Source organism: Mauremys reevesii, linkage group 8 (genome assembly GCF_016161935.1).
Source record: "Mauremys reevesii isolate NIE-2019 linkage group 8, ASM1616193v1, whole genome shotgun sequence".
Lineage (NCBI taxonomy): Eukaryota > Metazoa > Chordata > Testudines > Geoemydidae > Mauremys > Mauremys reevesii.
Window position 1 is genome coordinate 50,828,344 of NC_052630.1, and position 72,089 is coordinate 50,900,432.

Sequence of the window (72,089 nt, forward strand, 5' to 3'; positions counted from 1 at the left end):
CAACACATACATGTGCCGGGGGGGGGGGGAGAGACTGTTGACAAGGAAAGGGAAGCCCAGGCAACATGAAGCAGCCACAGAAGGAGGGCTGGCGTGGGGGGAGGGGCAGGAAGAAGATCCAGTTAGGGGCAGCAGCAGCTGGGGAGGGGTCAGAGAAAGAAGGAGTAAGGGATGGGGCATGGAGGAAGAACCCAGTTACAGGCAGATATTTATGTCAACTAGGACTCAGGCCTTGGCTACACTTGCAAATTTGCAGCGCTGCAGCAGGGTGTAAAAACACACCCTCTCCAGCGCTGCAAATTGCGGCGCTGCAAAGCGCCAGTGTGGTCAAAGCCCCAGCGCCAGCGCTGTACGTTATTCCCCACAGGGAGGTGGAGTACGGACAGCGCTGGGAGAGTTTTCTCCCAGCGCTGGCGCTTTGACTACTCTTAGCGCTTCAAAGCGCTGCCGCGGCAGCGCTTTGAAATGCAAGTGTAGCCAAAGCCTCAGGGAGCAGAGCATGGATGACTGGTATAATAGGCCAGGGGAGGCTGAGCCTCCCTTAACCCAGGCTGTGGCCCCACCCACACTCCCCCTCTCCCCCAAAGCCGGTGGCTGGGCTGGTTTGGCATGCGCAGCCACCGGCTGCAGGGGGGGCGCTAGCCTCCCCTAGGGGGAGGGTTCCCCTGCCACTGATGGAGCAGAGGAACATATGTGTGTCCCCCTCACCCACTGCCCCCTCATCTCTCACCAGGGCTCCCTCTGCACCTGGCTGATCTAAAGCTTTAGCAGGTCCTGGAGGCAGGCAGGGTTGGGGCTTTGGAGGCATAGCTCAGCCTTCTTCTCACGCTACTGACACAGTGTGTGGAAAGGGGCAAGGAGCAGGCATGGGCAGACCTCTCTGCCTCCAGCTGGGGAGCCCTCTGCAACGGCAGGTTCTGCAGCCAGTCCCTGATCCTCAGCCACTCTCCTCCAAACGCCACACTCAGCTGCACCTTTGAAGACAGGCTGCAGAATCCTCAGCCCCAGTTTGCAGGCTGTTCCGTGGTGCTTCCAAAGAAGCACTGCAAAAATGGGGCAGCTCAGCAGGCCCTGGTTGCAAGTGGCTGAACAAGTCTGTCTCCTAATGAGAACAGATACATGTATTGGGAGGACCACCACAATGCCCCTATACAGCTACCATCAGCAGCCTTGGGGGTTGGTCCTACAGGTTAAGATCACTACAGACATCAGCCAAGGTGGTCATTGGTTTTGGCCACTAAACTGGGTCTAGTTCTGCCTGTTCTACACCTGTTCTGTGGCTAAGCAGAGAACTTCAGTCCCACCTGGCTGTCAAGCAGGCCCCCAGAACAAGATGAAACCAAGTCTCCAGCCTGGAGATACGGGGCACTAAGCATTCAGCACACTTGAGATGCCTTTTCATTGAGATCTTTCTCTCCTCAAATCAAGCTGCTTTAGGTCAGGGAGGGCTTGGGGCCAGCCACTGACTTCCCAGCCTGGTGATGAGGGTACCAAAATGGAAGCACAGTTATGGGGACTGGGTGGCTTGAGGAATAGGTAATGGACGATGGGGCCAGTTACCTGCAAGTCACGTGTTCAAATCTAAACCAGTGACTAAGAGGTAAGCTCTGAAGGCTGTTCAGTGCCCTGCGGGGCAAGAGTTGGTGGCTCGATCCAGTTGAACATGCACATCACAACTAGCTTCCCTTGTTGCAATCCTCAGCATATACACATGGAGGTAAGAGCTTCCCTAAAGCCCACCAGTTGGTCCCTCCAGATCAAAGCTGAGACATGCTGGCTGGTCCTGGTGGGGAAGTTCATGCTGTATCTGTTCTACCGTGAAAACAAGGATGTCAGTCCTCCCAGGAGGCATGCAAAACACCCATGATTTATGTCAAAGTTTGACAACCTTAACTTCTTGCACATTTGAAATCTAGGCCTAAAGTGAACTTTTTGTGCCAAAACAGGGTCATCCTAATTCAGAACAGCAAAAAGGACTTTCCATGGCTAAATCATGTAACATTTCACATTCTCTCTGCCAAGGAGCCATGGAATGTTCTGAAAATGACAACACTGTGGGCCTGATCCTGAACTGAGTTACTCCTATTTTATACTAGTGCAGTTCCTTTGAAAGCAAGTTGTCACCCTGTCTGGAGTGGCTCATGACCGAGTGCCTAGCTCAGAGCATACTGTCACAAACAGGGCAAACACCCCAAACTACTGTATTCTATCATTAGATTTCACAAAGCCAGTAACAAATGTGAACTCCTGGATCACCATAACAGTTACCATGGAGTCACAGACAGTCCCCTTAGCCTCTCCCATCTATCTTGCCTCCCAGACAAACTGGACTTGGTTATAAATGGTCATTTACTTAAAAAAAAAAAAAACACAGCACATTAATTTACTTCTAGTCCCAAGAGGCCAGTCACTCATCCCCGATCAACTGGTACTCTTCAGCGTTCCTCAAATGCAGCCACAGCCTCCTAGACAGTAATTGGGGGGCAAAGCAGCTTCCCTTCCCCCTCCCCGTTGCTCCTGGATGTGCCATCTTAGTGTTGGTTGCTGGGGCTGCCAGCAGGGTTTCTGCCCTGCCCCCTCCCCCATCTAGACACCTGGAGCACAACACTGGAGGAGCAGGCAGCCTGTGAATTCCTCACCTTCCTGGAGGTGGTGGGGATTGGGCTTCAGCCCTGGGATGGCAGAATCTGGCCACCGGGCTTCAGGCTTTGGGCTCTGGCCCTGTCCCCTGGCTGCAAGGCTTCGGGCTATGGTCCCTGGGACTTCAAGCTCCTTCTTGGGGCCCCCTACTTGGGGCTTCAGGATCTTGCTCTCCACTGCCACCCTCACCCCTCATCGCCCCTGGCTCCTGCTGCCTGTCCATCCAACTCCCCATCCAGGGCTTAATTTGTCCCCAGGCTTGCCGGGGCTGAGCAAGTATCACTTTTCACAGCAGACTTAGTAGCTAGCTGGGAGGCTGTGAAAAATATTAACAAACAAACAAACATCACTTTTCACAGCAGCAGACTTACTAGCTAGCAATAAATAAATATGCACATCAAAATTATTGTTATTTGTTTTTCCTAAACTGTCAGAGCAGCCACCAGCAAGAGTTGGTGGCCGCATTCATGAGAACCCCTGCTCTAGATCTTACACCAAAGTCAATGTCTGTAGCCAGTCTTATAATAAACTATCTAAAGGTTTATTAACTAGGAAAAAGGAATACGTTATTTACAGGTTAAAGCAAGCAAACATATACACAACATTAAGTTACCATCTAAATCCTAAGAATAACAGAGCTGCAGTGGGGCTTTTACCCACAGAGAAGTGGGTTTTTTACCCACGAAAGCTTATGCCCAAATAAATCTGTTAGTCTTTAAGGTGCCACCAGACTCCTCATTGTTTTTGTGGATACAGACTAACAGGGCTACCCCTCTGGTGCTTAGAACTGCAGTAGTCAGTAAATTCAAAGGGTCTTTCAGGACAGATGCAGGAGGCAGCCCCTGGGGAATCTCTGGTTTCAGTTTACAATCTCTGGCCCTTCTGAGTTCACACAGCCAAAAAGAGGCAGTTTCTTCTTGTCAGGATTTTGATTCCCAGCACTGAGAGTTCAAGATAACAATGGGACAAGTTCACCTGCATGTCTCCTCTTCCTGGGTGTGAGGGGAGCAATCAACAAAGTCTTTTGTCTTCTGATGTTCCATGATGGTTTGGCTGGTGTCCATGGCCTTCTTTTGTTGGGCAGGAGAGAACGCCCTGGGGCAAACTAGTATTTCACACTTGTAATGCTTCCCCTCCTGACTGTGGGCGTGTAGTTTCAGAGCAGACAAATATTACCTTAGAACATGGGATATAGCAATTAAAAGCGAGACCAATACATGCAGAAACAAGCATTTCATAGGTTTCAGAGTAGCAGCCGCGTTAGTCTGTATCCGCAAAAAGAACAGGAGTACTTGTGGCACCTTAGAGACTAATAAAACATTTCATAGTGTCTGTTTTCACTAAGCAGTGTTGATTTAGTGGGTTTGGTTAAGAAGCACTAAGTCGCAGGGCCGCCCGGGGGGGGGGGGGTGCAAATGGGGCAATTTGCCCCAGGCCTCACAGGGCCCCCCCCACGAGAATATAATGTTCTATAGTTTTGCAACTTTTTTTATGGAAGGGCCCCCCAAAATTGCTTTGCCCCAGGCCCCCCTGAATCCTCTGGGCGGCCCTGCTAAGTCGACGGGAGAGTGTCTCCCATCAACAGACTTAAAGCAGTTTCTGCACTGTGCTATTAAGTTACATTGACTTAAGTTACAAGTGACAAAGAGAGCATAAGCTTTCAAAAGCTTATGCTCCAATACTTCTGTTAGTCTATAAGGTGCCACAGGACTGTCGCTTTTTACAGACCCAGACTAACACGGCTACCCCTCTAATACTTGACTTAAGTTACGTAACTTAGATTCACTTAAAGTGTTAGCGTAGACAAGGCCTAGGAGTCTAAACACATTCTTAAAGGAGTAAGACCTATTTTGAGCAAAACTAACCTACAGGTGACCTGTCTGGTCTGCAGCTACAAGGCTGTCAGTTCTTAGCTAATGCCTGCAGCTTGGGCAAGAGTGGCATCTGGGCTGCCAGCATCACAAAAGAAATCCAGCAGTGTTCAACTGAAGTAAAATAGCTGTGAATCAGGTCCATTTTTTTTTAAAGACTTAAAAATGGGCTAAATGAGACAGAATATTTTATAAATCTTTTCTGCAGCAGTCCAAAATCCTACAATAGTTCCAGAGCAGCATCCATCTGGCAGCTTCTGACAACACAGATTTTTTTTTAAGTGAATTTAATCTAATTCACTGTTTTATTTGGCAAGAGGTCACTAGCTCTTTTAAACTCTTGTGATGCCCGGCCTATGCAAATACTTAAGCTGGCAAAGGCCCTCAAAGAGTTAATCAGCCAGGGCCCTTCTTTTCTTCAATTTGTTTCCAGTTGAAGATATCCAGGAAGATCAGTCATTGCTGATTTGTTTGGTTGATTTGCCTCTTCCAATTACACTCTGCAAGCATGGAACATTATTTAGTGTTATTTAAGCATGAAATTATAAAATATAATTTTAAATACCAAGGCTGTAAAAATAAATCTTTGCATCAAGGCATAGCAGGTCTAGATCCAGTAGCTTCTTAATATCTGTGCAGCCAGGCAGATGGCATGAACACATTGGCGAGCTCTCTAAATTAGGGATTTGTTGTTTTTCCTTTGAGAATCATATTGAGCCGTAGCCTGGCTCCGGGGTTGCAGTGTACAGAAGCAAAAGGAACATGGAAGCAAAGTCAGCTGAGCAGTAGCTGGGTACATTTGCCTTTCAGGTCTGAAGTCCTGCAGGTCATCAGCTAAGGTAAATGGTCCTAGCTCCAATGAAGTGATGAGAATTTCAGCCAGCAAAGTATCAGACCTCTGGATTTCAATCATGTATAGATCTCAAGACAAGTGAGTGGGACTGTTCTCAACCTCACCCCCAGCAGAATTAGCTTCCACAACTAAAGCAGGCACATTGTCATTTAACACACTTGGGAGTTTCTGTATGAGAGGAGGGAGTGCCGAAGAACCTTGGTTGGACCGTCAGAGCAAGCCCTAGCATTGTCTCTTTAAAATTGTTTTTCCATACTGTTCTGTACAGCCACACTCTCCAGCATCTGTTCTGGCTTGCACAACGGTCCCGACTGCAGGTGTGAAGTCACTTTAGTCCACTATAGATCAAACCAGCCCCACAAGCCTCCAAGGTGCTGAACTGGAAGCAATCCACAAACACAGAGTCTTTGTTTTAAGAGTTAAGGCGGAAAGCCAGTTTCAGTGGAGTCAGTTATCCCCAACACTTCCTTTACAAGCATTCTTCACCTTAAATCCCCTAAACATGAGTGTACCTGGAAAGCGTGTTAAGGGACCCAGCCAGTTCCTCACTGCATGAAACTAGCACTGTACAATTGTGGCCCAGGCTGTAGCTGCAGATAACAGGAAGAAGCAAGGGAGAGCGCAAACAACCTGAGAACTACATCACTTTCAGGCACACATGGCCCTGTAGAGGGCACTTCTCCAGCTCAGGGGCTTTCTTTAGCCTGATCTAAAGCAATTGCAAACCAAGCAAAGCAGAGCAAAAGAACAAGTGATCCTCTCCTTTAAGCTCAGCAGCCAGTTTCCTAGATCGAACTTTATTCCTAGCCTGGAGGGAATCCACTTCTGTGCCAGGCCCCTTGCCCAGCCTTCTTCTGCCTTCTGTTTATATCTCTGCTTTAATGAGCCCTTAGTTAACTAAACCTCTTCCCTGCCTACATAAATGCAGGATCTCTATTATAAAGCTGTTGTCTGTGATTTATCCTTTTAATTCCCCCATAAAACCCTAAAGGGCCAGTAAAACAGAATACGTTTGGAACTTGTAGACCAAGTTGGTTTGGAGACACAATGAGTTTCCTAATTTATTTTGGCTAACAGAAAGTCAGAAATAGGGAAATGTTTTCTCATCGTCCCTTTGAAACCTCCCTCTCCCCTCACAAAAAGCTTCACCAAATGATTCCCCTGGGATGAGACATTGCATGAAAACCCTCCAGGGACTGGTTTCTTTGGTGGAGGTGCTGGGAGAAGGTTGAAGAACCAGGGTCTCGATCCTTCAAGGTGGCTCCTACATTTAGTCAGATCCCTGTATCTATGCAAAGCTCTGTGCCTGTGTGAAGCCCCACTGATGGCAACAACCATGTGTCTGAGATTGCAGGATCAGGGCCCCGGCTTGTCCAGCTTTAGTGATGACGCCATTTCTGGCACTGACCAATACTGCCAATAGAAAGAGGGAGGGACTTGTCACGTCTGTACCTAAAAAACAAAGGGTAAAGATACAGGCCCTGACCCTACAGTCCTTTTGTAACAATTCCTAGCTCTTTTAGCCACAGATCTCACAGCTCTTTACAAAGATGTCAGTATCATTGTCCCCATTTTACACATGGGGAAACTGAGGCACAGTTAGGCAAAGCAATTCACATATGGTCACCCAGCAAACTACTGGCAGAACCCGGAACAGAACCCAGGCCTTTAAGTCCCAGGCCAGCATTCTACTGAGTAGGCCACCTTGCCTCCTACCTTAAGGCAGTGGGAATCTGCACAGGCACAAGGATCCTCCTGCACTGACTCTGTTGCAGGACTCTGGCCATAGACATTACAAGGCAGAGTTGGAGGCTGGCTGGAGCAGCAATGACAGAGGCCGTGCACCAAGGCATGTCTGTTTAAGTTTGCTTTTAGGTCACAATGAATCTAATGTTAGCAACCAATACCAAGTTGTTTAGCCAGACTGCAAATCCACAGCAGGCTTGAATGCACTTGCCCTCATCTGCAGCATCAGTGGGTACCATAGATCAGGACTGGGATGAATTGGCTGAGCTGTATGTGGGACTGAACAGAAGGGACCACTGTAGTGCGGGACTTGTAACAACTTGGTATTGGTTGCTAACATTAGATTCATAAGTAACCTTATGCTGACAGGTACTGCAGCCTGGAGATTTCCCTGTTATCACCCTACACTGCTATAAATATCCTCTTCTTCTTCAAGGAAAATATGTCTCGCCTAACCTATGGGAACCAGCATGACAGGCTACTAAAAGAGGTTTAAATGTCAGCTAAAAACAATCTTTGTTTTCTTTTTACATTTGCAAGGCTCTGTGAGCCATTCACCTGCCAGAAATTCAACCCTTTTGCAAAATATTTGCTGAAATACAGCAATGCAGGAATCAGAGGGGATGAGATTGGCTCTGTCCCATTCCCACCGCTTTCCTAAGTGGGTTTTTGCAGATGCAGAGACTTATGTCCTGGTATCTTGAAGCCTCAGTGCAAAGGAGGAAAAAACCCAAAAGGCTCCTAACTTCAAAAAGAACATAACATAAGAACGTCCGTACGGGGTCAGACCAAAGGTCCATCTAGCCCAGTATCCTGTCTACCGACAGTGGCCAATGCCAGGTGCCCCAGAATGAACTTAACGGGTAATGATCAAGTGATCTCTCTCTAGCCATCCATCTCCATCCTCTGACAAACAGAGGCTAGGGACACCATTCCTTACCCATCCTGGCTAATAGCCATTTATGGACTTAACCCCATGAATTTATCCAGATCTCTTTTAAACCCTGTTATAGTCCTAGCCTTCACAACCTCCTCAGGCAAGGAGTTCCACAAGTTGACTGTGCGCTGCTTGAAGAAGAACTTCCTTTTATTTGTTTTAAACCTGCTGCCAATTCATTTCATTTGGTGACCCCTAGTTCTTGTATTATGGGAATAAGTACATAACTTTTCCTTATCCACTTTCTCCACATCATTCATGATTTTATATACCTCTATCATATCCCCCCTTTGTCTCCTCTTTTCCAAGCTGAAGAGTCCTAGCCTCTTTAATCTCGTCTCATATGGGACCCTCTCCAAACCCCTAATCATTTTAGTTGCCCTTCTCTGAACCTTTTCAGAAGTGCCTTGTTTGACCATCTTGACTGTTTCAATTAGCGAACAAAGAACACTTCACTCAATCCACAGTCACACAAAATCCTTCCGCCGCAGAGCTCCAGCCTGCAGGTAATTCAGAGCCCAGCTCACCAAGAGATACCAGCTGCCTGATCCACCGTGCCAGGGGCCTTACCCTGAGCTGTTTCTGAATTCAGAGGTTAATGGCCCAATGCAAACCCCCAGTCAGTCACTGATTCCCATGAGCCTTGAACCAGGCTATCAAGCACCTTGTAAGAATTCTCACCAAATGGCTATCCCAAGGGTATGAGCTCTCAGAATATCACAGGGAAACCAGGATCTCCAAGAATCACCCTGTCCTCCCTCCCTGCTTCAGAAAAGAGTGCCAACACGACAATAGCATGGTACCAGGGGCGCCGCAATGCGGGGGGGGTGGGGGAATAGGGGGCCATGCCCTCCCACATTTTACTAGCTGTAAGGGCGAGTGATGATGGCAGAGAGGAGCTAGCAGGGGTGGGGTGGGGTGTCATCACCCCCCACACACACACATACTTACTTATAGGGAGCTTCCGATGCTCCTGCATGATACTTTTCAAAATCAAAAGCCTGGCCTCTTTCCATTATTAGGCGTGAGCCCTTGTCTGTCTAAGCCAGTGATCTGAAAAACTTCTTTCTCCACAACAATGTTGTGCCCCGATGGGCACCCTGAAAGGTTCCCCACTCCCCCCAGACCTCACTGCCCTGGATTAATTTAATGATCTCCATTTTATTCGGCTCAACAGGGTTTACTTACATCTATGATTTTATGCCAGAGAAAATAAAATGCCTCAGACCATGTTTATAATAAAACAGGGGTACAGCCACTTCCATGATAGAACTGTTGGAGGGATGAGTTATTGTACTGAGAGCACTTGGTGCGGCTCAGACACAGGCGCTTCACTAGCTCTCATGTAGCGCTGTTCATCGACAGATCTCAAAGCACTTTTCCAAGGAGGGGGAAGGTCGTTTACAGCTGGGGAAACATGCACAGAGAAAAGTCACACAGCAGGGCTGTGACTAGAACTTGGAGCTCCGAATACACAGGCCAGTACCTTACTCCTTAGCAACAATACAAAGCCATTGACTTCAGTGGGCTCTGAATCAGGCCTCCTAAGAGTAAAGTATTAGCAGAATTCTGTACGCCAAAGGGTTAACATATTTAACCTGATGGCCAGTCCCAGCCCTCCTCCTGGAACAAACAGGTCCTGCCCCAAAGTGGGACTACTGAGGTTCTACCTGTACTCTGTGGGGCCAGTTCTTTGGGGGCACCAAGTGTGGCACCCCACTGCTGGTGGTGGGAGGCAGAGCAAGACACAGCACAGATCCAGCTAACATGCAATCCTCTTGGTGGGACGCAAGCTTCACAGAGGCTAATCAGAGCCAAGACAGGAATTGTGCCCACGTGGGGTAGGGACGCTTTCTTTGTGCCCACAAGCAAGTCCTCCAGACATAGCCTGGCTGGGGTCATCTCATCCAAATACTGGGCTAGATTCTGCCACTTTTATATTGAGCTGCACCTCACTCTGTGATCACCCCCATTGAAACCGATGAGACTGCTCAGAGTAGGGCATTACTGAACAGGAACAGGCTTGGCAGAAGCAGGCCTGCTCTGAATATACTTTTAGCTTAGATCTGAATACCCTCTATTTGGCATGGCTTCCTTAGGATGCGATTTCAGCTGCTTTAAACAGACCACATGAAAGAGTGTGAAATATACTAGAACCATGACAGTGCCACATTTCACAGTATAGTGTCTTCCCATGGCATGGTCATAGTCCAGATTTGTACACAGCAGCTGGAGTACCATTATATAACCAAAATTTGAGATACGTGTGACAGGGTCCACTCACCACAGCGGCACCTCCTGCTGGCTCTCCTGGGGCTTAGCTCTGCCAGTTGGTGCTCCCTATTCAGATGGTGCATCTCCCATCGTCCTCTCACCCTGTGGACCTGCCTCACTCCAGGAACCGCAGCACCCTCTTCATGACTCAGCTGTCAGTCCAAGTCACCTGCCATCTTCTCTGGGCTCCAGTCCAAGGACCTTCAGCTTAGCAGTTCTGGGATATTTCTCAGCCCTCACTGCTCCTTCCCTACACTGCTTCCTACTCTTCCTGGTTTCCCCCCCTTCTCTGGGAGTACCAGCTCCAAACCAAACTCCCTCATTTTCCCAGGGAGTGATTGCTGCCTGGAGCCTTTCTCAGGTGCCTTCTCTAGTCTCAATTCCTGGGCTTTATAGGCCTTGCCTATTCCAGCCCAGCTAACCCTCCTTTAATCAACTCCCCTGACTCCTTCAGGTGCAGACTGGGCAGTTAATTCCCCCCTCCCCCCCCCATTTTAACCCCTTCTAATCCTGTGTGGGGTGAACAACCCATCACAACATGCTTGATCCAAAAAAATCAAATTAATGCATAGAAAATATTTCCTCTCTTATTTGACCTGGGGATGCTTGCTCTTTAAAAACATGTCAGAAACATTCTGAGATGGGCAGTGTTCCATAAGATGAAATACTTCTAGAGTGGGCAGTGATGTTAGTTTCCTACGCATAATGAAATACACTAGGCACTATTGACTGATGCAGGCCCTGAGTCAGCAAAGCATTTGTGCATATGATTAACTTGGAACATGGTGGTGATCCCATTCCTATTCAGCAAAGCATTTAGGTTCCAATTCAGGAGAACATTCCGGTTCAGAAAGCACTTAACCACATACTAGATTACGACCATAAAGCTTTTAAAAATTCTTAGCAATTTTTGTGATAATTCCCCACTAAAGGCATAAGAAATGCTGCAATATTGCAAATATTAGAAGCAGTAAATAGCAAATTTGTAAAATCACTGTATCATGTGACCTCCCGCAAAGTCTCATAAGGGATTATGCTACTACCCAGAGCATACATAAGGCTGAACTGGATCCCCTGTGCCTACCCGGAATGGATTCTAGGAGGATCCCCCAGACGGAGAAGAGCCTGAGGTGACATGCTGGGCAAACCTAGAATGGATTCATGGTGCTGGCTGTGGGTAAAGAAGAAACTGGATTAATTCCCATGCCTACCCAGAGTGGACTCTGACAGTAGCCTTTAAGGGGAAAAGAACCCAACCTGGATTCTTGTGTCCACTTGGAATGGCTTGTTAATGGAAGTGAAAGGAAGAAATGCCCTGTTCAGAATTCTGTTTTCCAAAGGTTCTTATGCTGCCCTGCCCCTGATCACATATCTGAGCACCTTCCAATAGTGCATTAAGCAACTTGACTAACATCTGTCACACATGGGTCACTTGCTCCCTCCTACGCTCTCTTCCAGGGGAAAGTAGTGTGAGCAGCACAGAGCCTGATTGGTAAGGGTTTCTAATGTATGTGCTGCTCTGTGCTTATAGCAGAGAAGGCAGGTTGAGGAAATGCACCTGGCACTTGAAGCAGAAGGGGATGGGCTTTGTGATGATCCTTAGCTCCCAAAGAAATTCCTGCCAAGGTCTCAGACAAGCCCCCGAGAAAGCTCTATCGCCTGCAGAGAAAAGCTATACCTCTACCTCGATATAACGCTATCCTCAGGAGCCAAAAAATCTTACCGCATTATTTTTATTATATAGGTGAAACTGCGTTGTATCGAACTTGCTTTGATCCGCTGGAGTGCGCAGCCCCGCCCCTCCGGAGCACTGCTTTACCGCATTATATCCGAATTCATGTTATATTAGGTCGCATTATATCGGGGTAGAGGTGTACAACACCAAGGATCCTTGGCAAAGGGTCCCCTGTTCTTTACTAAGAACTCTCACCTCAGACCTGACAAACTCACTACACCAAACGCAGGTCTTATAGGATATTTACCTATAAAGCATAACATGTAAAGTATTTACAGAAAGCTCATAACTTGTCATGACTCACAATCATTGAGAGATGTATGTACAAGTAATATTTAAGAAACAGTGTATTTATATCAAATGCATGCTTTATGGACTTGGAGTAGAAATTAGTCACTGGGGTATTGTGTCTCAGCGATGACCCATTCATGCAAGAGGGAGCTGTCACTCCTCCCTAGCCAGTCGGCAAGGCAACGCAAGGTTCTGTTGCCTACTCTTGCCATATCCCGGCACAGTCAATGGAAAACCACTGAAGACAACTGCAAACTATGGAAACCCCTTGGAGGTTAACAAGACCCTTACATCAGGCAGGTCACCACCCTGGCTCTGAATAAAGACTAAAGGCTGTTTCAGTAGAAGACTGTTGGGAAAGGCATCCTGTACCTCATTCACTGAGGCAACCCCTTAAAAGCAGAGGGATTTCGTGAACACTTGAACCCTGGTTCTTGTGAAACCAGCCAGCTCTGCACAGACTGAACTGTGGGGGTGGGGGGGACGGACGCGGGGGCAGGAAGCTGACTTGGCTACATAGGAAAGCTAATAACTATTGATAAGTTTAGAGCAAGGTTTGCATTTTATTATTTTGTTTTGAGTCCTAGCCCCTTGTTTCCCCCACTTTCTCTCACTTCTAGTTAAATCTTTATTCTTTCTTAAATAAACCTACTTTTATTTTACCCTAAGTGCTCATTAGTGCTGTGTGGTTTACAGGAGCGGTGGGTTAAGATAGAAGTGGTAAACTGAGGTACACAGCATCTTTGGGGGCAGAGGATCTGAGATTTCTCTGAGCAACCAGTGTCAGGGGCTGGATGCCAGAGTGGAACGATTCAAAGGGACTTGGGGGCACACCTATTGTTAACCCACAAACTGACGTTAGGGCTGGCATACCCCAGAGTAGAGCGCTTGTGTTCATGAAAGGCTGGTGGTGTTAGGGGCCTGACACCCAGTTACCACAAGAAAGACTCCTTCACGCTAGAGGCCAGGGGTAACTAGGTGACTCACAATCCTGAGTGGCCTGAGGACAGTCACACAAGCTTTACCCTTGTGCCACAGGAGCAGAGCATCAGGCATGGTCTTCATCCCAGATCTTTAGCCTGAGCCCAGCATAGTAAAGGAGCCTACTGAGTGTTGCAGCCGATGTTCCCCTATTCATCACAGCCACCCAGAGTTAAAGTTATTTAATTCTGCAGTGAGAAAAGCCGCTCTGCTATTTATTTCTGAGGGTTAAACTTGCCCAAGCCACTCACTAAACACCCTTTTTACAATCTGGCAGTGATCTTTGCCTATTAAGCATCTCCGGCTTCAGAGGAGGGATATTGATTTATTTCATTTTTATGGCTGGAGGTATTTATTCCTATTTGCTTTCTCACTTCTTCAGTCTGGTTAGAAAAAAAATTACGAGACTGGTAAAGCTAAGAGTGATGACTCATGGCTTTCCGGTGAAGAGAGAGCAGGCCAGTGGGATGGAATCAAGCGGTTCAGATTATTCTGGGCTGTATTACAGCTTTTATTTCCAGGCTGAAAGTTATTAAAGCTTGTAACGGGTTGGATCACAGAAACCCCCTTGGGAGCTGCCAACTGATGTGCCAAGACTACTTCTACCCCTGCTTTCCCTGCCAGCTCAGGGCCCCAGCACCCTGTCTTGCTGAGCCAGACTTTCCGTCCGCTCCAACAAAGACCCAGGGTCTGAATTACTTGCCCCAAAGCTGCAGGTTTACCTGAAAACAGCTCACAGAAGTGTGCTTGCCTTTAACACCCAGATGCCCAACTCCCAATGGGGTCTAAACCCAAATAAATCCATTTTACCCTGTATAAAGCTTATGCAGGGTAAACTCATAAATTGTTCACCCTCTATAACACTGATCGAGAGATATGCACAGTTGTTTGCTCCCCCAGGTATTATTAATTAACCAGAGTATGTATTAAGTAAAAAGTGATTTTATTAAATACAGAAAGTAGGATTTAAGTGGTTCCAAGTAGTAACAGACAGAACAAAGTAAGTCACCAAGCAAAATAAAATAAAATGTGCAAATCTATGTCTAATCAAACTGAATACAGGTAAGTTCCTCACCAGTTCCAGAATGCTCCCTTTTACAGGCTAATCTCCTTTTAGCCTGGGTCTGGCAATCACTCACCCCACCCCATAGTTACTGTCCTTTGTTTTAGTTTCCTTCAAGTATCCTGCGGGGTGGAGAAGCTCCCTCTTTAGCCAGCTGAAGACCAAATGGAGGGGTCTCCCGGAGTTTAAAAAGACTTTCTCTTGTGGGTGGCAACCTCACTCCTATGCAAAGTCCAGCTCCAAGATGGAGTTCTGGAGTCACCTGGGCAAGTCACATATCCATGCATGACTCACAGTCTTTGCAGGCAGAAGCCATTGTCCACATCTTATCTTGTATGTCTCCAGGAGGACTTCTTATGTGGATTGGAGCATTCCAAGATGCATTGTTCCCCAGGTGCTTCCTGATCGGGTACTTAACCTTGTGAATTCCTTCCTAAAGATGCCTCACAAAGCTTACTTAGAAATCAAGCAGGTGTACAACCAATATTATTCTTAACCTCAAGTACAAAATTATATATGTGTACAAATAGGATGAATAGATATAGTAGGCCATAACCTTTACAGAGATATGTTATATGGCACAGGCAGCACAAAACGTATTCCAGTTATGTCATATTCCCATAAAACCTTATGGGAATTACCGTCACAGCTTCTGTCCGCAGGAAAAGCTACATATCCTAGGGGATTTTCTCCATTGCATCTGTATACACAGGGTACTTGTGTTCTGTGCTACCTGGAGCTGAGGGGATAGGGCAGTGGTCCCCAACGCGGTGCCCGCGGGTGCCATGGCGCCCGTGTGGGCATCTTAATGCGCCTACATCCTGGCCCCCGGGAGAGCACCCGCCGAAATGCTGCCGAATTTCAGCGGCATTTCGGCACGGACGCCTCTCGATGACACTGCTTGTCGCCGACAAGTGATGTCATCGAGAGGCATCGAGAGGCGTCGCTGCCAAAATGCCGCCGAAATTCGGCGGCATTTTGGCGGGTGCTCCACCACCGCAGTGGTCCTTCAGCTGGCGCCCGCCAGCCAAAAAGGTTGGGGACCACTGGGATAGGGGGTCCACAGACTGGCGCAATGGAGCCTGGTGCACCCAAGGGGCAGCATGCTGGTGGGTTGTTCCTGGAAGTTGAAATAAAATTCCCACCAAAATCAGCGCCTAGCTGCTATGACAATTGGTGCTTTAAAAGCCAAGAGTGATAAGTCTGGAGAGAAAACTGACTATGCTATCATTTGTTTCAGAACCCCGACCTCTAACCATTTTCTGCTCTCACTATGTACTGCCTCAATTCTGCCCACTGCTTCTTGCATCACCACAATGAAGGGATTAAACTGTGCCAACGAACGCAGACATTTGTGAGGAGTGGTGTTCTGTAGTGGAGAAAAAACAAGGCCCTGGGCATGATTCTAAAATCACTTACACTGGTAACAATGCACAATAATCCTATTGTGGCCAATGAAATTAACACCAATCCCAGATCAGATTCACACCATAGGGGGTCGATTCTCCACTATTAAAGTGGTTTTACAGAAGTGTAACTCTTCTGAAATCTGCAGACCAATGTCAATATCGACATGAAAGTGACTTCAGTGGTGCTCAGTCAATCTACACCAGCCGAGGAGCTAGACTTGTACGCCTTTCTGCGGAAGGAAGGTCAAATTTTGCCCGTATCTTAAAGCAATTCTGCAACAGACAGCAAGTCCATACTATGCACAAGAGATGGGCCTGGACCAAACTCCCACCTCCACCCACACACAGCCAAGGATCAAGACTTTCTGAAAGGGCTCACTCTCTCTCTAATTTATAATGACGTATTTCTATTTCTTCCCCCTTGTTAGTTTTGGGACGGCTGCTGGATTTGTTTTTGGTGGTACTAGTATGATTGCATTTTAATATATACAGCAAAGTCACCTAAAGCCCTGGATTGGCTCTTTTTATTAATGCACGGTGTAAATCCAAATAAATAAGTGATAGCAGTATAACGCAAGCTGGCTCCCTTTGCAGGCTGGAGAGGTCATACTATTGGTCTCCCTTCTCCTGTTTCAAGACAAATCAAGTCACCCAGTGTTTAGAGACCAGACCCCTCCCTCTCCAAGCCCAGAAGCAAACTGGAAAGTGTGGTTCTGATCTCTGAAAATGCAGCACCGGCTCTGCAAAGAAGTTTTAGGGAAGAATTAACTCACGTCACTGCAATTTACAACATCTGCAATTTCAGCCAGCTGGGGGCTTCTCTTCCAAGCCTAAAGTACCAGGGGACCCTGTGTGCTGTATTTCACCCCCGAGTGGTGGGCAAAGTGATCCTTGGGTTATCTATCAGTCTGTACATCCCCATGTAAGTCACCTTGGGACCCTCAGGGGCATTCTATACAAGGAAGGGATGAAATCCATGACTCTCACTGACTGCAATGGGGCAAAATTTCACCCAGGATGTTTATTAGTTCCTATTTCAGAGAAAAATCCATAGGTCCCTAGTTTGTATTCCAGCTTTACTGAGGCAAAATTCCCATTGATGGGGTGTGCGCAAAGGGGGGCAAGTAGGGACACAGCACACGCACACACACCAATAATCATCAGGGGCACAGAACTCCTCCAGCACCAGACCTGCAATGGAGGGGAAAGGGCGGGAGAGTAAGCTCCTCTCGGTCCTAGGGCCAGAGGAGGGGGGAAGAAAGAGCTCCTGCTGGGAGGGGACAGGGGCTTCCAGAGGCTGACTTTACCAAGTACTTCTGGCAAACACAGCTGTTCCTACTTCACTCGCACATGTGAGCAAACTGCAGGCAGTATTTTCAGCCAGGCAGCCCTGATGCAAATGTTTCTTGCAACTTGTTTTTGGGAAGAGTTTTAAATTTCTAGAAAGTTGCTTACAAGAGACTGACAGTCAGAACGTGTCACATTGCAAAGTTTTGTTGTTGCTGAGTTCTTTGTTTTCTTTTTTTTTTTTTAAACACTATTGTTAGAAAAAGGGTGAGCTTTGGTTAAAGTGCTGGAGCAGGTCTCAGGAAATCCAGAACAAATTCTCAGCTCTGCAATAAACTCTGTGAAAATTCCTGGTGCATCAGTCCCCAGCCTGTGAATGGAAGATATCACTATATTATTGCTTAGTGGGCCAGGATGACCTGAATACCACAGAAATGAGGAGGTCTGTGGATGGGAAGGGATAGCTCAGTGGTTTGAGCATTGGCCTGCTAAACCCCGGGTTGTGAATTCAATTCTTGAGGAGGCCACTTAGGGATCTAGACCAAAAATTGGTCCTGCTAGTGAAAGCAGGGGGCTGGACTCAATGATCTTTCAAGGTCCCTTCCAGTTCTAGGAGATTGGTATATCTCCAATTATTATTACCTAACAGAAAGAAGCAGTTCTTAGGACACAGGTGTATCAGTATTTATTTTGCACTCATTTTATTTTTAAACCTAAAACCTCTAAGGTCTGCCTGCTCTGTGTTTTTCAAGTGCAATTTAAGTATTTATTTTCCCTTTAGGGAACCCAAAGTGCAAGTCTTTAGAAAAGGAGCAGGCCCAGCCTGGGCCCAAACACTCCCTGGTTCAGTACCTTCCTTTCCAAGGATCTAGCATGTCTCCTACACTGTTCTGCTCCACTAGCTTTCCTAGATCCTCCTTGGTTTCCACTCTCCCAGAAGCAGGACCGCCCTCTTCCTCAGATTGATCCTCCCCTTTTCTCTTAGTGGATGGAGCTGGGCTGATTGATATAGGCCCTGCCCACTCCCAGCAGATTCTGACAGGATTCATGAGTAATTAGTGCCAGTAGACCACGCCCTAGTTCTAATTTGGAGGAGACATAGGGGGGGCAGTACCACCTACAGCTGCTTCTTTGAGGACTTTGGGGTTTTATTCATTTTCTTTATACCCAGTGGCATTTCAGTTAATCACAGGTGATAATCAAACTCCTTTTCTCCCGTTCTGTCAGCCTATTTAGATTTCAAGATTGGGGGAGGGGGCAGGGATTGTCTTTTACCACATTTGTTTGTATTCACTTAGTACCATGCTCCATACGGGAGTCTCTAGGTGTAGGTGCTACCATCATGCAAAAATAAAAACAATTCTTTTTCAATACGGGGTAAAGCTCTGACTCCCGGCCCTGCCTCTTCACTCCACTCTGCTAACACACCTCAGCGTGGAGCTGCAAATCCCAGCACCCCCACCTTGCTAGTCTAGGCTTTGAACCACTTCTCAGCTCCTTTGCCAATGCAGCTCATTCCTGACCTGTGCCCCTTGCTATTTAAGGTTTGAGTCACCACCCTGTTTTGCTAATGCCACTTATTCCTGAGCTGCCGCCCGCCATCATCTGTTGGCATTGACACAGCAGAGCAACGGCCCAGCTAGTACAGAATGTCATAATATTTTCTTGTGTGATTCTCTAGTACTTCCTTGCTACTGTCTCAGGTTTTAGTTCCCTTTCTTCACCACAGCTGAGCACTCTGCAGCTGTCCTCATTGAGCAGCCTGAAATTCCTCCTACATTCCTTTCCTGAGAGCTGCAGCTCCAGTCATTCAGAAGCCAACATTGTGAGCATTTGAAATGGTTCTTTTTAATGTGAATGACGTCGAGCTTGTCTATGCCGTGTTACCCAACTCTCTACATTTGGTAGGGCCACAATTGCTTATGTACCTCAGTCCTGACCAGAAGAGGCCTGCAATTCTAGTACTGGACCTCTGGAAGGCTCTGATCTCTTGTACCTCGATATAACATGACCCGATATAACACAAATTCAGCAGGGCCGCCGAGAGCGGGTTCGGCCCCGGTGAAAAAAATTTTTCGGGCCCCCCACCAAGGGAGGACCAGCTAAACAGGGCTGACGAAGCCAGGCCCTGGGCCCCCTTCTGGACCGCTGGGTAATTTGTACCAGCTTTCCCCGCGCCCCTTGTCGGCCCTGGAATTTGGATATAATGCAGTAAAGCAGTGCTCCAGGGGGGCGGGGCTGCGCACTCCGGTGGATCAAAGCAAGTTCGATATAACGTGGTTTCACCTATAATGCAGTAAGATTTTTTGGCTCCGAAGGACAGCGCTATATCGAGGTAGAGGTGTACCTCCTGCCCTGAGCTCACCCACACCTCTGTTAACCCACATCTGTCTTGATCTGCGGTGACCCTGCTCTTCCGGTACCATACTCTCATATGGCCCCATCTATGAATCTTAATCCTGACCTGGATTTCAGTCCAGGCCCCATTTCCCATAACTCTGCCCACGCAACTGAATGCTGCTCCGTAGCATTCCCGTTACTTCAGCCCTGGGTCCCCACACACGCTGGCCAAAGCACATAAAATCTGAGCTGCACTAGCTTTGCTGTTCCCTTACCGGGAGCCCACTCAGCTATACCAGTGCCTACAAGGGCTCTAGCTCTTCCCTACAGAGAACATGCAATGAGATTGTGAAGTGTAGCAATTTGCACCAAGCACATAGGCCCAGATCCTCAATTGGAATCAATGGTTGTTAGCAGCCTAGATACCTTGGAGGCTGCTGGATGTAGAGGTTTGGAAATATGGTCATCAGTGTGTTAAGGATGAAACTGGTACCATGCAGAACTAGGGTTTTCTTCGCTTTCCTCTGAAGCATCAGGGATTAGCCACAGTTGGAGCCTCGCTGGTGTGCCTTGCTCACTTGCTCAGGGTCAAACAGGGATGGCAGGGCTGTATAATTTTTGGTGGGTCCCAGAACAGATCCAAGTCCCACCCCCATACCTACCTGCCTAAGGCTCTGGGATGGAGTTTGGGTGCTGGGTGCAGGCTCTGGGCTGGGGTATGGGGTTGGGGTGCAGGAGGAGGTTTGGGGTGCAGGCTCTGGGAAGAAGTTTGGGTGCAGGAGGGGTGCAGGCTCTGGGCTGGGGTATGGAGTTGGGGTGTAGGAGGGGGTTGGGTGGTCGCTCTGGAAGGGAGTTTGGGTGATGGGTGCGGGCTCTGGACTGGGACGGGGTTGGGGTGCAGGAGGGGGATGTAGGAGGGGATTTGTGTGCTGGGTGTGGGCTCTGGGATGGGGATTGGATGCTGGGTGGGGGCTCTGGGATGGGACAGAGGGTTGGGATGCAGGAGGGGGTGTGGGGCTGGGCCAGGGATGAGGAGTTTAGGGTACAGGCAGGCTGCCCCCAGACTGGGGCAGGAGACCAGAGAGGAAGACTCCCCCCATCCCTCTCCCCGCCAGCAGCAGCGAGCTCCGGGGGAGGATGGCCCCTCCCCGGCACGACACTCACCCAAGCCCTCCCCAGCTGCTGCTCAGGAGGTCCAGCCAGGATAAGTCCCCCAAAACCCCCCTTGGAGTTGACTCTGAGTCACCTGCCAGGGGGAGAGTCTGCCATGCACCTCCTCCCTCCGTAGGCAGAGCAGCCACCTCAGCCTGCCCCCAGCGCTGCTCCCTTGGAGCTGGCAGCAGCCAGTGAGGGAGCGCAGCACAGAGCTGCATGGGGCAGCCGCCCACTGCCCAGGGCAAGCAGGGACACTCAGGGGAAGCGTGCGGGGGCAGCAGGCGGGGGCAGCAGGCGGGGGCAGGGGGGATGCTTCAGGTGGGGCACATGGGGGCAGCAGGTGGGGCCGGGGGAGAGACCCAGCCCTGAACATTGGTGGAACCGGGGGCCCTGAATTTGCTGGAGCCCACGCACCACGGGCCCATACAACTCACCGCCCCGGTGTCAAACTGATTTGGGGCTGTGAAGGAGTTTCCCCCCAGGTTAGAATGGCAGAGACGTTGGGGTTTTATTTGCCTTCCTCTTCAGCGTAGTGCATGGATGGTCTGCTAGCATCATCTGGGCATGTCTCACCTAATCAATCCCTTGCCCTCAGAGGGGCCTTGGTGGTACCTCAGTCTCTCCAGTTCTCTGTCTGTGGAATACAAGGCACAGTTTAGTCTGCTCAAGATTGAAATGCTCTGGATTAACTGAAGTCACTGGGCTCAGTACAGGGGTAACTGGGTGAAATTTAATGGCCTAGGACATACAGGAGATCAGACTAGATGATCTAATGGGGTCTTAAACTCTCTGCAATCTCTGAAACCTCTTAGCTGACAACCGTTAGATTAGGAGCCCACCTAAGAGGACCCATTCCAACTCTGGGAGGAGAGGCCCTCCTGACAGCAGTTAGTGGGATATGGGGGCAAGCGCTGACATCCCTAGTGAATGGAGACAAATGTACTAGCATGCGCATGTCCATGGGTGGAGTGGAAAATGGCGGAGGCAATGATGCAGGAGACAGGGCTCCACTCTGTCTCAATGCCCAAGATTAGATGATGGTTTTAAACATGGCTCGGTCCCTATTTGGCTTCGTCGACTCTGGCATTGGTTCAAACACAGTTCCTTCACCCTGAGCGCCTGTCTGGGGACAGGAGCGATGAGGGACGAAGCCAGTATGTTTTCCTAGGTGGAAGCAGGAGAGCCCTTGCTGCAATAAAACACACATTCCTTTGCAGAATTCATTTGGTCCCAGTTTTCACATCCTCCCGTTTGGCTCCCAGTGAAGGGGACACACCGAGGAATGCGGTGCCTGAAATGCAGACAGGTGCCTAACGGGATTTCCAAAAGTGCTTTAAAAATCTGGCCCAGAGCAGTGCGAAGTCCAGGGCTCATGTACCACACAGGCTGCTTATTACTGCTTCCTCCTGATCTAACAGGAGCTGAAATTTCCATTAATTAAAAATATAAATAAATGAAACACATGCAGGAAAGTGAGATGGTGGCAGGCTGCCCAGGAGCCTCTGCTGAAAGCAGCCAGTTCACGCTTCGTTAGCATCTTTCCTCTGCAAACCGGCTAGCACAGACTTTCAGTTTGGATCAAACACACACAGGGAACTTCCCGTTTGGAGGTGATATCTCCCCCAGACCTGGCCTTCCTCTGTCTTAAAGGAACCGCACTTTCTCTTCAGCTGCTCCCCCAGCCTTCCAACCCAATGGCATAGCTATATCTCCATATAAATGAAGGGGGCTGCCCACTTTGAAAGCCCTCATGCTGTCAAGATGACAAGCACTGTGATGTGGTGTTAGTCTCCTCCACTGCCTCCTTCCTCTCCTGTTTTTTGTTGTTTAAATGTTTTCTTATCACCAGGGGAGTTGACTGGATCCCCTCTTGAGCTCCCTTCCAGCCCCACCTTGCCCTCATCTTCATCAAACTATTGCCATTTGCAAGGCAAGAGGGACACAGAAGAAGGGCACTACTGTACACAGCCCTACTAGAGCTAGCAGGAATTGCTGTGACGCTCCTTGTATACTCATTTCTGGAAGCTCTTGCGGGCTGAAGGAGGAAAACATACAACACTTCACAAGAAGGTCAGAGACCTGGGTTCTCTTCCCATCTCTGCTGTGAATGACCTTCGGGAAAGTCACTTCCCCACTCTGTGCCTCTGTTTCCCCATCTGTACTACAGGGATCATGATATTTAAAACAGAAACCCCTCCTCCTTTCTGAAACTGACAGCTGAAAAGAGCCAGGTAGCCTTGTCTCAGTTCTCACTCCTTCAGGAAAAGGGAGGCTCCCTGAGCAGCAGCTCTTGCATAAGTAACTGGCACAGGAGAGTGGTGAAGCCAGGACCAAGAGACTTTGTCCCCAACCCCCTCTAGCGCAGAGTGATTGTCTATCCATTGCAGCCGGTTTTCACCTGCTTTCTGGCCCCAGTTGAACAGCCCTGCTGGAGACTCTGCCAGACAAGAAGAGGAGGGTCTTGGGGTCATGCATTGGATGGTTCAGCTCAGCCCATCTCTCCCTGCTGTCCCCCTCTGCCTGGGGGCCACTCCCTTGCTGTTTCCATTCTCAGGGTACCATAGCACAGACCAGGGTGACAAAGATTCCTCTGATCACATTCATTCCTGGTGTAACAGTACCCATGCCAGAGCTGAGCAAAGCTGTTGTCTCTTCGGCAGGCCCCTCTCCAAGCAGACAGACCACTGGTGGCCCAACCCAGCTCTTTGCTCTGTTGTAAAGGCTTGGATTTGACTCTGGGCCTTGGTCCCTTATTCCATCTCCAGCAAGGAGCGAGGGCCTAAGCGAGACAACACGTGCCACCCTGCTGGGGAAGTGAGAACTGCTGGGGAAGTGAGTTCTGCTGCATCCCCGCTGGAACGCATCTGGCTCTGCATTGTCAGGATCCGGAAGGTTGAGCCTTGCGCCAGGGGAGGTGGAAAAGTGGAGGTGGAGGGTGTAATGGTCAGCACTGGTCAGAAGTTTGGAAGACCGCAAGCCATGCATCCACCCTGAATTGAACTTCAGAGCCCAAGCCGTCTAGGCCCCTTTAGAAACCTGCATTCATTGCTGGCCAGTCCTCTGAGTTAAAACAGCTTTAGAGGGGTGTGAAATGAAGCATGCCTCACTCACCTGTTCCCTGATGGCTTGGGGAGGGGAAAACTGTATCCAGCTGAGACTGCAGGGGAACTATTCCCAGGGCCCACTGGATTTAGAGACCATTGTCCTGGTGTTTGTGGCATGCAATTGTGCAAGGAAGGTGGAGTTTGTCACAATCAAAGCTCTTGGTTTTCAAAACAACAAAGAGCTAGATCCTCCGTGGGCATAAGTCTGAGTAGCTCCATTGACTCAGACAGCTTCCCTCAAGAAACACAGCTGCCCAGCAGGAAGGGCACGGGACTGCAACTCAAATGGGTTTGAAGCCTGGTTTTGCTATGACCTCCCATGTGACCCTGAACAAGTCACCTGCCCCGTGTAAGCAATTTGGGGCAGAGAGTGTCTGAGTAGGTGTCCATACAGTGTCTAGCACAATAAGGCCCTGCTCTCAGCTGGGAACCCTAAGTGTTATCATCCCCGTTAGCGCCTCTAAGCTAACATTTCAATCTTCCAACAGACCTCCTAATACAGGACAAATGAGACTCCATTCACTTTTATGGGCACAACTGACACATTGCAAGATCTTAATTGAACTGAAAACAGTTTATAATAATATGCTGCTAAACTGATTAAATTAAAGTGGCCCCAGCTGAGATGCAAGTGTTGGGCATGAGAAGAGGTGAAACAAAGCTATGAGAACCCATTGAATGCCATAGTCTTTCCACCTCACCAATACCCATAGCATCCTATGATGGCTCCATCAGCATTGCGCCTCTTAACTAGATGTCCTGGGGCACTTAAGGGTTTAAAAGAATCTGTCTTTAAACCAGGACCCTAAAGAACATAAATATCATTATATCCAAAGTCCATTTACAAACACGTCTTGTGTTCCTAGCAAGTAGTCTGTGCCAGGTAAAGAGCTGGTGCAGATTACTCCCCTGCAACATGGGGAGAACTAAGGATGACACTAGGATTGCCTGAATCCCAGTCTTGGCAGGGGATTAGACTAGATGAGTCTTGCAGTCCCTTCTAACCCTATGATTCTGTAAAGCCAAAGTTGAGCCTGCTATGAGCTAAATGCCATCATGCAAAATTGATTGCACTGAATGAGATTTTAAAAACACTCCTGCCACATCAAAATGAATTTCTACTGGAATGTTCCAAGATACTTCTCAGTGAGGGTTAGTTCCTTGCTGCATTTCCACTTCCTACCCTCTGATCTTTCCGCACCCGAGCTATTCAAAATAGGTTGCAAGAATATGTGCATGCACAGGTGTATTTTTTCCGTTGTTTTTGAGTGCAAAGAACTGTTTCACTCAAATTTAAAAAGAAAAAAATTCAATCTTAGACACCAAGCCTGGAACATTTCAGCCCAAACAGAGAAAGTTTCAGAAAGTTCTGACTGTCTGAAAACAGGGGATTAGAATGGAAAATATTATGCAACATTAATTGTAGCTGCTGCTGCCACTCCAGCTGCAATTGTGTACTTGGGCAGTTTAAACACAGATAAATACACAGTTGAGGTGACTAAGGAATGGCTTAATAGTCTAAGCATGTCATTTGTTCTACCTAGACTTGCCAGTGCCAGAAGTTCAAAGCTTGGTGGGCTTAAGTCAGTCCTTTGTACTTCTGAGAGATCAAATTTAGTTCCCTACTATTTACTGCCTTTTTCAACTGAGGCCTTAAAAAATAAGCTAATACCGCACTTGTAATGCCCTTAACAAATCCCACTGTATGGCTTATAGGAGTTAGTTGTTTGCTCTGGTGTCCTTTCCCAGCCCCAGCTAGTAGGGTCTAGAGCTGACTGCTCTCCCTCCAGAAGTAGCTGCAGCTAGTAGTGCTGTGATTCTTGTTTGTAAAGTTATTATTTGTATGGTGATGGCATCCTGAGGGCTCCATGGTGCTAGGTGCTGTACATACACATAGTGAGAGACGGCCCTGACCCCAAAGAGCTTACAGTCTAAAAACAAGGCAGAGCCAGGGTTGAAGGGGAAATATATGCCCAGAGAAGGGAAGAGAATTGTCCAAGGTCACCTACCAGGTCGGGGATAGGACCAGGAATAGAACCCACATCCCTTAACTCCCACATCACTACCCACCCTGCTAGACCACCTTCTCTCCAAATTAAAGTGCCCTGGTTTCCCTTAGCTTGAATTCATAGAGCATCATTCATCTTATCTGTTCATAAAGAAAACAACTTGACGAATAAGTCACTTTTTTGTGCAACAAAGCTTTCATTCGGCTCTGTAATGCTGAGGTATGTTTTGACCAATTATTGTAAGATTCAGCTATATCTTCCCCTTCCTGAAATCAAGAAGAGCCAAGGTAATAAGCGAATGATATTGCAAAACCCTGCACTGGGATTCCAAGCTGACAAGTAGTGTCAGCAGAGCTGCCCACGCACAAATAAAAGTCATATACCCTCTGCGCACACACACACACACACACCCCGCCTGATTCTCTGCGCGTGTGCGCGCGCGCACACACACACACACACACGCCTGATTCTCTGCTCACGTCGGTATCAAATGGAGTTAACTTCACTGCAATGAAGCTGAACCAGTGTAAAACTGGTACAAGTGAGAGAAGAATCACATCCATAGTATATATTTTCTAACAACTGACATTTATATAGCACCTTTCAGCTAAGATCCCAAGGCACTAGGAAAGCTATGCAGACAAAGCCAGAGAGACCTGGACAAGGATCACTGAACCACAACTATAGTTGGAGAAAAATGTAGTAGCCTTCAAACAGTATCCTGCAGAATAATGAATCCACCTGAAGCTAGGGGCGAGCTTTCGTAGGCCTAATGTAGCTCCCCGGATGGGTTTTGCCCAGGACACCTGCTGTGGTAAAAAGTTACAGTAAGGCTATAAAGACCATAAGTGGTCAGGGTGGAGGGCAGAAAAGGCATCACCCGAAGGTAGCCTTGCACCCATGGTACCACGACCAAGAGAGAAGAGTGCCACGAATCACTATTATTAGTGTGTGTCATAAATATCAAGGGAAGAGTAATAACTTTTATGTATGCAGTCATATAAAATCCCTCTTGACCAGAGGTACAGAATCACTTACTTGTAAGGGGTTAATCAATTCAATTAACCTAGTTGGCACCTAACCAGAAGAACCAATGGGGAAGGAAGATATTTTCAAATCGGGGAGGGGGGGAGGTTTTGTTTGTACTCTTTTGTGTGTGTTCTCTCTTGAGACAGAGAGAAGAGAGAGACCAGGGCAGGAAAAAACATCTCCTAAAATGATACTGAAATGATATCTTAAATTACAGAAACTGAAAGTAATAGAAAGGAAATGTGTTAGATTATCTTTTGTTGTAGCTTGTGAATTTTCCCTATGCCAAGAGGGAGGTTTATTCCTGTTTTGTAACTTTGACGTCAAACCTAGAGGGGAATCCTCTGTGTTTTAAATCTTTTTATTACCCTGTAAAATTAACTTCCATCCTGATTTTACAGAGGTGCTTCTTTTATTTAATAAAGTTCTTCTTTTAAGAACCTGATTGGTTTTTAGTTACCTAAAAAGCCAAGGATCTGGTCTGTGCTCATCTTGTTAACCTATTTGGTTGGTATATTATTCTCAAGCCTCCCCAGGAAAGGGGGTGAAGGGGCTTGGGGGGCTATTTTGGGGGGGGGGTGGAGATAGGGCTCCAAGTGGCCCCTCCCTGAATGTTTGTTTAAATCACTTGGTGGTGGCAGCAATACATCCAAGGACAAGGAAAGGAATTTGTGCCTTGGGGAAGTTTTTAACCTAAGCTGGTGGAATATAAATTTAGGGGATCTTTCTTGTGGGTCCCCACATCTGTACCTCAGAGTTCAGAGTGTGGAGGGAACCCTGACAGCGTGCTACCACACTGTGGGGAAATCCAGGCCCCACTGAAGCAAATGGCAAGCTGCAACTGGCTTCAACAAGGCCAGGATTTCACTCCATGGGTCTCCTTTGAAGGTCTCTCATCCAACCTTATTTAGGCCCAGTCTACCCCCAAAGTTGCACCAGTTAAACAAAACATGTGCTTTACAATTTACTTCTTTAAACCATTGCAAAACCCTGTGTGGACACTTAATTTGATTTACTCCTGGCTAACATCCATCTTTGCCAACTTTAGCTAAACTGGTACGAGCCATAGGCAAATCAGATTCAGAGCGTCCACACAGGGAGTTTGCATCAATTCTAGTTGAACTGGAGCAACTTTTGTGCCAAAAGCAGCCCTCAGCTTGAGACCTGCCATACCCACAGCTCACAATGGCCTGGCCGCATGCAGACTGACATACGCTGCTAACAAGTTATTACTCTTTGCTCTACTGTAGTACATCTGCTTCCCACTTTAAGCTGGGTCAATTGCCTTGTACGACCAGGGTGTCCACCATATAAAAGGTTGCTCAGGATGAGCAAGATACATATAGGAACAGAAGACAGCACTCCAGAGCTGTTTCTTTCTATTTCAACCCAACCTCTGCATGCAGTGTACATGGCACTGGGTTTATTTTTTAGCCAAAAGTTTCTTTTATTCAGGGCTGCTGGAAGATAATGAGGGATTGGTTTCAGTGAGCCATAAATCTGCCAGCTGCATATCAAGGCTTCTGAGTACCAAGGACACAGGCAATTGTCCAGTGGAGGGGGGGGGGCACACGGGTGGGGGGTGTCACAGCAGTAACTCTTGCAGTATTTGTTCCACAAACAGAAGAGGTTTACACAGCTTCCCTGGGCAATCATTGGGTAGGAAATAAATCTTGGTAGAAAACTCATCTTCTCCTCCAGCCTGCCGCTGAATCTCCTTGAGGCATGCCACTAGCAATGCCCCCAAAATGCCTTGCCAAAAGTTGTCAGTTACACAGCTCATAATTGCACTCAATAGAACCAGGGGAGAAATGTACTGAATTTAATAGCATTGCTCCAGGTAATCTCTGGCCAGTTATAATCAATCGGCCATGCCTACTGCAGCATGACTATACCCATACTTACAGTGCTGTGGGTGCAGGTCTAGTAGAAGAGATCTGCCTAGGGCAGAGACAAGAGGTGGCTGTAACATGTACAGGTATAATAAGCCCCTGAAGACATAGCACCGAAATAATGTGCATAGAAGTAATTAGAGAGGCACGGGGGAGGTGATTCAGATCTGGCTTAGCTTTAGGCTAGGATTCAGGCTGGAGGCGGAATGTGAGTTTGGACTGGATAGCACCAAAACCCCCAAGAGCTGTTCTCATCAATCTTTTAAAGATTATGATGCCCATTGTGCTAGGTACTATATAGACACACAGCAGGAGGCAGTCCCTGCCCTGGAGAGCTTACAGCCTAAATAGACAAGACAGACCAAGGGTGGGAGAGGAAGGACTTTATAGACGGGGAACAGAGGCACAGAGAGGGGTGAATTTCTCTAGGTGACAGTCAGCCTGTAGCAGAGCTGAGAAATGAACCAATATCTGCTGTGCCCCAAGCCAGTGCCTTATTGACAAAACATTTCCTCTGCAACCCCATGTGGCAGCAGCATCATCCCCCTCTGCTCCCTGAACTCGTCCTCACCTGGGGCCACAATCTCCCAAGTACAGCCCTTCTGGCAAGACTGCAGCTGCATCCAAACCTGAAATGTACGACAGACCCGCTCCATGTCTGGCTCAAAACTGAAGTCATGGGCGCAAGTTCTGATGCGGGGATTCAAACCGGGCTCAACATTGCCCTGTTGGCTCTAACTGCACAGGAAAGGAGAAACAAATGCAGCATAGGAAGCAAAGGCAGCATTCGCAGCCGGTAGGATCACAAGAACTTGATTTGGCTTTTGTTTTTTGATCCAGGGAACAGGAGCTGTCCTCAGAGACAAGCGGAAAGGCTGCATTCATAAAGCAGTGGGGATCTGTAACATGTCTGAACTGAGTGCCTGATCCATCTCCCAGACATTTATAAATGTGTTTCCTCTCCCCGAGACAGGCCTTGGGAAGGGGCAGTATTTTATTGCCAAGAGCTCATGGCTCGCTGGGAGAAAGGTTACAAGGTCCCAGCCTGCTTTAAAATGATGTGCATGCTGTCTGCTGCACTTCCCCATTGGTAGAGGAGCTCAGAGAAACCGAGGGAGACTAAGACTTCGTTCTCCCCTGTCTGGGTTATTCCTGTGTAGGGATTTTTAAGCTCACAGGGTTGTCTTCTGGTTCTTTCAATGAAAGGTGGGGAGGAGGCCAGGCAGAAGTGGCAGCAGGGTAAGGCCACACTCTTCCCCAGAGCATCGGAGCCCTGAGAGCTAGGTAGACTTGAGGAAGGGGTGTTCCTAGCAGAAGCAAAGGACATGCACATAGAGGTACAGGAGAGCAATGCCTCCTGCAGAAGCCATGCTGCCAGGGGCGGCCCTGAATGGAGGCTGCCCCTGGAGGCCCCTTGCTGGGGTTTCCATGGTGTGAAGAGGGACGGCTCTGGCTCTTACTAACATTGCTTTGTGCTGTGGGTTTGACAGGGGGTGAGAATCTGGCCGAGACTGACTGGTCTCTCCAAGCCTCCTTTTGTCTCCTCCTCTCCCCCGTCCTGAGCTGGAGACCTCTGGAGCTCACACGGAGGAAGTTCTGAAGGTCAATGGATGCTGTGTGCTCCCTTTTCCCTTCTTTAGCCCCACTGCCCACAGCCATGAACCCCAGCCAGAGACTCCTGGTGGTTCACAGAAGCAGAGGGCACCAGGGAGACCTCCTCTGCCGAACTAGAAGTTTACACACAACCCGAGGAAGAATGGGCCAAGGGAGGAGGACAATGAGGTGAGCACAGTTACCAAGGTCAAGGTCATGGTAGATCTGCATGAGGAGACAGAAGCAATTGAAGGATGTGGAGGGAAAGCAGAAGGGGCAGAGTTAAGGTCGACTAAGCAAAGGATGCGTACATCAGGCTGCACGGACAGTTCCACTTTCTAAGATTTCTTACGTTCTCATAAGACAGCTCTCATCCAGCACTCAGCTGCGTACCCTGGGCTAGGCCGTTCATTGCAGCAAAGCAGCAGCAGCAGAATGGACAAATCTCCCCCAGGGATTCAGGCCAGAATATTCCAGACAGATCGTCCTCAACACCTAAATTAAATGGCCCAGGTTCCAGAGATGCTGAGTGCCTCACTGACAGCTCCCGATCAAATCAACGGGTGTTCAGCACCTCAGGGGAAAAAACACCAGACTACTTACTTAGATGCCCCATGAATGGATGGAGGTGCCTGGCTTTTGGTGCTCAAGCCTACACATTTTGGCCTTCGCCAACCCCAGCTCATTTCTCAAGATTTGTGGTATCAGGCTGCTTGGAAGCCCCCTTTAAATGACTGCTCGATCAGAGCCACAGACTGACCTATTTTCTTCTAAACCAACTGCTGTAGCATTAAAGAGAAGCCTGCAGGACACTATCTATATACCTTGGTCCTGAACAGTATGACCTCAGCTGTGGAGAAGCACAGAGATTAGGCGAATGAAATGTCCATGAATGTGACAGCCCAGCTCCCTCTGCCTTCCGCACAGTAACAATGCCACCTTGAGGCCAGATGGTTAGTGTGTAAGAAGAAAACATTGCACTGGGAAAAACTTTTGATGAATTCCATGGCTTGCTACAGCTGTAGGCGGTGGCTGTCATGTATAAAGGGAGCAGTGAGGAGCACCCAGATGTTATAGGATAACCCATGGTTTAAAATAGCACTTAAGACATTGTCAGACTCATAAAAGGTTTCATCTAACACCTCTGAAAATCCCAAAAGGGGGGGGGGTCACAATGTGTGAAACTCGACTCTCTTCACGAGGGAACGGAGCCCAAGCACAGTATAACGTGTATTTGGTTTCCAGGACCATGCCACACGGGGGCTTGCTGAATTTGACCAGCTTGAAGGTTAGCTGCTTTCCTGCTCCTCTGTGTTTGAAGGGCAGTGTCGTCACCCTCTGCATTATGCAGTGCAAAGGAGCCTTGAAGACATTAGCCAGTGGCTGTTCCTTGTGTTTGGTGATTTGAGAGGGGAAGATGCTGACAGGAGAAATCCTATGTCTTGGGGTGGCACTAATGCTCACCATTGCTTTCTGAGATCTATTTAAAACTAGAGACAGGTCCAAATCAACCATTCTGGTCTGGATTTCAAAGACCCCGAAGCTGGGGCTACCCAGATCCAGAGTTTCAATGTGGCTCATTGTAAAGACAGGTCCATTTGCAGAATGGGGATTCAGATATTCAACCTCTGGTCCCAATAGCAGCTCTAACTGTTTTGCTGTCCAGGGTGAAAAATGTTTTCAGAGCCCTGGCAGAGAGGGGAAAGAAAGAGAAGCCAGCCAATCAGAGCAGAGAAAAAAATGCAAAGATGGCCAGCTGGGGCGGCAGGGGAGGGGGAAGATGGAAAAAAAATAAAATAAAATAAGACCCAGTGGTACAGTAACCCCCAGGAAGTCAGTGCCCAGGCAACACCCCTGCCACTAGAACCAGCCCTGTTCACCCCAGAGTAAATCCAATCTAGGGTGACCAGATAGCAAATATAAAACATCGGGACAGGTGGTGGGGGGTAATAGGTGCCTATAAAAGAAAAAGGCCCAAATATCGGGACATCTGATCACCCTAATCCAATCCCAGGTTTGGCTTAGACTCTCTCTAAATTAAACTGGGGAGAAGTTCTCCAGTACATATTTTGGCCTAAATTTCTCCCTGATCTAATGCTATTCACTTCCATGGAGTTCCACCAGGGATATCCTTGGCCCTTCAGCTCTTCGAAGGATGGTTCTGCTGCCCCCTATGTGCTATGGCAGGCCAATGAGCAGCCCAAAGGGCTGGGCTCTCCAGGCGCTGAGCTAAAGCCTGTTCTGGCCCCAGGAATTCTACTGCCATGCTAATCAAATCCAGGCGAGTTTGTGCCTCTGCTCTGTTGCATGAAAGCAAGCACATGTGGCGTTTTTCTACTGCCTCGAGCCAGGCAGCCGTCGGCGCTGTCCCACCCATGTCACAGTGGAGTGCAGCCCGGTCATTTCAAGCACTGCAGGAAGCAGACAGAACTCAACCAGAACAGCCTTCTTCAAAGCTGCACAGGAGGCAGCTGGCTGCAGCAGGCTGCCAGCCCACCCTGGGGCAGAACGCTGAGCCCGCTTGCTGCTCCTCAGCACGGTGAGCCGAGGCAGCACGGAAATGGCACATTAGGCCCTTTGGAAGCATTACCTACCCCACTGCCCAGTACTCTTGCTACCCAGTAACGGAACGTCATTAGCCCCAGCTCACGTGGGAGCAAGCATTTCTCTCTCTCCCCCAGGTGAGGATTGATGGCAAGGCACAGGACTTGGGGAAAGAATACCCAGAAGCATTAATGGGCCTCCAGGGCCAGATTAAGGCATAGGCGCTGCAGGCCTGATGCCTGCAGCCTGGCTTCTAGAGCCACATGGGGATGCCAGAATGTCAGCCACCATTTTAAAAAATGACGTTTCTAGCCCACGTGATTGCATGTGACTCAGGCATATCTACCCCAGTGATGCCTACCTGAGTCTGCAGGCAGCCTGAGGCAATAGGTCAGAGAGAGGATGACTGCCCCATGTATCTCAATTGGCAGCCATCTCTGAAACTTGCTGCTTTAGGGACTGCTGTGAACACCTCCCCAGCAGAATGGGGGCCCCTCCCAGCTGACAAGCTATCATTGCTCTGCTAAGGAGGTGTCAGCCAGGGCTCCCACCAGAGTTCTCTGTCCAGGTGGGTGGGGATACATACTCTGTTTGCCAGGAGAGACCCCTGCCCAACTGAGCACAAGGAGCAATTGCCCAGGGAGAAGCAAGGCCCCAGTCCTTCCAAACAGTTAGGGTGCCCCTCTCCACCCACCACCCCAGAAGACACTCAGCAGATGTGAGGTGGGGGGGGTCACAGCATGGGCTTAAGGCTGTAGGGGCCCCATGTGAGGGGGGGAAGGGTATGTTGACTGTAGGGAGCAGCTGTCATTGTGTAAAGACTGGGTGTGCTTTGGCTGTAGAGACCATCTTGGAAGGTGGGACTGGGTGGAACAGTTGACTCACCACAGCTGCGTCCCCTCATGGCTGGGTGTGGCATAGAAGGTTCTCCTCCTCTAGCACCATATGCTGACAGCGGTTCCGGTCCCTACTGTGCTCTGCCTCTTCTTGTGACTCAGCCCTTCAGCCGGGTCACCTTTAATCCCACCTCTTCCAGGGGAGACAAAGAGTCCAATCAACTAAGCTCAACTAGATCTAACTCTTCACCCCCACATGGGCTCTACGACTACTACTCGTCCGGTTTTGACCCGGACAACCCAGTTTTTGGCTTCTGTATCCAGGTGCCATTTAGGCTGGCCTGGTGCCCAGTTTTCATGGACATTGCAACCCTCAGTAGCACCCAAAACAAAAGTCTGGTTACCACAGGGCAAGGGGAGGCTCCAAGGTCATTAACTCACACCAGCCCCTACTCAGCCAGGGCCGCCTCTTTCCTCCAGGCAGGCACCTTGAGACAATGCAGCGAGCAACCAGCGGGGGGGGCGGGGCACAGGCCTCAGGGGAAGAGGTGGAGCACGGGTAGGGTGGGGCTGGGCCTCAGGTGTCTGTTTACCAGAAATTATAAAAGGTGGCACCCTAATGGGCTCACTTCTCCGCAGACCCATACCCACTTCCCAAGCTTGGTAGGGTCATCCTCCAGCTCTTGTGCAGAGCAACCCCTCCCAGAGCTTTCTCCTGGAGGTCTGGCTCCAAACTCAATAGTCCTTCTCCCACTTGTAGGGTGTTTCTGCACCACCATTCCCAGTGGTAGGGAAACCCAGGCCCTCCCTCTCCTCCAGTCCTGAGCCCGTGTAACCAGAAGATATGGTCTGCTCCCTCAGACTCCTTGCTGTCTTCTGGACCTCTCCCTACCTTGGTCTTCCTTCAAGGCCCTTTCCCTCAAGCCCTTCCTGGGCTTACTACCTGTCCTCCATTTTCCAGAACCCCAGAGGGACTACAGAATTGGTCCAAGGCCTTCATCTCATCCAGGCTTCCTCCCACTATGCTCAGGACCCACCTCCTCTCCCAGCTGGGCTTCCTCTTCAGTCCACCCTCCAGCTGCAACTAGGTGCTTTCATTGAGCACTCTCACTCCAATTAACCCTTTCAGTAGCATTGTGGGGTACATACCCTATCACAGACTGCAAGGGTAGATCAGGGCCCTGCAGGCAGCCCCGTTGCTGCATTATGCAGTCTTTGAATAAAGGAATGATTGAATTGTTAAATCCAAGTTCCTGATGCTTTAATGCAAAGAACACCACCTAAGGGCTGCTGATTGTCTTAATGTGGCCCAGGGGCCACCTTTCCACCTCCTCATCTGAGCTAAGCGCTCCTTAGCCAGTGCTAAGGATCAGGGCCAGAGAGTGCACAGAAGTGAGCAGATCCAATTGGCAGCTGTGCATTCCTTTGGCCCAGGTGTGAATGACCACAGGTGCTGGAGGGCAGGAGAGAATGAGGCCTGGAGTCCATTCCTTTTCCATGCTTTGAAAGCCTAATGTTTTAAAAGCAATCGCTGCTTGAATGAGTATGCTGGTAGATGGTGCGCTAGTCCCTTAATAACCTTAATAAAGACTAAATTATACAATAATTGCTGCTCATTAAAACATGATTCATTCCCCCCACCTGATTGTCTGGGATGCTTCTATCTTCCAGTACCATATGCAACTCCTGATGTACATGTTATCTGGGTTAGAAGAAAGCCTGCCTCTCCCCTCATCCCGCCCCCACTCCAACAATACTGCAGAGGGAGCCTGGGATGACCCAAAGGGGGTGGGATCAGCGTAAGAACAATTCTCAGCCACTTTAATTTGATCATCAGAAGAAGGTGAATCTGGGAGGAGATTCTGAAGCATGTTAGTACTGAGCTCACTTGGCATAACTATTCCTCTGCTCTGTGGACAGTTGCCTGGCTCCATGTAAGCTTACACATCAGGCAGCTAAACCATAATTCAGTGCCAGGACATCATGAAGACACTCTGGTTCCCAAGGTATCCCAGGAATATTTTACACACCTGCTGATTCGGTCAGCCTGGGGTCACAGACAGCTTTGCTTTTCCACAGTCTAGGGGCTGCCAGCCAATGGCTCAGCAATAACCATTCCAAGTGTCAACACAGTTCCCACTTTCTACAGAACAAAGCTTCAGGCCTTTGCCCTTTCAGAATTCTGTGGGGAGCAAAATCCCTTGTAAGGGCCCCATGCCAGATAAACATGAGCCGCTGTATTTCCAAAAGTGTCCTTAGCTGTGGTGTTTTTCTCATCATCTTTATTATTATTATGGTGAGGCTACAACTCAGATCAGGATCCTAATGCACTAGGTGCTGTACACATACCCATGGAGTAAGACACAGCCACTGCCTTAGCGAGCTCACAGTCAAAACAGATAGTTAATGTTTTTAATGGTTTCAAGAAAGCTTTACTATTCACTTTACTATCATGCTGTCTAGCTTCTCTTCCCTTATTTGTTCATACCTAGCCTAGGTTTTAGAACTTAACAGCTTCCCTTTAAGGCCACTCTACTGTAGGCACTTTCCTGTGGACACTTCTGAGCTCTGATCTCCCCGTGGTCTTTTTTTTCCCATGGAGGTCCGTTGAGAGAAACTCAAGTCACGGCTCATGTAATTAGCAAATGTCCTTCCTGCCAGCTCCCGCAGCGTCCACCTGTGGCACCATTTTTGCTGCAGGCTATCGGGTGTCTGCGGAGGCCCTTTAAATCAAAGGAAGTGGAAGCCTGTGTGTCTGAAATGACGGTGGTGTGAGAGGTTTGAGGAGTGCATTGATTTATGGACTGCAGGCTGCAGCGGTGCTGCTCTGACACCTAGCGCATCACAAACAAACATAAAGGCCATTTGACAGGCTTAACGGCACAAGGGCACGGAGGTTATAGTTGCCCAACAGCGGCACAGGCTCGGATTAAGCAGAGCTGAAATAATAAGCCTCAAGCGAAGGAAACAGCTCCTTCTCTCAGACATGTTCCATTTCCAGTTAAAATACCCCCACCCCAATCTGCATTCAGGGGCAACTCAGGCCTAGTGGTCAGAGCAGTGGCAGTCAGGGCTAGTGGTCAGAGCCAGAATCGGGAGTCCAAATCCAGGCTGGAATAAGGCAGAGCAAGAGCTAGATTGGAGCTGCACTAGGAACAGGGCTAGAGTAGGAGCAAAAGCATATGAAGGCCTGTGGGGTGTGTTACCACTGTCAGGCAGAGGAACATTTCAAGCCACAAAGTGTCACTGAGTCAGTGTTTCTCCTGCGTGGCTGATAGACCTTCTCTGAGAATCACCAGACCAGCTCCTGGCTTGGGGATTGGCTGGAGCCTAATGACTCATCACCACATGTGACTTAATCAGACTCTAGTTCAGGGGTGACCCATCACCTTACAATTAAGCACTCAGATGCAGGCAATGACACTGTGAAGGTTGCCTATACAACCTTAACTCTGATACAACCTTTATGATCACATACTGCATCTCAAACAATACAATATAGATAACATCAGACACTATTTTTCTACAACCCTGAATACATATTGGGAATATCTTCTAATATTATATTTTGTCCCTGTATACTTACACTGGACCATTATGACAATGGAAATAGTGTCTTTGACTTAGTGTTTCTCTAGGGTGAGTCCTCGTCTATCCAGTCTGAAGTATGTACTAATTTACTCAGCTCCCAGTATCTGTGTGTACCCCATACTAACATGGGGTGGTTTTGTCCCCCTCTGGAGGCTAGATCAAGTACAGAGGATGATGAGGCAGCTTTACTGGATCTACTCCTTTAGCCCAAGCAGTAGAAGCTCAAACAATTCAAAGTTCCCAGGTTCAGTCCCTAGGAGAGACCCAATCAGGGGCATTGTTACATATATGCCATCACTGCAGCCAGCAGCACTGCTGTCCTGAGATGTAATCCAAGTAACTATGCAGCTAAACCTTACTTGAGCTTTTGCATATTGTGTAGCTAAGTTAGGCATGCAGCTGAAACTGGGCACTTTGGATGAAACCCTCCTCCGTGCAGGGCATCAGCACAAGTTCAATTCCCTCCTTAGTTCTCAGGAGGGAAGTGGTGCATAACCCTTGGGTAGCCCTTCCTAACTGGGGTGAACGTCACTCCTTTCCAAGCTTACCACTGCCATTCACAATGTACTGGGCGTGCACAGCCTGCAGTTTTCCCAGGCTCATAACTCAGTCAAATCCACATCAGTTTCCACCACAGAACTCAGAAATCTGTCTCAGTGAGAATTAACTCTACCAATTTCCCACCCCTATCATTTGGGCACTGAAGGCATCTGGGAAAAAAGTCACAAGAATTGGCTGATCAGAAGAAAAGGATATTTTCATGCAGTTTCCTTGTTCTTGCAAATTGATGAACCATTTTAGCTCCAACTTAGAAATAAAAATCGCTCTTGAGTAGAGACAAAGACTGGAAAAATCTCATCTCGGAAGGGGAACAATCAGGAAAGTTATCAGCATATTTAAACAGGGGCTTAGAATGGAAACCATTCTGCAGCCTTAATTACAGCTGTTCCTGGCATTCCTGAGATTGCTGCACCTGTGCATAGAATTAGGTCAACAGCCCGCTATGTATACTCAGGAGACACCACAGGAGTGAGGCTTGTTGGAATATCCCAGTTCCAGCCATTGAATCCTCCAGGGGACACTGGAGGGGAACGTTAATGGAGGCTCATGCCTCATCTCTTCTTCTACAGTGGCTCCATGATGGAAGGCCAATGCCAATCCCAGCTCTCATGGAGCACATCATTTCATTTGCTGCAGAAATGGTGCTGAGGTGCGGAGCTCAGTGCATCCAAGGGCTCAAGTTCCTATTTGTAAGAGACTCCGCAAAGTCTTAGATTCAACTCCTCTTTCTTTCACAGCACATGTATCAATGGGCTCATGCCCAGAGGGGAGGTACAAATGGAGTTCTACATGCAGTCTGGCTGCCATGCATGATTTATACCTGCTGTATCCAACAATCATGTACATCTGTCACTGTTAGTTCACACTGGGCCTCACAGTGGCTTGCAGTACTGGTTATCTCCCAGCAAGCCAGTGAAAAGTGGTGTGTGATGAACTATCTAGAGGAAGCACCAAGGGAGCTGAAAGCCCAGCGTGTATGGGATGAGGAGGATCCAGAAAATGCCCACTGCCTATCATGGTGCTGTGTCCATCCTGCCTCTCAGCGTGATGCAGTCCCTCAGTCCTTACCTGGGGAAAGGAAATGTAAAGGAGACCTGTCAGGCAAGGCTGGCCATCTCAGTCTCTCTCCCTATGCTCTTGTTATGAGCAGAATGATTAAGAACTGCTGCGCTGGGACATCCACCATACAGTTCAGGGGACCAGGGGCGCTTCAGACTGGACTGGACAAAGCATCTGATCCTCCTGGAATAGACTGGCTCTGACCTCATGAGTCTTTTCTGTTCTGGAGGTGGGGGGCAACTCGGAACCCCAGCGGAGACTGGAGTGGGTGTGAGAGACCCAGGGGGTGCTGAGGAAATGGAATGGTTGTGGGCCCTCAGGCTGCCTGTGTATGTGAGAGAGAAAAGGCACTTGGAGGAACCATCTCTGAGCATCCCTCCATAGATGAGGCCACAATTCCTGTGGCACTCTTGTAGCTGGGTCATCCGGCAGCACCTAGGAACCATGATTCCTATGGCTGGGCAGTGGCCCCTCTTTCCATTCGCCAGCCAAGAAGGGGTGTCCCTGAACACAACCAGACTCTTGTCTCTTTAGAAGACAGTGCCCCACAGCCCATGGTTTGTGGGCCAGGAACAGCTGCTCCTGAGAGCCCTCAGGCTGAGAACCACCAAACCAGCTGCATGAGGGGAAGAAAAAGATGTGACCAGCCCAAAGGCCCCAGTGAAGGAAATCAGCCCCATAGACTGCCCAACAGCACCCTGCCCCTACACCCAGCAGTGACGGCTAACCACATTAGCATGGTGCTTCTGCTAAAATGACATGGGAAACAATGTTGATGTTTGAAGCGTCATCATTAGGCTCCAGTGTCAACATTGTGTGGTGCTGAATGGGGAAGCGCAGCATTTAGATTTATCACTTCAGGTTGTTTGCAGACTCAGGAAGCCAAAAGTGCAGTCAGATGGCTGCCTTCATAGCCATAAGGACTAGAAACAGCCTTTAATGAAAGCTTTGATTACATAGTAGAATTCTGCAGCAGCATATGGGTTCTGTGACTAATTCTGCAGCCAAGGAATGGAATAAACTGGGGGGAAAATGGGAGGGGAGGATCACCAGCAGTCAACCAGATCCTTCCCCAAGAAGAGGGTAAGGGAGTGTGTTCAAAGGGGACCTTTGGAAAAGCTCATGTCTGTAAAAAGGCTGACTGCAGAGGACAGGGTTTGTGTGCTCAGCTGATGGAGGTAAGATAGCTGCTGCTGCTGCTGCCAGGATGATACAGATGATCATAGAATCATAGACTTTAAGGTCAGAAGGGACCATTATGATCATCTAATCTGACCTCCTGCACAACACAGGCCACAGAATCTCACCCACTCACTCCTGTATCAAACCTGTGTCTGAGCCATTGAAGTCTTCAAATCACGGTTTAAAGACTTCAAGGTGCAGAGAATCTTCCAGCAAGTGACTCGTGCCCCACGCTGCAAAGGAAGGTGAAAAACCTCCAGGGCCTCTGCCAATCTGCCCTGGAGGAAAATTCCTTCCCGACCCCAAATATAGCGATCCACTAAACCCTGAGCATGTGGGCAAGACTCACCAGCCAGACACCCAGGAAAGAATTCTCTGTAATAACTCAGTTCCCACCCCATCTAACATCCCATCACAAGCCATTGGGCATATTTACTGCTAATAGTCAAAGACTAAACTCATCATACCATCCCCTCCATAAGCTTATCAAGCTTGGTCTTGAAGCCAGATATGTCTTTTGCCCCCACTACTCCCTTGGAAGGCTATTCCAGAACTTCACTCTGATGGTTAGAAACCTTCGTCTAATTTCAAGTCTAAACTTCCTGATGGTCAGTTTATATCCATTTGTTCTTGTGTCCACATTGGTACTGAGCTTAAATAATTCTGCTCCCTCCCTGGTATTTATTCCTCTGATATATTTGTAGAGAGCAATCATAGCTCCTTTGCTACCATTCTCGGAAAGGGAGGTCATATTGAGAGCCTTAGCGAGCTTCTGAGGCCACTGAATCTGCCAGGAAGCATGGGACCCACCAATACAGGCTCGGAGCTTTGTTACACCCGATACAAAGAAGTTACATATTGCCCCTCTGATGTAGTGAGTTACTGCCCCCTGATGTGGGTTATCATCACCCATCATCTTGTATATATTGGCTGGATCAAAACATCTCTATCCATCACAATGTTATCCTGACCTTATCTTTGGGGGCAGGGGGGGTGTCACTGTGTTCTCGTTATCTTTGGGGGGGGGGTTGTGCCATACTTCGTTGGGGGGTTCTGGAATGTGTTTGTGTGAGTGTCCTGTGCCTGGCACTTCTTAGGAATGTGTGTTATTGCAATACCAGCCCTGTTCTTGCCAGGTTCTGTGGGCTTGCACGCAGGCAGAGCCTGGATTCTGCTCATGGCCTGACTCTTGCTAACTTTGCTTTATATTAGCAAGGCTTGACCACTACTTTAGTTCAGGCCTCAGGGATTTTTCTGAGTGTCATTGGTCAAAACTTCCCTTTCTCCCGCTGGCGCGTGTCTGGCTGCTGCCCTCCACCCCAGAAGTGGCTGCATTAGAGTGGCTCTACAGATGCACTGGGTTGTTTATGAAGCATACTGGAATGAAAGGTTATTATAGAACATCAGCTGCTCCCTCCAGCCCTACCAGCAAGAGGTGGAGACTGGGGACCTTGGCACTTTTAAGTAATGCTGCCCAACTCTTGCTCTGAAACTACAGATATTGTCCCCCCAACAATTTAGTCACCATGGGAACTTCAAGTGGCTTGGCCCACTGAGTTGTTCTGGGAGTTTCAACTGCATAGTCAGCGTTGGAATAGGATGAGTAGTCAAGTTTGACCAGCAAAGAATAGTTTAGTTAAAAAGTGTTTATGCTGGGGGAAGGGGGGAAGGGGTGCTCATTTGTTCTGGACTGCAAAATTGTATCAAAGCTCAGCTCTGAAGGGGGAGGGAAAAAAAGAACTGGCTACAAATTACTAATCAATGTTGGGTAACAACACCAACAGCTAATTATGAAGGGTGGATCAGCTCTCACCAGCAGTAATTATCTCTGGCAGCAGCCCTTTAAAGGAGTGGCAAGGCTGAATGATTGAACTGTGGTGATAATGCGAGGCATCCAGATATATTATGTGGTGGTGGAGTTGAAAAAGGAAAAGGCCACAATTAGCAATGCTTGTCAGCTCATTGCACTATGAATGCGTCCGAGTCTGCTCCTGGTTTTCTGATGAGATCCCAAGGTAGGTGCAGCTTCAGAATACGTGGCCCAAAAGGGGATATGGTGTCTTCCTGCTAGATCCACTTTATAAATGATTGAGCAACATTAAGAGTCCTGGGTCTCCCCTTGGAGTAAGTGCTGTGCCCACTCAAAGCAGAGACCATAGGGCACTCAGGGCAGAGGCTCTCCAGTTAGAGACAAGGTGTGAGTGTAATCTATAGGCATGTCCAAGTAACCTGTGCTGGAAACATATTGCTGTGAGCCCATGGTCAGCTAGGACTTTACAGCAGAACACCATGGTCCTTTGCAATGTTTTAGCATCATGGACAGAACTCAGATCCAACAGCACAGGCTTTGGCCATTTGAACTCAAGGAAAGTTTCTATCAGTATTTTGCCGAAGAACGCACACTGTCCAGTTCTTTACAGTCAGAGCAGGTCACAAAACAAAGAATTATGACATTTTTATGATTCCCCTCTGCCCCCATTTTCTCATGATCTGTAATTAAAGCAGGCGATTTCCTAGCACCTTTACTCCTGAAGGATCCCAAACTGCTACATTTACTTGAGCATACATATTGGATACATTAGCAGACCTGAAATGCAGCTGCCTTTGGGGTGGAGGGCTGCATTATCCAGTGCACAGCATAGTAAATCCTAAGAGTCTAGAGGTGATTTATGAAGATAAGAGGGTTATATAAGGAGATCAAATAAGGTGTATCAGAAGAAACACACTAAACAAGGTAAGCCAGTTTGGACTAGGGCTCACAGAACTCCCCACACACAAACCTCCCTCTTAGGGGTGTTGCTTTAGGAATGCCTCTACAAACCATAATATTAATATCCCATCCGCATTAAGGGGTTCAGCTTCTGCATTCCAGATCTAACCCCCTTCCCTCCCAACAATAGTTGCAGCATTTGTGGTCCAGACAAAAATCCTATTGCAGGGCAGAGTCAGGAGATCCAGGCTCCAGCCTTTATACAAACAAAAATCCTATTACAAGGGAGATCCTGTTTCTAGCCTTTATTTACAGAAGTCATTAGTACAAGGGACCCTCAGGGAAATCACACTTCCAGGCTTTATACACTGAATTCCTCAGAAGCCTAGAGCCACTTTCAGTCAAGCATTTAGATGCAAACTACCCCAGAGTTATCTGCCATGGATTTAGAGAAAACAGGCTGAGCAGTGCATGTGGTATTAAGGAGAAATGAAAGCGAGTAGCACAGGTATCTCTTCTGTCCAGCGTTGGGCATTTTCCATCAGCCATGTGCCCCAAATCCCGTGTGCCTTTCAATTAAATCACAGCTGGACTGTGCAGGACAATGAACTGCACACAAAAGACACAGCCAGATTGAATAACCCCACCAGCCTTCTAAACCCAGCAGATGGCCATTACCGCACACTACATGCTCATGCAGCAAAGGCAGAGGGAAAGACACAGTTGTGGAGCAATTCTGATCCTTTGCAATTACCACCTGCAGCACTAGCACTGCCATGGAATGTGAATCCTCGCCCAGCCAGACTGCCTTAGGGTCAGTGAACACTGATGAGGAAAAAGGATCATAGCTTCTTTGTGTCTTCTTGAGACACAGCTGCAGCAAACCTAAAGAAGGTAAAGGCAGGGAGGTTGGAGTACACTCCCAGAGGCTCACAGGTCCTCTCTGATGAAGCCTGCCAGGATCAGCAGTGCTGCTCAATGGTCAGAGCATGTACCACTCTTCTAATGTGTATGACAGCAAAAGGCTGCTGGGATCAATGCTGTCAAGCCTGGCACAAGAGATAGGAAGAAAGCTACATCTTAATGAGCTTAGCTCAGGCCTCCATGAGGGACAGATTACCCCACATCTGCCTACTGTGGGGCGTCTTGGACCTTCCTCTGGAACTGGGCTAGAAAGACTATGGGTCTGATGTGATCCAGCATGGCAGTTTCTATGTTCCCATGCTCCTATGTCCTATGGGGTCCACATAGTTTGTGCATGCTCCAAGTCAGGAGGAGGAGAGTCAGCAGACAGCTTGGTAGCTCTGTGATCTGATACAAGTGTCTGGGAGAGGCACAAGCGGTCTGTCATTGCTGGGCGGGCGAGGCAGGGGATGGAAGATTCTACCCAGTCTGGGCCGCCTGAGATGACAACATTGCAGTGTGTGGCAATGCGATGCCATCTGTGGGGTCATGAAGCAGACAGCTGGTACAGAACCGGATGCTGCTGTCAATGACCCTGGCACCACCAAAACAATGACACCCCATCAGAGCATCCAACGGAAAGAGCAGTCTGGCCCTACAAGAACCAGAGCTAACTCTACAGCCAACGACATAGCAAGGGGATATAACCCTGAGCCCAGCCATCCTCTCCCAAGCCAGCCACAGCGTATGGAATGGAAATCTGTAGTTTCCTGAGCATCTCACACATTAGCACACCATGGGATCAGGTGCCCCAGAGAAAGTGTTTTCCCAGAAGAGTCAGCCCCAAAAGGTACACAGAATTGTGTGACAGAGGCCCTGAGGAGGAGAGGACCATGCATGGCAGGTGTGAGTCATGTTATTTAATGCACCTTTGGAAGGTGGCCAGATACCGTGGTGATGGGCACGCTAAACCCAAATAAACTAGAGGTCAAGGCAGTCAGTGCATGCACCCAACCAGCAGTGGGTGAACAATTATGTGACAGTCAGCACTCCAGGTGTGCATCAGTCCCATCATAAGCTCTTCTGTGCCACCCTCTTCCTCCCCAGTGGGTGCTGGTCTGACAGCTGGTTCAAAGAAAGGCTGCCCTTGCTGTTGTTAGCTTTAAGATGACCCTGTGGCATGCAACCTCCAAGAGGGAGTGAAAAGAGTAATAGGGGCATGGTCCATCCCTAAGAGCTTTTCCTCTGGTTTTCTCGCTACAGACAACTGGGTCAGTATCTCAGCTGACACCTAGAAGCACACAATGGTGCCCAGACCGCATTTCACAGCCTTTAACAGACTGAACATGACTTTCCTCTACAGCACGAAAAGCATTAGCAACACACGGGGTATGGCTGGTGCATCTGTGGGCATTTCAGGCATGCTCCACAAGTATGCAGGAAATTGAGCGCAGCAGAGAAAACATCACCTGCAGTTGCCTCAGGTGCCCCCAGCTGGCACTCTGCCTTCCACATGTCAGAGCGAGGCTCCTGGAGCAAGAGGGGGCTGCTCTGAGCTTTGCAGTCCTTAACTGGATATGGACAGAAGCTGTGAGCCTCAGGGCCAGGCCAAGGGAAGATCATGGCACAGTGTGTACGATGCTGGAACCCTTTCAGGAGGCCACTTTGGAGGGAGTGGAGGCACAACAAAAAAAGCCATCTCCCTTCGATGTCCACTGACCCAAAGACCGACAAGTCACAGGGGGGAATATGAACAGAGAGGAAGGAGAGTCTTGTGCCCTGGGATTCAGGAGATGTGTGTTCACCTCCCCATTCTGCCACAGACTCCATGTGACCCTAGGCAAGTCCCTTAATCTCTCTCTGCCTCAGTTCCCCTCTATAAAATGAGATAATGATACTCACCTTGTCTGTCTTGCCTACTTAGACAGTTGCACAGAAACTGTTCCTCACGCTGCATTTGTACAGCACCTAGCACAATGGGACCCAGTCTGAGAGGGGTACTACTGTAATACAATAATCATAACAACTAGCAACAAGGCTGCTTGCATCAGGGACTGTTTTTCAACCTCTCTCTTAGTAGACACCAGGATTTCAAGGTGAACATTATCAGATAGTCACGCTATTGGTCCATGTAGTGGGGCGGACTGCCCCACTCCCTGTGAGAGTGGGCTGCGGCAGGCCAGGGTGCCTGCGCAGACAGGGAGACAATCAAAGAAGGGCTTACTGAGAGCCAATTAGGGCCCAGTTTGGGGACAGCCAATCAGGGCCAGGCTCAGACATATATAAAGGCTGCCCAGAGCAGGAGCAGTCAGTCTGTCCCAGGCCTTTGACAGGGGAAGGTCAGTCTCCAAGGGAGGAGACTAGCACCACGGACAGCGCAGTGCTGGCCAGGCTCGGGGAAGCTAGGGAGCTTGAACCCGTAGCCTGCCAGGCTGCAGGCCCTGAGGGGAAGGGCCTAGCGGGTGCAAGGAGCCGTAGGGGAAGCGGCCCAGGGAAACAGACAGCGGAAGGGGAGAGAAGGACAGCGAGGCTGACGCCAGAGGGTCCCTGGGCCGGGACCCAGAGTAGAGGGCGGGCCTGGGTCCCCCCCTTCACTCCTTGCAGTGCACCCAGCCATTGGCCGTAGGGAGTGGCCATATTACTACACCAGATCCCTGACAAAAGGGGATTGGACTCAGAGGGCGGTTGGACATAGTGGCTGGGGTGTGGGACTGCTGAGCACCGACCCCCAGAAGGGGGTGCAGATGGACTAAGGGGCACTGCCGGAGGGCAGTGGCCTCGAAGAGGACGCCACCAAGCACGCAGCAACGCGGGTCCAGAAACAACAACAGAGGACAGAACAATGGATGGGACTCCACCAAGAGGAGGCGCTCCACTGGAAAGAGCTAATTCCCAGAGTCTCCAGCAGGAGGCGCCGCTGGGGTGAGTCCTGAACCTGTTACAGTCCAGGATAAGAACAATGTCCAATAGACACCTCAGCATAACCAGCTGTGGAAGTTGTTTGTCCAGACATCATGTGTCGAAAGAGGAAAAAGTTCAGCCCCTGGGAAATCTGCTTGTGTACAAGGACCTAGGAGCTCTGTCAACCTGGCACAAAAATCGTCACATTTACAGGGCTATTCTGGGATGCCCTCTGCTGAGACAGTTTAAAATGAGGATCCTCCTTCTACTCATTCAATAGGCCTGTTTTATGGCTAACGTGTCAAATGACTGTTTCAAGAGGATGGTGGATGTGACACGTTCACTCACAGAGACCCCCTTGGGACTGTCACCTGACATGCTGGAATTACCTCTGAGCCCGTTTCCCCTGCCAGCTTGGAATTTCCAGAACCCTTCCTTGTTGAGCCTAGGGTGACCAGACGGAACTGTCCCGATATTTAGGTGTTTGTCCCGCATCCCGACCGATGTTTGGTCAGGACGCAATTTGTCCCGATATTTCACGGCACTCCGCTTTTTTTGTTGTTGTTGTTCCGCCGGCAGCACTCTGCTTTTTTTTTTTTTTTGCTCCGCCGGTGACACCCCCCTCCCGCCGCCCTCCATGTGTCCCAATATTTTCTTCCTCATCTGGTCACCCTAGCTGAGCCAGATATGCTAGCCTGCTGCAACACAGATCTAGGTGAAACTGGATATTATAGGGATAACAGAAACATGGTGGAATAGTAGTCATGACTGGAGTACAGGTATTGAAGGCTATGTGCTGTTTAGGAAAGACAGAAATAAAGGCAAAGGTGGTGGAGTAGCATTGTATATCAATGATGAGATAGACTGTAAAGAAATAAGAAGGGATGGAATGGATAAGACAGAGTCTGTCTGGGCAAAAATCACACTGGGAAAGAAAGCTACTAGAGCCTCCCCTGAGATAGTGCTTGGGGTGTGCTACAGACCGCCGGGATCTGATTTGGATATGGATAGAGACCTCTTTAATGTTTTTAATGAAGTAGACACTAATGGGGATTGTGTGATCATGGGAGACTTTAACTTCCTAGATATAGACTGGAGGACAAGTGCTAGTAATAATAATAGAGCTCAGATTTTTCTGGATGTGATAGCTGGTGGATTTCTTCACCAAGTAGTTGAAGAACCAACAAGAGGGGATGCCATTTTAGATTTGGTTTTGGTGAGTAGTGAGGACCTCATAGAAGAAATGGTTGTAGGGGACAACCTTGGTTCGAGTGATCATGAGCTAATTCAGTTTAAACTAGATGGAAGGGATAAACAAAAATAGATCTGGGACTAGGGTTTTTGATTTCAAAAGGGCTAACTTTAACAAATTAAGGAAATTAGTTAGGGAAGTGGACTGGACTGAAGAACTTGTGGATCTAAAGGCAGAGGAGGCCTGGAACTACTTCAAGTCAAAGTTGCAGAAACTATCAGAAGCCTGCATCCCAAGAAAGGGGAAAAAAATCATAGGCAGGAGTTGTAGACCAAGCTGGATGAGCAAGCATCTTAGAGAGGTGATAAAGAAAAAGCAGAAAGCCTACAAGGAGTGGAAGATGGGAGGGATTAGCAAGGAAAGCTACCTTATTGAAGTCAGAACATGTAGGGATGAAGTGAGAAAGGCAAAAAGCCATGTAGAGTTGGAGCTTGCAAAGGGAATTAAAACCAATAGTAAAAGGTTCTATAGCTATATAAATAAGAAGAAAACAAAGAAAGAAGAAGTGGGACCACTAAACACTAAGGATGGAATGGATGTTAAGGATAATCTAGGCATGGCCCAATATCTAAACAAATACTTTGCCTCAGTCTTTAATGAGGCTAATGAGGAGCTTAGGGATAATGGAAGGATGACAAATGGGAATGAGGCTATGGAGGTAGATATTACTACTTCCGAGGTAGAAGCCAAACTCGAACAGCTTAATGGGATGAAATCGGAGGGCCCAGATAATCTTCATCCAAGAATATTAAAGGAACTGGCACATGAGACTGCAAGCCCATTAGCAAGAATTTTTAATGAATCAGTAAACTCAGGGGTTGTACCGTACAACTGGAGAATTGCTAACATAGTTCCTATTTTTAAGAAAGGGGAAAAAAGTGATCCAAGTAACTATAGGCATGTTAGTTTGACATCTGTAGTATGCAAGGTCTTGGAAAAAATTTTGAAGGAGAAAGTAGTTAAGGACATTGAGGTCAATGGTAATTGGGACAAAATACAACATGGTTTTACAAAAGGTAGATTGTGCCAAACCAACCTGATCTCCTTTGAGAAGGTAACAGATTTTTTAGACAAAGGAAACGCAGTGGATCTAATTTACCTCGATTTCAGTAAGGCATTTGATACGGTTCCACATGGGGAATTATTAGTTAAATTGGAAAAGATGGGGATCAATATGAAAATTGAAAGGTGGATAAGGAACTGGTTAAAGGAGAGACTACAACGTGTTGTACTGAAAGGTGAACTGTCAGGCTGGAAGGAGGATACTAGTGGAGTTCCTCAGGGATCGGTTTTGGGACCAATCTTATTTAATCTTTTTATTACTGACCTTGGCACAAAAAGTGGGAATGTGCTAATTAAGTTTGCGGATGACACAAAGCTGGGAGGTATTGCCAATACAGAGAAGGACTGGTATATCATACAGGAAGATCTGGATGACCTTGTAAACTGGAGTAATAGTAATAGAATGAAATTTAATAGTGAAATGTGCAAGGTCATGCATTTAGGGAGTAATAAGAATTTTAGTTATAAATTGGGGACACATCAGTTGGAAGTAACGGAGGAGGAGAAGGACCTCGGAGTATTGGTTGATCACAGGATGACTGAGCCACCAATATGATATGGCCGTTAAAAAAGCTAATGCGGTTTTAGGATGCATCAGGCGAGGTATTTCCAGCAAAGATAAGGAGGTGTTAGTACCGTTATACAAGGCACTGGTGAGACCTCATCTGGAATAGTGTGTGCAGTTCTGGTCTCCCATGTTTAAGGAGGATGAATTCAAACTGGAACAGGTACAGAGAAGGGCTGCTAGGATGATCCGAGGAATGGAAAACCTGTCTTATGAAAGGAGACTCAAAGAGCTTGGCTTGTTTAGCCTAATCAAAAGAAGGCTGAGGGGGGATATGATTGCTCTTTATAAATATATCAGAGGGATAAATATTAGGGAGGGAGAGGAATTATTTAAGCTTAGTACCAATGTGGACACAAGAACAAATGGATATAAACTGGACACTAGGAAGTTTAGACTTGAAATTAGACAAAAAGTTTCTAACCATTAGAGGAGTGAAATTCTGGAACAGCCTTCCTAGGGGAGTACTGGGGGCAAAAGACATATCTGGCTTTAAGACTAAGCTTGATAAGTTTATGGAGGGGATGGTATGATGGGATAGCCTAATTTTGTCAATTAATTTGGCAACTGATCTTTGATTATCAGCAGGTCTGTGATGGGCTGTTAAATGGGGTGGGATCTGAGTTACTACAGAGAATTCTTTCCTGGGTGCTGGCTGGTGAGTCTTGCCCACATGCTCAGAGTTTAACTGATCGCCATATTTGGGGTCGGGAAGGAATTTTCCTCCAGGGCAGATTGGCAGAGGCCCTGGAGGTTTTTCACCTTCCTCTGCAGCATGGGGCAGGGGTCACTTGCTGGAGGATTCTCTGCAGCTTGGGGTCTTCAAACCACAATTTGAGGACTTCAATAACTCAGACATAGGTTAGGGGTTTGTTACAGGAGTGGGTGGGTGAGATTCTATGGCCTGCATTGTGCAGGAGGTCAGACTAGATGATCATAATGGTCGCTTCTGACCTTAAAGTCTATGAGTCTATGAGGTCTGGTCCAAGCCCCCAAAGCTGCAGACTTTAACCAAAAAACAGCTCAGCAGGTCACTTATCTCCAGCACCCAGATACCCAGTTCCCAATGGAATCCAAACCCCAAATAAATCCATTTTACTATGTATAAAGCTTATACAGCAGGGGTCTCAAAGTCCCAGCCCGTGGGCCATCTGCAGCCCCAGGACCTCCCTACTGAGGCCTGTGGAAGAGAAACATGCAGGCACACTCTCTGCAATGTCTGCTACAGGTGTCACCCCCCACAGATCCCATTGGCTGGGGGAGAGGTACATTACTAGTTGCCTGGCAGAGTCAGCCATGGAGGCAGCATCACTTTTTTCCCCACAATGAATATAAACAAGTCAAAATACTGAACACAACTATCTGATGCACACTTTGCTGCAATCATGAAGGTTTCAGCTGCTCAGTCACTGAGGCCAAACATCAACAACAAACTGACAGAACTGAAGCGTTGCCAGGTGTCTGGCAAACACTAAAAACTCTCTGGTAGGTGAAAAGTTGTATAAAGTTGTATGATGTATTTTTTATTTCAAATTTCTTAGAAATAAAACTAATATAAAAATGTTCTTTTCTGAACATCATCTTCAGTGACATTATTGGCCCATTGGGAGGATTTGAGGACTTGCACTGGCCCTATTATAAATTGAGTTTGAGACCCCTGTTATACAGGGTAAATTCATAAATGGTCCACCCTCTAACACTGATAGAGAGATATGCACAGCTATTTGTTCCCCCCAGGTATTAATCACTTACTCTGGGTTACTTAATAAACAAAGGCGATTTTATTAAGTATAAAAAGTAGGATTTAAGTGGTTTCAAGTAATAACAGACAGAACAAAGTCACTAAGCAAAATAAAGCAAAAATACGCAAGTCGAAGCCTAATACATTAAGAAACTGAATACAGGTAAAATCTCACCCTCAGATGTTCCAAGAAGCTTCTTTCACAGACTAGACTCCTTCCTAGTCTGGACCCAATCTTTTCCCCTGCTACAGTCCTTGTTAGTTTCAGCAGACATCTTAGGTGGAAACTAGGGGTTTTCTCATGACTGGCAGCCCCCTTTGTTCTGTTCCACCCCTTTTTATAGCTTTGGCACAAGGCGGAAATCTTTTGTCTCTCTGGGTCCCTACCCCTCCTTCTAAATGGAAAAGCAGCAGGTTTAAGATGGATTCCAGTACCAGGTGACATGGTCAAGTGTCCTGTGAGACCCCAGCCTCCATTCTTCCAGGGCTGGCCCGCAAGTACCCAGGAAGGTTTGCAAGTAAACAGAGCCATTTACAACCAATTGTCCTAGTCAATGGGAGCCACCATCAAAGATTCTAAACCACCATCAAAAGCCCATACTTTGCATAATTACAATAGGACCTCAGAATTATACTTCATATTTCTAGCTTCAGCTACGAGGATGATACATGCATACAAACAGGATGACCACACTCAGATTATAAGCTTTGTAATGATACCTTACAAGAGACCTTTTGCCTAACGCATATTCCAGTTACATGATATTCATACTCATAAGCATATTTCCATAAAACATATGGAGTGCAACATCACAGTGGAGACCAGCGAAATCCTTTGACACAGCAGAAAGGCAAACAAACACTGATTCCCCTATTGTAGGGACTGGTGAAATTGTGCCTCAATTGTTCACATAGACACACACTGCCAGGCGTATTGTATTGCAAGAGGATTTTCAGCCCAGCCGATAATGGTGTCAGTGACCCAGCCAAAAGACTGTACTCCAAGATGTGGAAAAAAATTCCTCCAAATGAACTATAACATTTTTTTACTGGACATGCAGGGCAAAATTCATGCTCAACTGACAGTGAAGGTGAAGAGTCAGTGCTCCCTGTTGTCAGTCAGGTTGATTAGGATGAAATTGCACTAGCTTCTGGTGCTGGTGATAACGTGGAAGAGGCGGCTTTTGAGAACTGGGAGGCAGATAGGGACGTGTTTATGAAAACTGAACGCCAAAAACTGGGATATGTAAGAGTGAAAGATTTAACTTTTCACCCAGATTGTGTGTGTCCAAAATTCTGCTCCAAGTTGAGCCAGCGAGTAGACAATTATAAAAGGGACGATAGGCGTCTGCATGCTGAATAAGGAAATGTCCCTGTGTGTGCCTGGAGTAGCAAATGGGATGGTTTTCTCTTATGATTTCAGTTGTAACTTTCGGCTAGCTTGGCATTTTTTAATTGAGTTGGGAGTTTTGTGGGACGGTTGAGAGAATGTCTGTGGACGGACCTGAGACATCAAATGTCTCGAGATGTGAGCTGCTGACGGATTGTATGTGTTTTTTGGATCTGTTTTTTTCTGAGCCCCAAATTACTGGAATGGGGAAGTTCTTTGTTTGCATAAAAGTGACTTAGTCACACCCCACTGGGTGATGCTAGTTACTGTAGCCAAGGGACTCCAAAGGAAGAGTTCCAGCAGGGAGGAACCAGCCATGCTACCATCTTCAGAAACATAAGGTAAAAGGTGTCTCAGACACTGCCCTGGTAGAGGTCCCCCTGGCTGTTGCGGTTGGGGGCCCCCCTTCACTGAGTCCCATGTGCTCTTTAAGCTTCCTAAGCGTGAGTGGAGGCCAGACTCTGTCTCTCACCCTGGGTCTCTAGGCATACTCTCGCGGTGCAGATTCTGTCTAGCAGCCCCTCCTGAGAGCTGAGACCTTGTGGTCCACCTGCCTCGGCTCTGTGCCAACTCCCCCAGACTATAAACACGGCACACCCTCTCTTAGACTCTAGCCACAAGAAGGGTTACAATTCACCCTGTCAGGGACATGGGACTGTGAAAGCAAACAGCCTCACAGACGGACTTGGCACAGGATTCTAAACACCACTGCCTTTTCCCCTGGGAAATACACAGTAATAGACACACCTGTATGCATTTCCCTGCCTCAGCTTCCCCAAGCCTCGGGAGAATTCTTTAGGCTTAGGGCACAGTGTGGGAGGGGTCCAAGTTCACCTCCTGAATATGGTTTCTCTTCAGAGCCATGGTGTCTCCCTCTCACTCTGACCTCTGCAGTGAATGCCTTTCCACTCTCCTGTCTGAGCTCACTTAGCTTTTGGTCTCTTCTCCCACTGACTGGTGAGGTGAGAGACCCTCTTTTATAACCTCCCATCCCCTTTGTCGGGGACCATCTGTTCGGTCTCATCAGGTGATCTAAGTCCCTCACCAGGTGATTCATTGTTTGGTTACCAGCCCACCTGGCAGGCTGGTTATTCTGGGCATCAGCCAACTCTTTATCCAAGCATCCTATTTGAATAGAAGAGCATTAAGGTTTAACAACCCTCCATCGTTATACCTGTGCCATTACCCCTTCTAATTTCAGCCCAGTGTAGAGGTAAAAGGACAACCAAGAATGCAACAAGACCTACACTCAAAATGGAGCCTGCAGGTTGACCCTGATGTGCATAGAGAGCCCACAATATCAAGCAGAATTCACAAACTGGAGTGACCGTTGCTTTTGCCCATTGCTTCTGGCTGTGGTTGCTGGCCTCTGGCCACGTGATGCCACCGTGTCTGACAAAGAGGCCTATGCTTCCTCCTCCTCGCAGCTGGCCACAAAGGCGTAGGAGTCCAGCAACATGCAGCACCTAAGACCTACCATCTATGAGAAATCTATTTCTAGCCAGCCAGCAAGCCCTTTGATGTCAAATAGCCGAGCTGATTAAACCACCAGCTAGTCTTTCCAACCACAGACCTGTAGAAGCTGAATGAAACCACAACCACCCTGCAGAAATATTACCTTTGGGAGGGGGCTGACGGTGTCCTTTTCCCAATTTTTATTCTACCTTAGTACTCTTGCACTAAAAACAACAACAAAAACCACACTCTAGCAGATGGCTGGGGCTGGGTGTATATTTGTGTATGTGGAGAATCCACAGAATTTGAGAATGAGAAACTATTCTATAGGTGCCAAACATGTAAACTAAGCCTGTGTTAAACAACCTGGCTATCTAAAGGATCAAACATGCATAGCTTCAAGGGTTGGGAGTTGTATGTTTAAACCTGAGAAATGATGGTATTTTCACCTACATTTTTCAGATAAATGTTAAGCATAACAAGCTGTGTCACCTTGACTTGTACTAAATGTTTTGTGCAACTCTTTGTGGGAGGGGAAGAGATTGGCTGTTACCAAAACACTTATATTTCGGGCAGGTTGCCTTAACTCGCATCAGAGTTATCTTCAACCTGAGGGATTTGACCCTCCCTGGTCAGCTGTTCAGCTGCAATATAAACATATCAATTGGCAACAAGGCCATGTAACTTTGGGGACTGATGGCTAAACCAGACTGTTGCCTTCCCACATTATTAATCAAAGCATAAAGAATTGTTGGTTTATTTGATGGTTTAATCAACCTGATAATCAGATTAATCTGATGGTTTGATATTAACCCACTTTCTTTTAATGTGATTTATTTATATATATTTTTTGCTTTTGTCTTAGTTAATTAAGCTAATCAAATATATACAGTTGGACGCCTGTGTAGAGTGGCTGTTTTTTCTCCTAGATATGAGGATTCAGGACTCCCAGCGGCCATGGGGCAGATAACAGAGACAACTGTGACCCACGTAGTGATGATCTGCCCCTATGGTCCTCATTTAACATAACTCATTGAATTAACTGAAATTAACAGAGTGGAAGAATCTCTAGTGGAGCGTGCATGTGCCTGGTAGTGTGGTAGGAAACAGGCTGAGTATATCAGTTCAGCTTTGTGTGTGCATTTGTGCCCTTATATTGTGTCCTCAGCAACGATGACAGAAATCATGTGACACGTAGGCTGTTAGTCCACAGCTACTAAAAAAAAGCTTCGCTGTCACAATATGCCTGAGAATAACTCCTAATGTTTACAAAATATGCTTTCAATCCACCCCTTTCTTTTTGTCTCGCTGCATGGAAATAGCCTAAAAACTGAAATTTATGGTATTGCTAAATGGTTCAACGAGCAATCAGCTCCTTCTTCTATAAAATCTTAAACTTTGTCTGGTAGGTGTCCCCCTGGGTAACAAGATTGCTGTGCCTATAAAGAAATAAAATGTATTTCTATTCATTCTAATTAAAAAAAGATGTATCGCAATCCATTAGTGATGGACAGCAGCTCCCAGTCCCGCTCTTGATCAATGGACCTCAGTAATTAGAGACCTTCTACCTGAACAATAGATCAGAGGATGGATGCCTTGCCTAAGGGGACGATGGTTGTGGAGACCAATGGTCACCTGTCCTGCTGAATTTTACTCTATGGACCTAATTCTCTTCTCCCCTACACCAATGTAACTTTATCGGTTGACCTGTGTAAGAGAGGAGAAAACCTAGATCTGTGCCACATGACACTTAGGGCTATCTGAGCAGACAGTTGACTTGATTGCACAATGACAACTAAGTGATATTTAATTTCTGTATTTTGATTCACAATTCCTTTGCATCCATACACATAAATAAAAGACTGCTTAAAAACCCCTCACCTGCTACAAGCTGTTCTGACTGCATACTCAGAGATTTACAGAGTATTTCTCTCTTCCCTAAATGTCAAATTAAGATTCATGCTGGGCTATCTAAGGTATACAACCATTACCAAGGAGCAATAATACTCACAATACATTCCTCATCCAACTGCCTACTGGGGAATGTAAAACTTACTGAATCTTGCACTTGAAAGTGTAGCTGTGCAGGACTCACCCCTGCGGCGCCTCCTGCTGGTCTCTCAGGGAATTAGCTCTCCAGCCTCCAGAGCGCCCTCTGCATGCTGGCGTCCTGCTGCTGCTGGGCCCCCGCGTCCCTTCCTGGACTCTGGTGCCCCGTTATCTGGGGTGCTGCCCCCTGACAGTACACCCCTCAGTCTCAGGGTCTCCCCTCGCCAGGGAACCCCCACCCCCTATCCCTACCTTGCCTCAGTCATAAGCTACTGCCAGTCATCAACTAGCCCCTGCATCCTGGGACAGACTTCAGTATAAACCACTCATCACAGGCAAGGTTGGGTTTGGACCTGCTGCCTTTCTCTGCAACCCAGTACCTCTATGGTGGCCTTGGACAAGGCCCTGCAGCCTGGGGATTTGCCAGCCTGGAGCTCCCCAGCCCCTCTGGCCTTTCCCCAGCCCTGCCTCACTCTAGACACCCTGAGCTTCCCAGCAGCCAGGCCCCTCTCCCTCTGGAAGCAGAGAGAGACTGACTGCTCCCCAAGTCCACTGTCCTCTTATAAGGGCCAGCTGCGGCCTGACTGGGGCATGGCCCAGATGTGGCTACTTCCCCAATCAGCCCAGGTTTCCCCTACCCTAGCCCTCAGCAAGGGCTGTTTTAAGCCCTTCACGGCAGGAGCAGGTGACCACCTGTTGTATCAACCAGGCAAGATACTAACAAACTTCAACAGGACTTTATTTTTTAAAGTGGAAACCTCTTTACCAAGCTGCTGCTGCACCCTCTGTAACTCTCTCATTCTGCCTCCTCAACTCCTCCCCCTCCTGCCTGTTTCCTGTCCTTTCAGACTCCCAACAGCCAGTGCTCCCAGTTCTAATAATTACAAGCAATATCTAAATACCACCCCACCCCGCTACAGAAGGGAACTAGTACTTAGATCTGCAGCATGTACACAGGGCCGGCTCCAGGGTTTTGTCACCCCAAGCCGAGGGGAAAAAAAAAAAGCCGTGATCACGATCGGCAGCAGTTCCACCACGCAGCTTTCTTCTTCGGCGGCAGGTCCTTCCCTCCAAGAGGGACCCGCCGCCAAAGAGCCCAATGTGTCGCCCCTTCCCCTTGGCTGCCCCAAGCACCTGCTTGCTGGGCTGGTGCCTGGAGCCAGTCCTGCATATACAGCTGCTACAGAACATGGACACTGGCATCCATCTATTCTTTTTCTGGCCAGAACATACACTGAATGGTCACTTTTTACTCAAGCAGTGGGACGGGGTCAGTCAAGAGTGGCAAATTAACAGCTGCCGAGTTGCCAGATTTTCAGAACTGCTGCACTTCAAAGAAGTCAGTGAGAGCTGTGGGTGCTCAGCACCTTTGGAAATCAGGGTCTCATTGTGTTATAGCTTGCTCGCTCTCTGCCCGAGAGAGTTCTTTTGTGTAGAACTGGTCAGAAATATTCAGTCAAAATAATTTTTCAGTAGAAAATAACTTTTCAAATACAATGGACGTTTTTGTGAAAAATATCCTTTGTTGGATTTTCTTCTCTCTTTCTGGCAACCAAAAGCTGATCCTTTTTGGCTCCAACCTCAAAATGTTTTGGGTTTTTCAACAACCCCCACCCCCAAAAACCAATTTGACTAAAATGGGGGGACAGTTGATTTTTGTCAACATTTTTCACAGGAAAAAAGAATGGTTTCCCAAGCAGCCCTGCTATGGGGTATTACCCACACATTTATCTGAGTGGTTTTTTTTCTTTTAGAGTCATTTTTCTGTTGGTGAGTGGGTGCCACCTCGTCATTTCCTTTTGTTTCTAACTTTGTTTCCTTTTCCTCCTGCACCATATCCCTTTTCCCATTCCAAGTGCTCCTCACTGGCTGGCCACAGATAGTGGAGCATGCCATGCTGTGCACACTGGCCTTCAGGGATCAGATGGTTGGTCATGGCAGTCCACAGTAATGTTAGCTGTCCCCCAGCTGTGATGTCTTGTCACAGGCTGGGGGGTTAAGGAATGCATGTTTCTGATGCTGGTAGGCCAGGTGCCAGATCATGCCAACGTCTCAACTGGACACTCACAGAAGCTGGAATTGGTCTGGTTCACTTGTGGGTTACTATTGATAACATAAGTATTAAAATGATAAGAAAGTGTTTAAACTCACAAGCATTCAGTAATCTGACTTGTGATATCTGTGTTCCATATTGTAATGCAATATCTGAGTGGTTGTATTGTGAGTTTCTCTTACTGCATTGATTGCCAAACAGGAGAGAGGCATATTACTGTGAAGAGCTGCTCTTCTACAGAAATTGTTACACCTCTCCCACAAGAGGAGACTGATCAATACCAGACAGGCTATGGCTGGTTCTTACAACTGGAAAATCCCTCCCTCTGGATTGAGGAACCATCAACAAAAGGACTAAAGACTCTTGGTGTTGTTCTGTTCTTCTCCCCCTGAAGATGAGTCATGCAAGTTGATTCCTCCCATCAGCTGAGTTTGCTGCTCAGAGCACATGGCAGGAGGGGATTAAAAATCCCAAACCAAAGGATCCCCGGCCCCGTGTTGCCCCAGGAAGCGCTGCAGCTCCTGGGGAAGGGGGGGCAGAGGGCTCTGGGTGTGCTGCCCTTGCCGCGCCTCCACGTACCTCCCCCAAAGCTCCCATTGGCCACAGTTCCTCATTCCCAGCCAATAGGAGCTGCAGGGGGCGGTGCCTGGAGGCAAGGGCAACACAGGGAGCCCTCTACCCACCCGCCCAGGGGCTGCTTCTGAGAGCGGCGCCGGGCCTGCGGCGCCACGGGGGGTAATCTCGCGGGCTGGATCCAAAGCCCTGAGGCCCATAGTTTGCCCACCCCTGATCTATATGCATGCAGGAACACAGACCCAGCAGAGCAAAACTACTGATTAGCCTAGTGGAAGCGGTAGATCCAGAAGTTTGGAATTCAGTTTCAGTGCTTACCCAACCCTGTGGAGGTGTCATGATTTCTGGTTTATTTAGATGTTACTTTAGGCAGCCATGTGGTGCTGCTAGCAGTTAGCGTTCTTTTAAGGTATGGCCACACTGCAGTCTGAGGTGTGACCGCAGCACAGGCTGGCATACCTGTACTAGTTTTCATCTGGCTAGCTCAGCTAAAAATTGCATGGATAGCCCAGCAGCATGGCCTTCAGCAAGGGCTGTACAAGCCTGCCTGGAGCCATGGGTACAGGCCCCATTGCTAGCTCAATCCGGGGTCCACGCAGCTGCGGCTTCTCTGCTATTTCTAGCCACACTAGCTGGATTAAAGCAAGCTGCAGTCACCTCTGACTGCAGTGTAGACATATTGTAAGGGTATACGCTTGAATTTCACAGTTGCTGAACTGTGATGCAACCCCTTCGTTGTATTGACAGAATTCTGTATGTCACAGATCCAGTTGTGTTCTCGTAAAGGGGACAGATGTTGCCTGGGTTGCACCAAAAGTGGTCTCATCTTCCTCACAAGGCTCTCTTTCCACCCAGACATTGACTCACACAAGCAAAAGGGAAGGCAGAAGAAAAAGGAGGAAAGTGGGGAGAAGCAGCTCTGAGCCAATCTATTATGCATGAGGGGCTGTGATGTTCCTTCAGGCTGATGCAGACCCACCAGGATTGGAGGAAATTCTAACACTGGGTAAATTCTATGGGCTGTGCAACAAATTTGATTAGATGATCACAGTGGTCCGTTCTGGCCTTGGGATCTATTAATCCCTCTCAAGCAGCTGAGACCTTGGTCCACCAAACATCAGATGAGGCTCAATTTAGAGATAAGGTCCATTTGCCAGACGAAATCTCCTCCTCTCTCCAGGTGTCAGGAGCTAACAGAGTCAACATCAGATGAGCAGGCACAGTCCAAATTCAGGACCAACCAGGGTACCTTGTTGGAATTTGGGAAACTTCATCGGCTGAGGTTCAGATCAGCATAACACTCATTAGTTCTGTTATGCAGGGTGAAAAGCAAAGGAAAGGGATAGACCAGGGGTGGGCAAACTACGGCCCTGGAGCGGTGTGGGGCTGGGGACAGGGCAGGCGTGCAGGTAGCCTACCCTGGCACCGGTGCACGCCGCTGCCATCCTGGAGCCTCTTTAGGTAAGCGGCGCCGGGCCTGAGCCAGAACCCCTCCTGCACCCCGCCTCCCAGCTCCCTGCCCTAAGCCCCCTGCCTGCACCTCACACCTCTCCTGCACCCCAACTCCCTTCCCTGAGCCCCCTCATACACCCTGCACCCCTCCTGCACCTCAACCCTGCCCTGAGCTCCCTGCTGCATCCTGCACCCCTGTGCACCCCAACCCCCTGTCCTGAGCCCCTGCCATACCCCACACCCCTCCTGCACCCCAATCCCTGCCCTGAGCCCCCTCCAGCAGTCCACACCCCTCCTGCACCCCCAACCCCCTTCCCTGAGCCCCCTCCCACTCCCCACACTCCCTCCTGCACCCCAATCCCCTGCCCCAGCCCTGCATAAAATTTCCCCACCCAGATGTGTCCCTCAGCCCAAAAAGTTTGCCTACCCCTGGGATAGACCCAGCACACCAATGACAAAAATAGGCACTTTCCCAGAATCCCTTGGTATTTTGTAACCATATAGTCTAAAGAAAAACTACAGTGGATGCTCTTTCCAGGAGCTCTTGGGGGCTTGAGTTCTGTTTTGAGCCATTACATAGATAACAAGAAGGCTCCAAGGTATCAGATAACTCAGGAATGGGGGTTGTGTCTGGGGCCCATTTCTATCCCTGAAGCATTGCTAGATGCACCACCTTAAACGTGCCAGAATAAACATTTAAAGCCAATTCAGTGCCAATTCAAAAGCAAAGGACCCACCATCCTCAAGAAACCACATCTTGTCTTTTGTAGCAATTTGTAAGTTTTGCCCTGATGGTGCACACTGGGTGGGCGACAGTTGCTTTGTGAAGAACACGTAGGGGAAGTTTTACAGCTTGGCTGCTGAGAAGCACAGATGTTGCAGCCTGTGTCACGGCAAGGTGCTAAAGGCTGTAAGAAATGTTGGCGAACATTAATTATCTTCCCGCAGCTGTTCCTTAACCCTCGCTTACTTGCCTTTTTAAAGTCACTGCCACAATAATGCCTCTGAAGGAAATCAAAGCAAAATGTTTGATGGAAAGAAAGAGAGACAAGCTAAAGGTTAAAAGGAAACGCACTGTGCAAACAGCTTTTAAGTTGCTTTTTCTGCCACTGTCTAGAGTGCCTTTCCCCAACCCCCTGCTCCAGCTTTGAATTCAAACACCACCGGAGGCTGTAGCTAACAGTTCACCCAACTGCTAGCAGAATTATGCGAACCTTCTTTATGGGAGGTTGATTCATGGATCTGGAAGCCCTTTGTTCTTTACGATTTATGGGGTCTGCTTGTTTTTTTGTTTAAAACTTCAAATGAATGCAACACTTGTGAAAGGTGTTCTGCTGACAGCCCAGAAAACTAAAATCACTCAGATGCAGCATGGGTGCATTGTAAACACCCAGACAGAGGTGGAAATAATCTGTTTCCCATAGATCAGGCATATCAAGTCAGCGTCAGTGCTGCCATTAGGTAGCTCTGACCAAGACTGAAGCTCCATTTTGCTAGGTGCAGTATGTATACACAGTGAGTGAGTCCCTGCCTTAAAGAGATTGCAGTCTGACTAGACAAGACAAAGGATGGTAGTAAGACAGTGTTCTTATCCCCATTTTACAGATGGGGAATGGAGGCACAAAGAAAATAATTCACTTGCCTAAGATCATACCAAAAAACTGTGGTAGAACTAGGAATTGAACTACCATCTCCTGAGTCCCACTCAAGTGCTTTAACCATATGACCCTTTTTGCACTTAAGTGCAAACTTCCCCCACGTTGCTTTGCTAATGTGCCTCAACTCTCTCCTGCAGTTGTAAGTCCTTGAGCTTTATGTTGAGACAGTCAATTGTTCATGGACCCCTGACCACTGTAAAGCAAGCCACAATCCAATTTCAAACACCCATTGGAGCAACTTTTAGTCACTTCCTACATAGGCTCGTTTGAATGGGTGATTTAGAAAGGAGAGTTTGCTTCATATACCCCAAATGCTTGAGCCATCCAATCCCCTGCTCAGACTGTAACCAGATAGAGCATAAGCTCATTTGAAGACTCATACACATTATACTTATGAATCATTCAGACATGATCTTTGCATTGTTCCCAGAGGAATGCGATTGTTTCTAGAATCCGATGTGCTATGACTTTCCACGCACAGTAAGCTCTCATATACTTTCTAGCTAAGTGACTTTTTATTGTAGATAAAGGAAAAACAATCCAAAAATGAAAGATAAAAAATAAAGGCTCCAGGAGAGAGCACAGTAGATATCTCTGCCATAATGGTCTGCACTGAAATGAGCACTAAGTGACAGCTGCCTTCAACAGACACTTGGAAATTTAAAGCAGCAGTGCACAGAAAACAAAAAGATACAGACATTTGCTGGCTGACATCCATGGTGGCTGTATGTATAGTTAGCTGTGGTTTGTTACAAAATGGCACCACAGTCAGGACTCGAACTTCCATGCAGTGGTCTGGGACATTGGCATTCACACCTGCAGGTGGTGTAAATTATCGTGACTCCAATTAAGTCAATAGAGCCATGACCATTTGCACCAGCTGAGGATCTGTCCCAAGGGTGGACTTTTCAAAAGCACAGCTCATTGGCCCGACTAACATAAGGCATTTTTGAAAATGCCACATAAAAGCCAGCAGGGACAGAAAGGTGCACAGCTGGGGATGCTTTCCATCCGTATGCTGCAGTTGTGAATCAATGGTGCCATAACAACACTTCATAGCAAACTTGATCATGATCAAATGGAAGTTGGTCAGCCATTTCAAGAATTCCTCTTCCACTGGCTCTTAGCCCTGGTCTACACTACGAATTTAGGTCGAATTTAGCAGCATTAGATCAATTTAACCCTGCACCCGTCCACACGACGAAGCCATTTTTGTCAACTTAAAGGGCTCTTAAAATTGATTTCTGTACTCCTCCCCGACGAGGGAATTAGTGCTGAAATCAACATTGCCAGGTCGAATTTAGGGTAGTGTGGACGCAATTCGACAGTATTGGCCTCCAGGAGCTATCCCAGAGTGCTCCATTGTGACTGCTCTGGACAGCACTCTCAACTCAGATGCACTGGCCAGGTAGACAGGCAAAGCCCCGCAAACTTTTGAATTTCATTTCCTGTTTGGCCAGCATGGCACGCTGATCAGCATAGGTGACTGTGCAGAGCTCATCAGCACAGTTGACCACGGAGTCCCAGAATCACAAAAGAGCTCCAGCATGGACCGAACAGGAGGTACTGGATCCGATCGCTGTATGGGGAGACAAATCTGTGCTAGCAGAACTCCGTTCCAAACAAGGAAAGGCCAAAATATTTGAAAAAATCTCCAAGGGCATGAAGGACAGAGGCTATAACAGGGACCCGCAGCAGTGCCGCATGAACAGGGCCGGCTCCAGGGGTTTTGCCGCCCCAAGCAGCGCGCACACCAAAAAAAAAAAAAAAGCCGCGATCGCGATCTGCGGCAATTCAGCTGGAGGTCCTTCGCTCTGACCGGGAGACAATACCTGGAGACAATACCCTCCCAACCCTCCGAAGGCGGGCTCCCAGACCCTGAAGGCAGAGAAGGCACCTCTGGTGAGTGTACGTTTGTAAATATAATACATGGTTTAAAAGCAAGCGTGTTTAATGATTAATTTGCCCTGAAGACTTGGGATGCATTTGTGGCCAGTACAGCTAATGGAATGCATTCAAGCAACATCCATTCTTTATCTATCTATGTTATCCCCAGGAGAGTGATATCATTCATGGTCACCTGGTTGAAATAGGGGAATTTTATTAAGGGGACATTCATTCCCACATGTTATGAAGGTTAAAGAAGCCAAAAGACTGTGGCTTACCATGGCTGCCTGCAAGCCATATTCTGTTGCCCGGCCCTGCGTGTGTGATCTCTCACACCAAACTGGCAGGCTCTCAATATAAGAGGCAAAATGCGACCTTGGACCGAAAGCACATGTTCTATGTAATGTTAAAAGCTTGGTTCACTGTGAAAGAGCCTACCCATTGTTCTCTAAAATGTGTCTATTTAAATACTACTCTCCCTTTCCCCCACCCCCACAGCTGCAAATGTTTCAATGCTCCCCCTATCATCTCCGTCCCAGAGGCTAGCACAGATAAGAAGGCGAAAAAAACGCACTTGCAATGAAATGGTTCTGAGCTCATGCAGCCCTCCCGCACTGAAAGAGCTCTGCAGAATGTGTAGAGACAAACAATGTCAGAGTCCAGGAAAGCAGAAAATGAACGCGAGGACAGGAGGGACGAGCGAGATTAGAGGTGGCAGGAGCAAGATGAGAGGTGGTGGCAGCGCGATGAGAGGAGGCAGGATGCAATGCTGAGGTTACAGGGGGATCAAACTGATATGCTCCGGTGTCTGGTGGAGCTGCAGGAAAGGCAGCAGGAGCACAGACTGCTGCTGCAGCCCCTGTGTAACCGCCCACCCTCCTCCCCAAGTTCCATAGCCTCCTCACCCAGATGCCCAAGAATACAGGGGGGAGGGGCATCCGGGCACCCAACCACTCCACCCCAGGGACTGCCCAAGCAACAGAAGGCTGGCATTCAATAAGTTTTGAAGTGCAGTGTGGTCTTGTCCTTCCCTCCTCCCCTCATCCACCGCCCCACCCGGTGCTTCCCTCCTCCACCACCCCTCCTGGGCTACCTTGGCAGTTATCCCCCTATTTCTGTGACTAATTAATAAAGAATGCATGAATTTGAAACAACAATGACTTCATTGCCTCTGCAAGCGGTGATCGAAGGCAGGAGGGGAGGGCGGTTGGCTTACAGGGAAATAGAGTGAACCAAGGGGGCAGGGTTTCATCAAGGAGAAACAAACAGAACTTTCACACTGTAGCTTGGCCAGTCATGAAACTGGTTTTCAAAGATTCTCTGATATGCAGCGTGCCCTGCTGTGCTCTTCTAATCGCCCAGGTTTTGGGCTGCATGTAATTAGCAGCCAGACAATTTGCCTCAACCTCCCACCCCACCATAAACATCTCCCCCTTACTCTCACAGATATTGTGGAGCACACAGCAAGCAGTAATAACGATGGGAATATTGGTTTCGCTGAGGTCTAACTGAGTCAGTAAACTGCACCAGTGCACTTTTAAACATCCAAATGCACATTCTACCACCATTCTGCACTTGCTCAGCCTATAGTTGAACAGCTCCTTACTACTGTCCAAGCTGCCTGTGTATGGCTTCATGAGCCATGGCATTAAGGGGTAGGCTGGGTCCCCAAGGATAACTATAGGCATTTCAACATCCCCAATGGCTATTTTCTGGTCTGGAAGGAAAGTCCTTTGCTGCAGCCGTTCAGACAGACCAGAGTTCCCGAAGATGTGAGCGTCATGTACTTTTCCCGGCCATCCCACATTGATGTCAGTGAAACATCCCTTGTGATCCATCAGTGCTTCCAGCACAATTGAAAAGTATCCCTTTCGGTTTATGTACTGGCTGCCTTGGTGCTCCGGTGCCAAGATAGGGATATGCGTGCCATCTATCACCCCACCACAGTTAGGGAATCCCATTGCAGCAAAGCCATCTACTATGACCTGCACATTTCCCAGAGTCACTACCCTTGATAGCAGCAGATCAGTGATTGTGTTGGCTACTTGGATCACAGCAGCCCCCACAGTAGATTTGCCTACTCCAAATTGATTCCCAACTGACCGGTAGCTGTCTGGCGTTGCAAGCTTTCAGAAGGCTATCGCCACTCACTTGTGAACTGTGAGGGCTGCTCTCATCTTGGTATTCTTGTGCTTCAGGGCAGGGGAAAGCAAGTCACAAAGTTCCATGAAAGTGCCCTTACGCATGTGAAAGTTTCGTAGCCGCTGGGAATCATCCCAGACCTGCAACTCTATGCGGTCCCACCAGTCTGTGCTTGTTTCCTGGGCCCAGAATCGGCGTTCCATGGCATGAGCCTGCCCCATTGCCACCAGGATGTCCACATTGCCGGGTCCCATACTTTGAGAGAAGTCTGTGTCCATATCCTCATCACTCTCATCACCACGCTGCCGTTGCCTCCTCGCCTGCTTTTGCAGGTTCTCATTCTGCACATATTGCAGGATAATGTGCGAGGTGCTTACAATGCTCATAACTACCACGGTAATCTGAGTAGGCTCCATGCTTGCCGTGGTATTGCTTCTGCAGGAGAACAGGTGAGCAGAGTTGCAGCGGAAGCGGTGGCTGATGATGGATGCCACAAGAATAGATATTTATAGAGATGCCATGAGAATAGATATTTATAGAGAATGACAAGAGGACCTGCGAGGTGGATTCATGAGAGCAGGAGAGCAGAGTTGCAGCGGAAGCAGGAGCCCATGACAGCCAACATGGAGAAATTCGCTACCGATCAAGACAAGAGCAGGAGAGTAGAGTGGCAGCAGAAGCGGTGGTTGGAAGACCAGTTTTGCAGACCTATTGCACCGTCTGCTGCCGGCAGCACCAGGACACAACAGCGGTGGTGTCCATTAGCTGAGCTGAGCAGGCTGCAAGCTTGCCATGGTATGGCGAGATAAGAGCAGGAGAGCAGAGTTGCAGAGGAAGCAGTGGATGATGACAGTCATATAGAGGACCTGCGAGGTGGATTCATGGCATCAGGAAAGCAGCAGAGCAGAGTTGCAGTGGATGCCATGAGAATAGATATTTATTCAGAATGACAAGAGGACCTGCGAGGTAGATTCATGGCACCAGGAGAGCAAAGTTGCAGCGGAAGCAGTTGTTCGATGATGATGCACCGTCTGCTGAAAGCAGTATGGCCTCCGCATGGAAAAAAGGCGCAAAATGATTGTCTGCCGTTGCTCTCACGGAAGGAGGGGCAACTGATGACATGTACCCAAAACCACCCATGACAATGTTTTCACCCCATCAGGCATTGGCAGCTTAACCCATAATTCCAATGGACGGCGAAGACTGCGGGAACTGTGGGATAGCTACCCACAGTGGAACGCTCCGAAAGTTGACCCTAGACACTGTACTGTGGACACACTCCGCCGACTTAATGCGCTTAGTGGGGACACACACAATCGACTGTATAAAATTGCTTCCTAAAAAAATCGACTTCTATAAATTCAACCTAATTTCATAGTGTAGACATACTCTTAGAGGCACTGCACACAAAAGAAAGCGGTAGGGTGGCTAGTACTAAGCTAATTCAAAAAAGCACCTGGTGGCACTTCACTTCATGCCTGTTATTGGCTTTGATCATCTTTTGCTCAAAAAATGACTCTGTCCCAGTGCAATCTAGCAGGAACTGTGAACTCAAGACAAAGAGAGATCCTCTGACAAAGCCAATATCTCTTTGGTGATCCCCACTATCCGAGCACAGAGCTCAGTGTCCTGAGGTTCCAGAACAAGGCATCTGTGCCTTGAAAACACATGGACCTCAAAGTCAGTGGAAAGATTCTCATCAACTACAATAGGCTTTGGATTGAGCACCTTACAGCAGTTCAATCCATATCACATCTGATCAAGGCCACAGTTGCCTGGGGGGTGGATCCATCTGTTAAAGTGTATGCTATCACTACAGATGCAACCTGTGCTGGTACAAACCCCAGCCATCCACCCAGAAACCAGCCGGGGGAAATGTGCAGAGAAGGACCAAAACCAGAAATGGCACAATCAAAGCTGTAATTTTATTGACCAATATTTATAAAATAGAATATTTTGTTAAGATGAGAGTCATCGTATTGGTCTTCAGTAAGTTTAAACACATATTACACATAAATACCAAATAGTAAGACAGGATTTCAAACAGAGCTCTGCAAACGATGCTGTGTGCCTCCCTTTCCCACCTTGAGCAGAATTTAGCTCAGCAAACAGCCCCTCTGAACCTCTGCAGAAAAAGGTACCAAGCCAACAAGTTTTCCTCTCTTCTGCACACTACATCCCTCTAACTTGCCCCCTAGAGGATGGTGTTAGAATTGCAGCCAGTTCTACCACATGTAGGGTCTGATCCAAAACCCAGGGTAGTCAATGGGGTCTTCTTCTGCCTAAAAGTTCTTTATTGATTCCCAAAAATGGACAGCTGGAAGAGGGAAAGAATGTGCTTCCAGTAACTCTAGAGCAGGGCTGGGAAACAGCATGAAACCTTTTCCATAATGGTAAATTTAATCTAATTGCTTTTGCCTCTTTTTTAATATAGGAAAAAAATATCTTTCTGCCCCAAAGTTCCTGTCATTGCATTTCACACAGGGCTCATATGATGTTCTGAGTGTGATCACTTGCTCTTATTATCTGTGATTAATCCCACTGCCAGCTCCAGGTGGAAAAAAAAGCCATTGAAGAGGGTGGTTACTGTTTTTAAACCAGCAAAGCAGTCCATAGGATTTGAGTGTTAAATGGGTTAGCTAAGAGAATTGGAAGAGTTTTGTTTAAATGTAGTTAGTTTTATTGACATTTATGGAGGTAATCCAGGGACATGAAGGCAAATGGGATATTTTTAATAGTAGAACAGGGCCCCCCATACTGTATTGGATCAGTTTAGAGCACCTCTCAGGTTCCTTTGAGTCAATGACTCATTTGGCTGACACAGTTAAGGCACAACAGTTTCATAGCCAACACTACACAAGGATCAATTTGACCAGCATCAGGTCTGACTGCTTTAACCCAGTGGGTCACCTACCCATTTTACAGCTAGATGAACAAGAGGTTGGCCTTTGAGTGGGTGAGATAAAGAGAGGCTAGAACCCACAACCTTCAGCATTACAGTTAACCCCCTTAGCCACTCAGCTAGTACAGCTCTCAAGCTTGCAGTGCTGTGAAAAGAAGGACCATGTTATTGAACACTGCCTGAGCTGTACATACTCCAGACCACTGACTGTAGGAATGAAAAGGTTAAAGAAGATTTATAGGCATGCATACCCTTGCCTGAACAGCCAGGTGATCCTTATGTACACATTTCTCTACACTAAGATCTAATTTTCCATCATTTGCCTTGATTTGCGGCTCCTTTTCTCCAATTTCCTTGATTTAATGTCCAATTATTTCTTGTCCTGTTGCCAGTGAAACAAAATATTTCATACGCACTCCTGCAGTTTTTTGGACACCGTTTTTAAATGCATGACTTATGCCTCGGGCACTGCAAAATGCAGAGGATTTTAGGGGATGCCTAACGATGAATTCACCATTTTTTTATAGCAACAAGTCCAGAATTTGGCATTTAATAACACGGTGCCGGAGTTTAAGTGCGTCCATGGTACTTGTTTCTCTGGCAACTACATGCAGTTAGGCTACCAGGGAAACATCATCAGAACTGGATTTCCTTTTGCTCGCAAAGCAGAAAACCTGCCTGTTTCCCTCACTGTGAATCAGCCACTAAATAGGTTTCAGAGTAGCAGCCGCTAAATAGGCTGGGTCAAAGATTACATTCTGCAGGGGAGGGTAGGAAGGGCAGGAGGCCACAGATCAAAGGTCTGTTCCTTATCTCTGCCCTGTGCTCCTGGGGAGCATACCAGCGTAAAGAAGGCACACTCTGTCCTCAAAGGCACAGATATAGCCTAGGTCCTGGTCCCTGGCTCAGTCTGGCCAATGCAAAGGGGACACAGAGCTGCCCAGAGAGAGCAGCTGGGGATGTCCCTGATGGGAAGAGGAGAAATAAGGGCCTGGAGAAGGTGGCAGAGAAAGGATTAAGGGGAGGAAGTAGAGAGGGAATGACAGAGAAAGTGGAGGAAAACAAAAGGGAGGAAATGAGGAAGGAGAAGAGAAGAAATGCTTGTCTCTATCTCCTCACCCCAAAAGTTTGAGTTCAGACAACTGTGCCGAGGCATGGTCCATTAGTGAGACCCTACGGACTTTGAAGGACAGTAGGGTTTATTTCAGCACATCTAGTAGCAGCCCTTGGGAAATGGTTGCAGGGAAACTACACCTCACACTTTGGATCTACATTCTTTCTAGCAAGTCTTAGATCCCGCCTCCCTCCCCTATGTGAAAATAGCACCCAGCATTTCTATATTATCTGGGCAGCACCCATTATAACTTCAGAACTCTACCTCCTCTGCTCAGAAGACATTGCAACTGTAGCTGGTCAGAATATTTTCACCTACATTTCATTTCAGCAAAACATACTGTTCTGTTGAAACCAAAATGTTTCATGGAGACATTTCAGTTCCCATGAAACTTTAGTCACAAAGGTTTTTGGGTCCAGGCTACAGTGAAAGACTGACTCTATAGCTGGGTGTTTAGGGTTCTGGCCTGGGAAAATCTCTGCTCTCAATCAGGCAGACGTACCTAGGTCTCAGACATCTCACTCCAGGACCCTAACCACCAGGCCACATGCACAAACGTAGCTGGAAGGTTTTGGTTCAGTGCAGAACAAAAGCAAATGTCAAAACCTTGAATGTTGCTGAGGAGCAGAATTGTCGCCCCCGCAGCCAGCTCCAATTTCAACTATTCTCCAGAAGACAAGAACAGCTGTTCCCGCCAGCAGGCTCCTGCTTCCATATCTACAAGCTTTCGGAACTGGAAATGTAAAATATATTCTATCTTGTTTGCATTGTGGATAAATTCCATCCTCCTTTCCTGGGCAGACTGCAGGTGAAAAGGAGAAAAGAAGGAAGCCACAGCAAGGTATATAGCTGTTTCTTTGTGCACAGACTCAGAACAGACCCTGTCCACCTAACAGGGATTGGGGCAGTCAGTGCAAACTAATATCCAATATATAATAAATGAACCATAAATATTGGGCAGTCTAGCCAGGTAGGGGAATCAAATTCCAGGACTTCTATTCAGGTTCTTCTATGTTTCTCCCCACATACTGTCAGAGCGCCTTCCAGAAATGCATTGAGCAATGTCCCATACACAGACGAGCTTTACCCTAGTGGCAGATAGTTCCACTGACCTCAGCCCTTTTCTCCTGCCCCAGCAGTGGCTGGGAGCTTTTAGGAGGTGGAGCCCTCTGCTTCTGGAGAAGGGGATTGAGTTTGTTTTGTTTTGTTCTATAGTTGTCCTCCTCTACCTATGTCAAAAGCAGCAGTGGTAGAGCTAGGTCCATTCTTCTTGGCCAAATTGCTGCAACACATCAGCATGTAGGAGGATTTTCAAAATAGCTCAGGGCCATATTTCCTAGTGCTCAGCACCCCCAAACAGGGCCAGATTAGCAGAACAGCTCAGCACCCTGAGCACATATTGTGGACTGCACTCTGTCGAATATCTGCCCCAAGTGTCACAATGGGAATGGGTGGGGCTGGGCTCTTTGGAAAATATGACCCTTGATTAGGTGCTTGTTAAGTGGGAGCTGAACTCTTAAAAAGAGGGCCCCTAGGGGAGGTTAAAAATTGGGGCAGAGATCTTCTGAGCTGTCAGATGTGTTCTGAAGGAGCCACTTACTCCCAAGTCCCTCCCAGGGAAGAAAAATAGACAGATCTATGCACACATGGGAACAAAGTGTGATCAGGCATCTAGCCTCTTGGTGGCTCACTGAGCCAGTATGTTTGTAGTATCAGAGGGGTAGTCATGTTAGTCTGGATCTGTAAAAGCAGCAAAGAGTCCCGTGGCACCTTATAGACTAACAGACGTATTGGAGCATGAGCTTTCGTGGGTGAATACCCACTTGTCGGATGCAAGATGTTTGTAGGAGGCTGACACTTTTGGTTCCAGAATATAAACTTTCTTTTTTTCAAATAAATCTCTAGTTCTTATGTGTGAGAAGAAAAACAGAGAGTGAACCAGGTGGAAACCAACCAAAGGGGTTCCTCCAAGTTTAAAAGCTGGAGTGTAACACAGATTGTGGGGATCCATGGCAGCTTGATCCTCTTTCTGTAAAAGGGCGTTAATAGGTCTTGCCTCTCTTAGACATAGTCTGAATGTTGGCAAAATGCTTTGAACTTCATCGTTGGAAAAGCTGGTAACTATTCCCCCTGCATGAAAGGCACAGCTGAGTTCTCATTCTAAATCCAATTTTGCCTCCATCCCCCCCCAAAAAAATCCAGAACAGACCTAGGGGCTTCAAGATTGGCAGGGTAGGGCTGGTGCTGAGATCAACAGGTGCCAGCTCCTTCTTTGCTACTACATAGCAAAGACAAAAA

General features: G+C 47.9%; 1 long non-coding RNA gene across 1 annotated transcript; it reads right to left on the reverse strand.

The window, feature by feature from the left end:
- Window positions 1–21,116: 21,116 nt before the first annotated feature.
- On the reverse strand, window positions 21,117–34,599 carry LOC120370931. The gene is made up of 3 exons (XR_005584061.1): window positions 34,533–34,599; window positions 33,639–33,782; window positions 21,117–21,216 (listed from the first exon to the last, which is right to left on the reverse strand). It is a non-coding gene; the product is annotated as an uncharacterized LOC120370931 (long non-coding RNA).
- Between the last annotated feature and the right edge of the window lie 37,490 nt (window positions 34,600–72,089).